The sequence below is a fragment of the Malania oleifera genome, chromosome 11, assembly GCF_029873635.1.
Source record: "Malania oleifera isolate guangnan ecotype guangnan chromosome 11, ASM2987363v1, whole genome shotgun sequence".
In the NCBI taxonomy this organism is placed as follows: Eukaryota; Viridiplantae; Streptophyta; class Magnoliopsida; order Santalales; family Ximeniaceae; genus Malania; species Malania oleifera.
In genome coordinates, this window is record NC_080427.1 from 26,204,783 (window position 1) to 26,276,871 (window position 72,089).

Sequence of the window (72,089 nt, forward strand, 5' to 3'; positions counted from 1 at the left end):
AGGTATCAGATTTATTTGTAAGCTGGAAATTTACATTTTGAAAAAATTGTCAACAATTATAGAAACGAACTTCAAGAAAGGAAAAAAGCAAGGATATGACAAAAAGATGACTCCAGTGCTTTTTTGCAGCTTCATGCTGGTTATGGAGATCATTCATCAGCAGCAGCAAAAAGGCTATGCAGAGGTTGTGTATTCTCAATTAACAATGAATCAAATATTACTAATAGATAGCTTTCTGTCTAACAGCACAGCCTTCTTCTTTTACAAATGCAGCATCGCAGGCTAGAGACATAGGTATTAGTATGAGAAATAGTTCTTTAGTTTCAAAGTTGAAACTTGACCCAAAGAAGTATGGTGATTTTGTTCCATTGCCTAGTCCACTTCTACGCAAATATATTGCTTATGCAAGAACTTTTGTCTTCCCCAGGTGACTTCATGTAACTAAAGTATTTTTCAAATTTTTTGCATTAGCAGCTTTACTTCTATAGTCAACGCATGCATTATTTATGTTGGACCAGGATGTCAAAACCAGCAGCAGAAATCCTACAGAAGTTTTACTTAAGACTCAGAGACCGCAATACATCAGCTGATGGTACACCGATAACAGCAAGACAACTGGAAAGTTTAGTGAGGCTGGCTGAAGCTCGAGCTAGGCTGGAGTTAAGAGAGGAAATTACAGTCCAAGATGCATTGGTAAGTGAATGATAGGTAGCTAGAAATTCTCGTAATTTAGCCCGTAGTCCAAATAAAATTTCTATTGCAAATCACACCTATAATTCGAAATATTGTGCCTTCAGTTATGTTTAACTGATAAAACTGTGAGAATGAAACTGTGAGACACCCCTTTACCATTTCAACACATTTCTTTTTTATGTGATGCATGTGAAAGTACGAATGAGAATATAAAAATTCTAACAGAAATTGACCAGAAACTGAGGTGTAAATGATCTTACAAATTGTACTGAATATATACAATGTTCTACAAAGAAAAATAATGATCACACCTAACAAGGCTGAGGCCAGGATTTTTACTAAAGGGGTGTAATATGATACAAATTACAAAGGGCGTGGGTTCAAACATAAACTAATATGGAGGGCATCTTTTTTTTTTTTTAATGTTTCAATAATACTTAATTATTTACTCAAAAAGAAAATAAATCAAAAAGAAAATAAAGGGGCAATGCCACCCTTCTGTTCCATTTAGCTTTGCTAGTGACATTGAAAGAATGTATTGTCATCTTAATGTCTTGTATTACATATAGAGCCATATACAATATTTTACTTAAATTTTTCCATCGTTCCTCTCTTTCCTGGCTTGGTAATTAGGAACCAAAATATGCAGTCTCAAGGTTTGTGATCTACAACTGATATTTACCTACAACTGATATTTACTTTGAGCTGGCTACCCTACTGTTGACATTGCTTCATTTCTTTTATATCCAACCTGGCAAATTTTTTGGTCATTAACTTTCTAGAGAATTCCTCTATTTCACGGCATCTGTTTTGCAGGATGTGGTTGAAATTATGAAAGAATCCCTTTATGATAAATATGTCGATGAGCATGGTTTTGTGGATTTTGGTCGGAGTGGGGGAATGAGTCAGCAGAAAGAGGCAAAACGATTTCTAAGTGCCCTAAATAAGCAATCAGAGTTGCAGCAGAAAGATTGCTTTTCAATTTCTGTACACAGCCCTACTTTTATTATTTATTTATTTATTGCAATGAGTGCCCTTTAAGCCCAAGTTGTTCATGTTTTTATTATTGTTTTCCAGGAGATATACAGTTTGGCTGATAGAATAGGCTTAAGAGTTCCAGATATTGACACGTTTGTGGACAACTTGAATGCTGTTGGTTATCTACTCAAAAAGGGGCCAAAGACATTCCAGGTACAGTGTCATTGTAACCTGAAAAAATTTGGATATAAAACCACAGCATGTCACATAAAGTAAACACCAGGGACTTAAATTTTCACAATATTTACTACACTTAAAAACGGAATTCCAGGGCCACAAGGCTCCTCTCTTCACAAGGGTAGGGGGACGGTGTCAGTGTATGCAGCCTTACCCCTATTAAACTTAAAATGAGAAACAAATTCAAATTATGCACAAGAAATAATACAATAGTAACTATTTGCCATGTTTGCAGCACATCTAAGAACCACCCATTAAGTGAGTGGCAGCACAACTTTGGCATGTCTCACAGTTAAAATTTTTTATGCTACTCTATGATGTAATTCTCTGAGCCATTTTCATATTGTACTCTAATTTTCTTTTCATGGTTGCATGTATTTCTGTAAAATGTGTCCACTGGGTGATCATGTATCTGTGAAACCATGCTGCCTCTAAGTTGAGCATCTACCAAAGATGTTTAGTTAAAGTTGTTCGGCAGTTCCTACCACCATACACAGTGGCTTGGCAATACCCTATATTTTTAAAAACAAAATGCTGATAAACAACCACAACTAGAAAGTGCTAAGCAAACGGTATGAGCGTTAAAAAAATGAGGTATATTTTTGTTTTGAAACAATAAATCTAGATTTTAATTGAATATTTTTCTCATTTAATTTATTAGTACACGTGAAACATTATTACATTATATTTTTCTTTTCATTCATTTTTAATCTACTTTGCCCAAGAAAATCCCCTGTTAGCTTAGAAACTTGTTTTCTAGGTAAGGAATTTAGAAATACCATAACATTCTCTTATATACACACTATATTCCGGAACTTCAACCTGGATGAGCCCTGCGGACATCCTAGGCAGCACCAAACTGTGGGAGGACGTGACTGCCCCATAGTTCCCTCATAAATCAAGGATTAGCTTCATGCAGAATGGAAAGAAAGACCTATTACCAGGAAGCCTTGCAGGACACCATGTCCACTTGAGCCAACTCCTAGGAGCATCCTCTCTTATATTCTCTCATATTGAGCTCTGAGAAAAATAGAGCTATATGTTTCTTTTTTGGGGATTTGAGTAGTCCATTGATTTCCTGAAATCTCCATTTTAGGAAACATTTAAATGATAGGGAGATGGTAGAGCTGTCTTCTTTGTTATCTTTATTGAATGGGAGTAATATTTCATTGGGGAGGGATATTCGGTCCTGGTCTTTGGATCAGTTAAGAGTGTTTTCTGGTAAATCTTTTTTTCAAATTCTTAACTCAGTCCAATTCTTCTTACCCACTCTATCGTTTCATCTGAAGGCTAAGGCTCCTCCAAGAATTAATGCTTTCATGTGGTTGGTTGTGCTCAATAAAATTAATACCAATAATTTGCTGCAAATTAGGAGACCTTTGAAGGTTCTCTCTCCTGATGTATGTTGCTCTTTTAATAAAATTCAGAGACAGCTTTTCATCTTCTTTTGCACTGTGAATATTCTTGGAGAATTTCGAATATGCTTTTTGGTATTCCTGGAACGATCTGGGTTGCCCTTCTGTTGGTGAATTGTTAGCTATTTCTTTCAAAGGCTTTGGTAGGAGAAAGGACAAGGCAGTCATATGGAAAAGTGTGGAATATTCACAGTTTTATGGGAGTTATGAAATTAAACGGGGTGCTGTTTGGGGAAAAATTCAAGATTTGGCCTCACTGTGGTGCGCTAGTTTGGGTGATTTTTTAGAGGAATTAGTTTCCATTAGTCACATTGAGATTGAGGACCATTTTGGAATGCTGATTTATTATTTTTTTGGTATTTTTTTAGCTGGTATTACTGGATAATTCCAGGCCTTTTTTGGGGATATGTTTCATTCTCTCTTGTGTAAATTGTCTTCCTATGAATAAAATTTTATTTTGCTATAAAAAAAATCATCTTGTATAGTTTAGATTAAAATGAATTTGAGATTATGATGTAGGACAGATATTAGAATTTATAACCAACTAAAATGATTAGACTTTCCCAAACTAAAATATAAAAACCTAGATACAATATGAAAATCTAAAATCCTACATTGGTGGTTCGGTGTAGTAGCTTTAGCTCCATGTGTGGGAACAAAGTCAAACATGCAAGCAAATCAAGAGGAGGCACGATCTGTATTGCATCGTCAATCACCATTGGAGAATATAGTAGATTGTCCAACTGCAAGTAGCATAGAAGGCTGCAATGTCCTCTGATAAAATAACAAGTCCACCAAACAAGAAATCAATTTGATATCCAAATCTATTGGCAGCTCAAGCAAATATCGATTCGGTCCATACTCTAAGATGATGGGCATTGTTTCACTAAATTTGGTTGAGGAATATGTAGAGGGAGAAGATGAAAGGGATGGAGGCGTAAGTTTACTAGATTGAGGAGAAATAATCTCAAGAAGATTTTCAACAAACTCTACGGCTGCCAATTGTTCCTCGGTCTTTGGGTTAGAAATGGAAAATTGAGGTTGAAGAGCAATGTCATTGACAGGCATATCTGTCCTAGTAGTTGGCAACTCATCTTGCTATTCATTGCAAGTTTCAACAACCAAGTGTGAGGACAAATCAAGGTCCATCTCTGGCCTACAGGCCCCAGCAGTGCTTAGGGTCGCTAACGACAAGTCCATGACCTCATTTTGAGAAGATTCATGACTCACATCAACAAAAGAATAAAAAATTGTGCACTAGTTATATGCATGTCATTTATGCAGTCATGATATTTTACTATGCAACAATTTGGATGGGCACCAAATGATGCAAGGGCAGCATCAAGGTTCTGCTATGAGAGAGATTAGAAGAAATAGAAGAGAGGAAGGGAGGAGAGAAGAGATACCAAGGGGGAGCTCGCGTTCAATCAACAAGTCAAATTCATCAACAATTGCCTACATCATCACTTTCACACACTATTTATAAGAAAGCCTCTAAACATGCGAAATTACACACATACCTCTAAAACTATGTTGCATTACAAACATAACCCTAGAATACACAATTGCTACGAACAAGCCTCCAACATAAATAATCCTAATGCATGCATTACACACACATATTAAACTACTAACTTAACCCCACAATATTTAACCCTACTCTTCTTAATTACTCTCCAGCAAGGATCTTCCCAATGTCTTGCTTCTTTTCCTACATGAACTCTCCCCTAGTTAGAAAAAATTCAGCCTCGAATTTTAAAATGTTGGAGAATCAAAAGGGAGAAGCAAACTTGGACTCTTAGAAAGCCATTGCTTGAATGAGACATGAAACCACGTTCCATTGGCAGCACCATAGACTTGAGTTGAGAATTAGCATCAATGAACATATTGGTGACGACAAACTCAACGATAGAAATGTGTGAAAGACTTTGGATGTCTTCAAACATATTTCCTTGATTGTATTGTTTTCAAGTTGAGTAAATGTGACTGATTCTTTGTCTTAGTTAATTGGTAGAGCAGACCTCAAAACGATTTTCTTCCCATTATAGTGGAAGACATGTATTCTCAAGCCCTTGAGTCTACCCAATCATCCAACCAACGAAAACCAAGGAGTACATGGCCAATCTTCATAGGTAGGATATCAAACATTAGCCAAATATTCACCCATTTGGATGGGAACCAAACATCTTTCAATATACAATAGAGTTATCAACACAAGACATCTCATAAGGCTCTGGGTGAGGTTCCGGATGAAGCTGCATTCAAGTGACTTCATTTACGGAAACCACATTCATTGGACATCTTCCATCAATAATGATTTTGCAAACTTTTTCTTTGCATTTGAGAAAGGTGTTGAAGAGTTTGAAATTGTGCCCAAGGTATGATAAATGGCGTTCCTTTGTCTTATAATTTGTCACCATGTTGCTGAATTTATGCGCATATATATATATATATATATATATATATATATATATCAGCTTTATATCACCAACAACCTTTTAGCACAATTGCCCACAAGGCTTACTCCCAATTTCTCAAAAACTATCTTCAATTCACCATGATATTGGTTGTCCTGCTGAAATGAAATGAATTCACAAAGAAAACTCACAAATTACAGCATAAAAACCTGGTTTTTGATGCTGGCAGTGACAAGTTCTAGGGTTTCATGCCAAATTATCGTGCTTGCTTACAATATATCGTGTCTGCGATCAAAATATCAAGCAGCAGATCAAATTATCATGGAGAAACTCAAAATATTGTGGCTGCAGGCAATTTCCTAAGAAGAAGAAGAAGAAGAGCGTAAGAGAGAGAGAGAGAGAGAGAGAGAGAATGACCAGACTTTCCCAAACTAAAATATAAAAACTTAGATACAATATGAACATCTAACATCCTCCATTGGTGGTTCTCCATCAGATAACTTATTGAATTACAATTCCCTAAATCCATTTATCAAACTAATGTTTCTAAATAAACTAGTAGGGCATGAAATTACTGCCAAATCTCCTTCTTCATATATGGACCACTGTATGAATGACTCTTTAAATTGTACTGGAATTTTTTCCTAATTTTCATTCCACTTTGGCCAGGGCTTACCTTCTGTCGCATCATAAGTAACATACGGCATTTTAGAATGATAGGTTTCATATTGTGTTTCATTTGGCTTCATAATTAAATTGTTGCGTGTTTAAGTTTCTTGATGAAAATATAAACACAAAATGTGGTCAAGACTTAAGTGCTCAATTACAACTTACAAAATGATCGTGATATTTCATAAAATTGTAACTTGGTTACCTAATTGACAAAAACTCCATTCAGATATTCTTAACTTGGTCAAGCTGGACTTAATTCCTCTTGAACAAGAACCCTATGTTTGACTGAGTGTTCCGGCACAAGTGATTTGATGGCAGTCATGCCTAAAAGACATAGCATAGACTAATCTATTGAGATAGTCAATGCCTAATTGACAAACCTATGACCAGGAGTGTTTAAGAATTAAATATTGAGAGGTACAAGTCTCATGTTCAATCTCTTGAAGAACTGATCTCCGCAACTTAGATTTGAGAGACTTTTTTTCTTGTTTATAGCACAGAAAAATACAAATAATCTGGCCTAATGATTGACCTTTAGGACATAAATCTAGTAGTCAATGCTTTTGATTTACCAACACTGGACAAAATCTGAAAAGAAAGGAAACAAGTACATATTTTAGCTCATGCAGAACAATTCAGTGGAATCTCTTTTATGCAGGTGGTGTCATCATCCTATTCAAAGAGCCAATCAAGGTCAAGGGGTTAAGTTATTGCAGCATTAGAAGGCAGGTCAAATTTTATATCATATTTGACCTTATCTTTACCTCCTTTACAGTACAACTGTATCAAAATTGGCTTCTCTGTTTGCCAAATTATGTGATATTTAAAGCTTCATGATTACAGAAATTTCAGCTGTTAATGAATGTAAAATCTAGGTTATTCACATGCTTCCAGAATTGATGAAGGCAAGTTCCATAAATTCTGTTATTGACGTGTTCAAAGAAAAGATTATGTTGTGTGCACAATTTTAATCTCATTCAACTTATAAATTTGCATGTACAAGTGTTTAAGTAATTAGTTTCATGATAAGGAAGCAAACCCATATGTTAAAATGATTTTTGTAATTTTATTGGACTTGATAATTGACATAGATGCACGATAATGTTTACAAACAGCGGATCTAAATACAGTGAACTTTATCTTTTTAGTTATAGTGCAAAACATACCAGTTGGTTAAACTGAGTTTGAGGCATACTCATCACCATCCTCTGGTTCGAGACGCCACTCACTCCCATAATAAGAATTAGGCAATCCTAACCAAAATTTGAAAGCCTCAGCTGCTCTCTTCCTCTCCTTTCTTCTGTCCTGCCTTGCCCTTGAGGCATGCTTACTAGTAAACATTCTTGAATGCATCTCCACATAGATTTTAGTGAACTTGGTCTTATTGGGTGATATTCCGTTCTCTTCCATACATGCCACAATCTCCAAGGCCTTCCTAAAGAAAGCTGCCCTTACACAAATATCCGCCAGAGTATCTAACAGCCCTTCATCAGGCTTCAATGGTGGGGCAGAAGATCTGGAATTCTCTCCTTCCTTTTTGGCTTCACACCTCTCCTTTATTTCATTCCAAAGTAGAAGTGCTTCCCCTGGTTTTCTTGCCAATGCAATCCCGTTTGCAAGACTTCCATAGGTAGAAACATTGGGGTGAAGCCCACTCTCTCTCATTTTCTGAACTATCTTCTTAGCTTCTCCATAAAGCCCCAGCCTACAATACCCTTCAATCAACATATTCCAAGCAGGTAAATCAACCTTTACTCGTGGATCATTCATCATTTCATCAAACACCTTGTTAGCTAGCTTTGGTTGACCAGATAGGCCAAAAGCTTTCATCAAAGTGGTGTAACTGATCTTGGTAGGGGCAATCCCTCTCGCTCGCATCTCATTAAAGCAGGCCAGAGCACTGGCACTGTCATCAATCAGTATGCATCCATCAATTAAGGTGTTATATGACACCACATCAGGCAATATCCTAGCATCATCGGCCATCTCACGGATGAGCTCCTTTGCCTTCTCTATCTTCAGCTGCTGGCAGTAACCCTTCAGCAGTATATTATAAGTGATCCTATTTGCAGGCACACCAGTTCGTTCCATTTCGGCTAGCACCTCCCGGGCCCTGTCCATCCGGCCTGCTTTGACAAGTGCAGAAACAACAGTTGTGTATGTAACATGGTCGGGATGGCTGGCACTATCATCCTGTTGCCGCATTGCTTCCAGCATTTGGACCGTGTGGCTTACACGGCCAGCCTTCATGTATCCCTTCATCAAAGTTGTGTACATTCTAGTATTAGGAGCATATTGTTTCGGTAAGAGTGGTGGTTCATGGTCACTCCGCTTAGCTGAAATGGGAAGCAATTTGTCAAATACATCTCCCTCATTATGATTCGGGTTTTGCCAATTTGATTCCCTGAGGATCTTGCAGAGATCTCGCCGTCCTTCCCGCATTGCCTGAACCATTTTCTCAGCTGTTTCCAAGTCACCAAAACCCACATAGGCTGCAACAAGTGAATGTAAAGTTGTCATGCACAAGGGAATTCCCTCATCTAGTATCCTTTCCAAGACAAGCACAAGCAAATCCTTTCTATCAGCTCTAGTGCAGAGCTTGATCATAACATTGTAAGTTAGCGCATCAGGCACCGCATCAAACTCAGACATTTCCGCAAACAGTCGCAGGAACTCCCCTGTATTTCCCATATTGGCGCATGCATTGAGTACGGCATTGTAGGCGGCGGTGTCCGGTCGTGCATCACCTACGGCCGCAGGGTCCGCAAACTGGCGGACCCTTCTGACGATGGAATTGAACAGGCGGAGGGCAAGGGCGGGGCCGTCGTCACCTGAGGCTGCAAGGCGGCTGACGACGGCGCTCCAGGCCTTAACGTGGGGCAGGTAGCCAGAGCGGAGCATGGACTTGATGAGGGAAGTGGCGTATAGGGTGAGGCCAGCCTTGGTGGCGGCGACGGCGAGGAGGCCGAGGGAGTTGGCATCTAGGCGGTGGAGCTGCTGCTCGTGGCGGAGGCGGTGGACGATGGACTGAGCGCGGGTGAGAGACTGGTGGGTGTTTTGGTAGGATAATTGGGAGACTAGGCGGCTGAGGCAGGTGGAGCTGGGGAGGCGGCTCCCCTCAGAGTAGATTAGCCAGGCCTCCTCTGTTCTTCTTTGCCGGAGGAGTGTTAGGAGTTTGTAGTCATCAGCGTTGGATGGCAGCGTGGAGGCGGTGGCAGCGGCGGTGCTGGTGGTGAGAGAGAGGTTGGGGTCGATGCGATTGGCAGCGGTTTGGACGCGAAATGAGTGTGGGGGTTTGGTGGGGGCAGTAGGTGAGGCTGGAGGAGGAACGGGGTGGAGTGTGAGGGCGTGGGGGAATGGGAATACGGAGTTTGTAGCAGTTATTGAAGATGGTGGCAATGGCGGTTTTGTGTTCATGGCTGCTGATTCCAACCCATTTAGGAGATAGAAGAATGGGAGAAGAGAGGGAACTAGCTTTGTACCGTGTGTGAGAGAGATAAGGGAGGTAGTAAGTTTGGGTGGATAGAGAGTGAAGGAATTCTGCCATTGCCTGTGGGTTGCCCCTCCCCTCGGACAATGGCCTGCTATCTCGGAAAATATTAGTTGCCTATAGGACGCCACGTCATTCGCACCTGTATCCAAACATAAGATATCTTGTTATTTATTTATTATTTTTGAAAAAAAAATTATAGAGTATCGTACTATTTGTGAGGATTGGGCTTTCAAATTAAATATTTTTAGGTGGCTTTTAGTAAAATTAAATGTTAAGGGTAAAACATTGAATTCAAATATGATTATATAAATTATTGTTAATTAAACTTAAATCAGCCATTAAATTTGAAATTTTAACTATTTAGTTATCTTTATAAATATATATATATTAATTTTAACATTTTCAATATTTAAGAGTATAAATATTTAATAAAATCATAAAAAAATTACATAAATTAAAGTTTTTAATTTAAAAAAATAATATTTTATTTCTCTATATATAATTAATAATTATAAAAAAAATTACTATTTTAATTTTAATCACTTGGGTATTAAGTTTTCTTTTTATATTTTTTTATAGGGGATAAAATTGAAAAAGAGACATTTGAAATTTTTATTTACTAAATCTCTATTAGAGGAATTTTAAGAAAATTTAAAATTGTCTTCAAATGTTATGTAATTGGTACTCTTTTTTTTTTTTATACAATCTTTATTTTAGATCAAATAAATAATATTTTTAAATGAGATTGGAATAAGTAAATAGAAATACTTATATCTTGTGTGTTTGAAAAGTTAATAGGGAATATTCACTAATCTTATGTTTGGAGAGACATTGGTTTTGGAGATATATATTAGTTTAAGATAAAATGCAATGCATATTTATATTGAAATTTGTCTAAATTCACATAATTTCAAATTGAAGGTCCGAAATTTTAAATGCAGTAAGTTCATTTAATTGGTAAAGAGTGTAAATTAGAACGGAGTTGAACAAAATTTAATATATATTTTTTTTCTCCCAAGTAACGGTGTTTGAAATATCATTTTTGGACCCCTTGTTTGACGTCATTTCCATTTCCACTCTCTATATGCCCTCGTCAATTCTACCATTCAAGTCCCATATCATCATCGCATCTATTATGAAACATAATCTTTGCACGGCAAAAGCATGATAACATCCATATGACACGTGACTTATAACATTATGAGTGTGGGATGAGTCCTCTGAATTTCTTCCTTGTGGCCTTTGTAATGATCCTTTTGCTCAAAACATGAAAGGGTTTTGTGAGATTGACCTGACCTTAATAGTGTAACTACAATAGATCACTTTTATAGGAAGGATCTGTCCTTACATGTAAATTCAGCTAACCATCATTCAAGGAGTTAACTATTTGTACCTTCCTCCATGCTATATTGAGATATTCCAATAATTTTTGATCTAGGGTAATTATTGGAAATCCATTCGGGTCTCCTCCTTATCTCTATTATAGGGAAAAGTCTCCAAACATGTCTTAGTTTTTCTTTGCACACATTCTCATCATCTTTTCTCCAAAACTATTCTTTGATTCTTTCCATCTTGGTTAGACGGGTCTTAATTTATTACCAAGTTCCCATCTGTGTAAAAAATGTTTTAATTTATCAAATCTGATGAGATATTCTAGTTAGTAAGTTTAAACTAGCCAAAAGGCCAATCATCGACTACTTTTTTAGTATGAGATGACAATTATCAATTTGTTATTTTATCATTTGGAGTTTCTAATGCTTTTAGATATTTCAAAGGTGATGATCATATGGATTCTTTAAAGACTAACAATATATGTGTTTTTTTAAAGCAAAGAAGGTAAGTTGCATTTGGAATATTCCAAAAAATAATATCTAATTATATGAAAACTGTGATAGAGTAAAAAAAAAAACATTGAAGTATGAACATATGTATTGAATGGACATATTTTGATACAAAAATATCGGAATAAATCAATATTTTCTTTAAATTTGATATAAGATTTTATTTTTTGAGAGATGATTTATTAATTCTTGGAGCAAATACTTCAAATTTGTTTTGCGAATAATTTAAAGGTCTTTTTACTAGCCATGGGAGAAGGAAAAGATATTCAAGTTTTGAAACAAATAAAATTTTAATGAATTAATGTGGATATGATTTTGGGAAGCTTAACCAAATGAATCAAACTATATGATCTTTCAAAAAAAAAAAAAACTCTTAGCCATATGGAATTGGTATTAAGAGTTTATTTTAGTCCCTGTTACATTCTTAATAAAATAGAGATGACACATTGTGAAATTTTTTTGAGAAAAATAAAATCGAGGATAATCCTAAAAGGATTTGGTGGTTCTATTATATTTCTCAATATTTACTTAAAATTATTCATACTAACTCTTAATATCTTAAGAAATATCATGATAATGGTGAATTAAACCAACTAGGTTTTTGTTCTTGTATTGAATTGATTTGAAAAGGGGAAAAAAGTTTGGGAGATGAAAGTAACAAGTAATTGAAGGGAGAATAGCACTACAATATCTCTCAATGTATTTCTTGCTATATTTTTCTAACTTCTCACCTTTGGTCCTACACTGAGTACTGAATTAATATCAGAGCCATGGCAGCTTAAAGACCCCTTCATGGCATCCATCGCTCCTTGGGTGATGGATCTCTTTGCTCATAACAAAGATTCTTGTTCTAACTCAGTATGCTCTGGGTTGCCACAACTCATGGGGATCCTCCAAATTAGAACATTGGTAAATAAAGTCAGACTCGACGCTTCTTTCTAAGCATTCATTCCCATTGAAATTATCAGAGAATAAGACCAAAGGTGCCCTTGACCTATTAAGAGGTCGTGGGGAAGTTGTATTTCAATTGAGCAGAGCTCGCTTCTTCGATGATAGATATGGAATAGGAATACTTAGATTGATTCAGTGCTCTATAATTTCATAAGATGGGCAAGAGATCCACTCATTCATAGGTAGTGAGAATAGGTTTTGAACGTGTCAATTAAGTAATCATGTCTTCAAAAGTCATGGTCACTCCGTCTAGATCTTCATCTGTGTTCAACCTAGATTGTCTTGATTACATGCATGAGTTAGATTATATCCTAGAAGATGGTTTAGTTCCTCAAACTAAAAAACCATGGATCACAAATCCATACTATATCTATGACAAGAGCAAGTATCCATTAAACCTCTTAAGAAGATCATTGAGAAGATAGTTGTGCTAAGAAGTAATAAGGAGATTGTCGAAGCTTCAACCTTTGATTCTCACCAACTCTTGGCAATCGAAGCAAAACAATACATCCTGGAGTTTCCTTTGGATCTTCCACGAAGGTATCTCAACTAGGGATACACTTATATTCACATAAGTGTGGTCAAGTTATATCTTACCTTCCATGAGAGGAAAGGTCTCCCAATCTACTCCAAAATGGCACTCCTTGACTCGAAGTTTTGCGAGTACGAGCATGCTTGCATTGCCACTATGTAAACAACATTGAATGGGAGAACGATTAGATTCACAATCTTCCTCAATTTTTGCATGCACTTATCAAATTCAAATATGAGAATTGCTCTCAAGGTCTAAGTCTAGACTATCGGAGCACCCCAAATCTCTAATTCTATTGTAGCCACTTTTCATCACTAGATGGTTTACAGACTCCAAACTCATTCCTTTGATTTGGCAACCTCCTAAGAAAACTAGGATGCTCTTTTTTTTTTTTTAATTATGATACCACCTTTGTCCCAAGCTACATTCATATCCCAAGATAGTTACCTACGGAAAAACTACTCAAGCTCCTTCTAGAGTCTTGGATCATCAAGTACAAATAGTTGCATTATATCTTTAGTGATGTTTATATATCCTTCCCAAAGGGCCAAGAAACCCAGCCAGACTTAACTTTAAATGCTATGGTTCTTACATATGATTTTTTAAGTTTATTTAAAAGTAATTCATGGGATTTTGCACTTTTCCTTCCTAGTTGTAACGAAAAAAAGTGCAGTTGGTTGAATTTATAATATGCTTGAAATAAACTTGCACACACTTCCTTTCCAAAAAAAAAAATCAATATATTAATATGTCTTTCCTACCATGATGATTCAACCTCATCAAAAGTCATCAACACCTCCAACAGAACAAAAAGTGATGATCAAACCATCCACTAGTTCCATCGACTTGGCTGATCCAACATCATTGGGATTTCAAGTTCTAATCATGTGCTTCAAGGGAGATGACCTACCAGTCTACAAACCCATGACTAGAAGTGGCCATAAATGGTTCGATGTTGACTGCATATGTGGTGAATGCTTGAAGGAACCTATTTATGATTTTGAAGAAGAAAACAGAGGAAGGTGGAACAAGAAGAAGAATGCCTAGCTAAAGCTCAAAAAGAGATACAAAGATGTAGACCAAATAATTGGCTTACTGGGAGAATCATCAGGCAAGTTTGATTATCATGCCAAATATAGAGAGAAAGATGTACATGATGATATTTTCAGGTGAACATGTTAAGACCTATAAACTATGATATATGGTGATTTCCTAGCATCAAAATATGAAGATATGAGGTAAAGAACAAAACATTCTTAAAAAAGTTAGAGATCCAATTATTGTCAACCTAGAAGGATCTACTAAACAAGTCTCTCCAATTGAAGCAACTCTCAACAAGCAATCAAAAAAGGCCCTTGTGCAGAATAGAATGTTGCAACAAATCATTAATGACTAGAGAGAGCTCACCAAGAAAATTGAATACAAATTCGATATTACAATCGTTCTTATTGATAAATGTTAGAAAGTGCTTCCTTACTATTGCAGTTGTTAGAAATAACGAATTTGGCTATTCACTTCAATATGCCAAATTGCACTGGTCAAGTTCCCATTGAAATAGGATCCACGCAAGGAAAAAAATACTTCACAGACAATATCTCCCCATGGCCCCTCGCCTCTATTTGTAGCAGCTCAACTCAATCTCTTTTGCCTTCGGTTCGACTAACTCCAAGGGTAAGCAATGTTTAATGTGACTTGCCATCATATACAAAGGATCCATGAGGAACTGATGCAAATGATTGCAACATATGTTGGCATTCTCACCTACGTTCAAAAAGAAATATGTAGAAATGCAGCATCTTAAAGCTCAGCTAAATTCTCTTAAGTAGAGCCAATAATAAGAACACAGATAGGAGAATAGACCCCTTATTTTCACCATCCACTCTAGTATTTAGCTCCCCCCAATCAACATACGAACCTATATCAATGTAGGCTTCCCTTAGTGGTAGCGACTCTTTTCTTCATTTAAGAAAGAGACAACATACTAGCAGCCAACTTAAGCCCAAAGGGTTGAAACAACATCAACCTCCACAACATTAAAAAAAAGACAAACAAAAAGTTGGTGAGTCAAGCAATCCATATTGAAATTCGCATGGAAGAGTTTTGGAGAAAGAAAACTCAATTCCCAAACTACTAGTAGAAATGGCGGATCCATCACAAAGGCATCTTGAAGAACTACCAAAAGAAGAATATCCGCTTCCAACATTTCCTATCATAACAGAAGATGAATTATCCTAATGTTCATCTAAAAAGGAGATACAGCTCCCCTAGAGCCACCATGATGACCCAGCCATCCACTTATAAATCTGAATACAACAATCCCACTAATGTTGAGGGAATATATGACATCGTCAACCTCTTAAAGAATACTTCATCTCTTGTCTTGATGTAAAATTGAAAATAGGTCAAATGGTAATGGACCAACCATCTTATTATAAGGAACTCCACCAAATCAATGGAGGATCGAATAAAATCCTTAAGCTCCATGTCCAGTGCACATTAGAATTAATGAAAGAAGGAATCATGCTAAAGGAAGTCATTGGAAGGGTTGTCCCCAAGTTCATTGGTAGACTTAGAATCTGGTGAATAAATCTTGGAGACTATCAACAATTGCAGATATCACAAGTTCCAAATCTTGATGTTTTCATATCGACAATCATTGAGGAATTCTGTAGAGCATAGGAAGACCATGTTACCCAATCCATGGAAAGTATCTGATCAAATATTGTTTGCTTAAAATAAAAGATCTAAAGAAACATTATAATCTCATCTTTGAAAGATATTACACTCTTTGCAATTCAGATGATATGAACCTTAAGCAAGCTCGTTATCTCAATAACCTGTCTGATCCATTAAGAGAAGAAGTTCTCTGAGAACTCCAAATGAGTGTAAAAAGACTCAAAAGTACTTCTCTTGATAAACTCTACAAAAGTGCTCTCATGAATTTAGATGCGCTCTGCAGAAAATGACATGTACGGAAGAGTCCAGAAAGCGAGCATGAAGATAATCAAAGAATGTAAAAGAAAAGATCTCCTCATCAAATATAAAGGAGATAAGTAGTGCTCTTGTTTGATGAGAGAAAGTGAAGATGGTATCTTCCCAAAAAGTCTAGAAGATCCAAGCATTAAGAGAAAAAAAAATATTTGAGAAAGAAGAAGAATAGGAAGGACCCAAAGGATCACCAATGTTACATTTGAAACCAACAGTGGTATCATGCAAAAAATGTCCTCAGAGACAAAAGAGAGTCAAACTAATCTAGATGCTACATAAAGTCTCAAAGTGGGATTTAGATGATGAATGAGCAAATAGACACTTCAAATTCTTCAGATGAAGAAGATGAAGATTTTGGGAGCTACCAAGTTGATCCAAATCTAGAATGTGCCCACATTTAACCTATCAATAATGAATGCTATCCAGTAGCATCAACAAAAGAGAAGATTCACAATTCTGTTCCACAAAAGAATCATTGTCAGCACAATCAAGAAAGGAGACTATGTATCACCCTCTACTTTAGTTTGGGTACTAGCTAATAGCTAGGTACTCTAAAGCCAATCAAGGTCATCACATTTTTTGACACTGGTACAACGTGCAATTTCTTAAAACCAAGCATTCTTCTAAAAGATAAATGGAAGCAATGCAATGAAGGTTTCAAAGTAGCAAATGGAGAACGTTTTGAGGTCAAATTAAAGAGTGTCCCAATTTACAGTAAGCTTCATCCAGGATGCTTAACTAAAGCCACATTCTGACAAATACTTACTTATTAGGTTTGATATTATCCAGCACTTAAATAAATTCTAGTGGACCAAATAAAGTTTAGATTGTATCTCTTGCAGTGGACCAAAACTCATAATCTCTTCCATATCACCTAGACCTTTGAAGAACTAAGAGCTCAATTGATCCATACAAGTTGTGCGGACAACCACAATGCATTCCTTAAGAAGTGCTTAAAGCTGGTATGGAAGAACCCAAAGTTCTTTGTTAGCCTTCCATTTAAGAAAAACAAGGATATCAACCCAGCGAAGGCAAACCACAAAGGAATGAATCCAGAACATTATTTATTGGCTTAAAATGAACTATTCTAACTGCAAGAAGGACTAATTTAGCCCACTAAGTCACAACGAGCTTGTGAGGCCTTCTATGTCAATAAGAAAATCGAGTAGAGAAGAGGTAAGCTAAGACTTGTCATTAATTACCATTCTCTTAACCCCTTCCTTACAGATGATAATTTTTTTTTACCAAATTTGATTAGTATATTTTCACAATTATCAAATACCCAAATCTTCTCAAAGTTTTAATTAAAAGAGGTTTTATGGCAATTGAGTATCCACTTGAAAGATTGGCCCAAGATGGTTTTGTGCATTCCCAACTTCCACTATCAATGGATTGTCATGCTATTTAGGCTTAAGGTGACCCCATTTATTTTCCAAAGGGCAACTATCAAGATATTCTAGTCTTTCCTTCACCATGCCTTGATCTACATTAATGATATTCTCCTTTCTCAAAAGATATGACATCTCATGCGAAACTCCTAAATCAGTTAAGGAGATAATTACACAATATGTAATCATGCTATCAGAAAAAAAAATGATAATTGGGACAGAAGTTTTTGGTTTCCTTGGGATGAAAATTAGCCAAGGAAAATATGAATTGCAACCACACATTGCAACATAACTCAACACCTTTTCTGACAGACAAATGACAACAAAGTAATTGCAACAATATCTTGGTATAGTCAATTTCATGACAAACTTTGTCCTAGAATTGGTAGTGTGCACAACACCACAAAGGTAGTAAGGTCGCTTAAAGGAATGTCTATGTGATTGCCACCACTCCAGATTCCTGACAAAGGCAAAAGAATCTTGCAGACTAATGCAAGTGATAATTATTGGGGTGCAACCATAATTGAAGAAAAGGATGATGTGACTAAATATATCTATGGTTACAAAAGTGGAGCATTCAAAGAATTTGAATTACATTATCACTCTATATTCAAAGATATTTTGGCAATGAAAAGGGGAATTGAAAATTTTGAATATCATATGATTAAACATACTTGTACAGTCGAGAAGGACATGTCATCTTTCCCAAAGATGATACAATTCAAGCAAAAGATCTTGTGATATTATTTAAGAAAAAGATCCTCCCACATGGACAACTTCTTAGATGGGTAAACTAGTTCTCACAGTGTACATTCGAAGTGAAACATATCAAGGGAAAGCACAACATCCTTAGTGACTTTCTTTCAAAGCCAACCAATCTCCAAGTCTTCTTTATGGCATCCTCATCCTCTCCAAGTTCACTTAGTTTCATAAAACTAGTCTAGAACCTTCTTAGTGAAATTCAAGACAACATCCTTTACCACACCATTGAAAAAGGGAACAATAAAATGATACAAGGTCTCTAGTCCATCCTCCTTTCCAATTATGGATTGGTTGATGCATCACTAAAACATCTAGACTGGCATAAACTCTCTTCCTACACTAATGGCCTTTGGGTCCCCACACTGTCCTACCTAACTTTCTTGAAAGAGGCTCTCATTCTCCTCTGCTATCTAGCTAGAACATATCATATTGGTATGATTCTACACAAGCCATGGACTTATGCCTTCATCACAAATCAAAGGAAAAGGCCTCAACAGTATAGTTATCTCAAGGACTGGTTCCTATTTTTCAAAACTGAAGACCAATGGGTCGATTGACTTGATTTCATGACCAGGTTCCCATATTTGTTGGTCACATTTCATCTCAGAGGTGAAGTCCAAACTCAAGATGAAGATAGATATGTCAATATTTTCCCTCTATGTGAAAAGATATGCAACTTCAAGGAAAACCTATTTGTAGATCCACACCTGACAGTGCCCTACTAGATTGAAACAAGAAAAAGCATGCGTTATCTCAATAATGTTGATCCAAAAAACTACTACAAGACCTATTCAACTCGATGCATTACAAGGACGATGGAAGGGCCAAAAATAGTCATTGCTTAGTCTTGTTCCTTCATTTCTACAAGACTTACTTAACAAACAGGCAAACTCTTTATTATGTGGACCAGATGAGCAACAATGGAATCATTATTGACCTGAAAGTAATGAAATGTTATCTTGCTAAAGAAGAAAAGTATAGGGCAAGATATGATCTTTGATGTGTCATGTCAACACCAACTTTTTTGTTATTAGTTTTTATTGTATTGCTTCAAGTTGTAGTCGTTGCAAGTTTTATATCATTGTCATTGTAAGCTTTATGTCATTTTTATTTTGTAAAAGCATCCTTTGTAAGGAGTAAGAATAAAGAAATGCCACAATATATTCCCTTACTATCTAAAGAGAGTTCTAATTAAAAGAGAGGCAGAGCAAGCAACTAAGGGGTTCTTGTAAGAGTTCTTTTGTTGTCCTTTTGTTTTTGTATCTTGTTTGTTTAATGAAAAATTTCTTAGTATATTTCTTGCTCTATTCTTCTACTTGTTCACCTTCGATCCTACACTAAGTGCCTAATGACTTTCCTTCTCCTTTGGAATCTCACTTGTAAAAGCAAGGAGGCGCAAGTCAACTAAACTTGGCTAACTTTAACATTTTTTAATCAAGAGTAATAGCTAAACAAGCTATTCTTCTATAAACTAATAAAAGTTTAGCACACTTCATTCTCACATTCAAAGGCAACAAACTAAACAAAGCTATCTAAATGCCTGAGGCAATAAAAATTCCTAATGTCTTCCATTTTGAAATAAATGAGAATCTTTACCCTATATTTGAAGAGGATTTGTATTTAGAGTGTTGATTTAGGTGTAATCCCGAGAGGGGGGGGGGGTGAATTGGGTATTTTAAAAATTCTTTCAAACTTATTTACCAATTAATCTTTCTTCCTATATTTAACAAATTACTTATCAAGTTTGTGTGAGATTATTCAACATATATACATGCAATGTAAATAATGAAGTGCGTTGCGGAAATTAAAAGATAAGGGAAGAGAGAAGACAAACGCAATCTTACGAGGTTTAGTAAACTCGGCCTACGTCCTCACCTTGAGCAACCCACTCAAAGATTCCACTATAATCCCTGCTCCTTAAATTGGGATGGAACTTCCCTTACAATCTGCTGCTTATAAGAGGTATAACTTCCTCCTACTCCGCTGCTTACAAGAGATACAACTCTCTCCTCAAACTCAGTTTATAACCCGAACCGTGATTATAATGAAATCTGTAAAACACTCAAAGTTGCTTCCAACAAAGTTCATGAGTACAATTCAAATTCCTAATACATAATCATATGATAAAACTTGAAACTCAGAATGTATGAAATGATACAATCGTTTATAAATGAATAATGCTTCAATACGCAATTTTCCTTCTAACCAAAACTCCCAAGTAATGATATATTTAAACGCTTTGGGGAATATTAGGGTTCTAGTTCATTTTGTAAAAATGTACAAATATATCTAATGTGAACTTATTCAAAAACTTTATCTTGAATATTGAATCAATCAAAATCAACAACTTTCTTTCAAATATTCAATCACACAATGAACTTTGTAATAAGCCAATATATATATGATGATTTTCCAAAGATCACAAACTGAATATATTATTTTTTCAAAAAATATCCCCTAATAAAATGAATATTTATAAATACCAAGGATATTTAATCAAGTGTTTTAATATAAAAAATATAGATCCTTTAACAGAACACACACTTAAATCAAATCTATTTAACCAATGATAAACCCTTTATCAAGTAGTGAGATTATCTAAATAATATATATATATATAAAGTATACTCACTCTCTATCACTCAGCCTATTTCAACAATATATTTTGAAATGAGAAGTTCTTTGAAAAATATATGTCAATGGCACAAGAAAAACTTTCTCAAGTAATGAACTAGTTAAAAACAATCTCTATATGGATATTAACACTCAAGGTCAATCTTTCTAATGATATTTAATAACAGATGATGGTATGAGAAACTCTTGAAAACACTTAATGGATTAACCAAACCTCAATACCAAGTTGAAATCAAGATATGTAAATGAATCTCCTTTGATTTTCTGAGTTGATTTGCCCAAGCTTGATGAGTATGTGCAAAAGTATAGGAAATCGTATATCAAGACGTTCAAGTTTCTCAATTCTCTTTTTAACAAGATGTTCTCTTCTTTTCTCATTTTTCTTGACTAATGCTCTAGGATTTAGATGTTCAATTATATAGGTGCTTAATCCTTAGAATCAATCTTGACCGTTGGATTAAAAAATATCTCGCGAGTTCTCTTAATAAAAATTAAAATTTTAAATTTTCTCGCAAGTTCAGGTGACTGAGGTCGATGCTGAGGCGACTGAAGTTCCTGAGTGCGTCGAAAAAAATCAACCTGAATACAGGGTTAGGCGACTGAAGTCACAGGTTTATGCAACCAAAGAGGTACAATTTCATCATACTCTGCTGCTTACAAGAGATACAACTCTCTCCTCAAACCCGGTTCACAACCCGAACTATGATTACAATGAAATCTGTAAAACATTCAAAATTGCTTCCAACAAAACTCGTGAGTACAATTCAAATTCCTAATACATAATCATATGATAAAACTTGAAACTTGGAATGTATGAAACGATACAATTGTTTATGAATGAATAATGCTTCAATACACAATTACTCTTCTAACCAAAACTCCCAAGTAATGATATATTTAAACGCTTTGGAGAATATTAGGGTCTAGTTCATTTTGTAAAAATGTACAAATATATCTAATGTGAACTTATTCAAAAACTTTGTCTTGAATATTGAATCATCAAAATTAACAACTTTCTTTCAAATATTCAATCACACAATGATCTTTGTAATAAGTCAATACATATATATATGATGATTTTCAAAGATCACAAACTGAATATATTGTTTTTCCAAAAAATATCCCTTAATAAAATGAATATTTATAAATACCAAGGATATTTAATCAAGTGTTTTAATATAAAAAATATAGATCTTTTAATAAAACACACACTTGAATCAAATCTATTTAACCAATGATAAAACATTTTATCAAGTAGTGAGATTATCTAAACAATATATATATAAAGTATACTCACTCTCTATCACTCAGTCTATTTCAACAATAGATTTTGAAATGAGAAGTTCTTTGAAAAATATATATCAATGGCAGAAGAAAAACTTTCTCAAGTAATGAACTAGTTAAAAACAATCTCTATATGGATATTAACACTCAGGGTCAATCTTTTTAATGATATTCAATAAAAAATGATGGTATGCGAAGCTCTTGAAAACACTAAATGGATTAACCAAACCTCAATACCAAGTTGAAATCAAGATGTGTAAATAAATCTCCTTTAATTTTCTGAGTTGATTTGGCCAAACTTGATGAGTATGTGCAAGACTACAGCCAATCGTATATCAAGACGTTCAAGTTTCTCAATTGTCTTTTCAACAAAATGTTTTCTTCTTTTCTCATTTTTCTTGACTAACGCTCTAGAGTTTAGATGTTCAATATATAGGTGCTTAACCCTTAGAATCAATCTTGACCGTTGGATTAAAAAATATCTCGCGAGTTCTCTTAATAAAAATTAAAATTTTAAATTTTCCCGTAAGTTCAAGCGATTGAGGTCGATGCCTAGGCAATTGAAGTTCCTTAGTGCTTCGAAAAAAATCAACTTGAATACAGGGTTAGGCGACTGAAGTCGCAGGTTCAGGCGACTGAAGTGCCTCAGTTAGATTTTGTATTTCACTATAAATTATTCAGACGACTGAACTTAATTTTTAAGCTTCTGAAGAAATTTTTCAGGAGACTAAGGTTAAGTTCAGGCTACCGAGGCGGTCATTTCTTGAATTTTTTCTTTTTAATTTAAAATTATGCTCTGCTCTCTTTCTTGACTCTTTTATAAAAATATTTTTCAGGATTTTAAAAATATTTTTAAACCCATGAATGTCCCCTAATGGTGTTCATGAAATGCATGAATCCTAACTTCATTTTAGGGTATATGTTGAACCTCAAATTAGATCATATGAAAATGTAAATATATGAATTCTAAATATTTATTCTCATGACGTTTTTGAACTTGGTACTTGTATCTTCATTCTTGTACTCTTTGAATTCCATGAATCTGCCAAATTATATATACTTTATTCTTTATGACTTTCATAACTTGTTATCCTTCCGTGCATGCTTAATACAGTTTTCTTTATGACTTTCAAATACCAAATGATTTGTCATTATCAAAACAGGATTGAACTCGTGGAATCAACATAGAAGTTATATTAAATTTGAATAAAATGTAATAAAATTGTATTAAAATATTTCCCAAACCCATCCAAACCCAAAATAACCCAAAATCCAAGTATTCCCAAATACTACCTTATAGACTCCCAATGAAATTTGAAAAAACTATATCCTAGGATAATATTCAAATTTAGAAAAATTAGGAAAAGCCACGTAGGCCATAAAAATAGATTTTCAAAGAGAATCAATTGATTTGCTAATCCTTGACATATCATGTCATGTGCACCTGACCATCTTGAAAGCCTACTTGCTGAATTAGAGGTAAACATAGTAGCAATCTGTAAATAGTCTATGATCTAACATCAAATAAGGGAACAAGAGCAAATGAGGGAACACCATAATCAAAATGCTTAACATTCTGTCATTATCTTATTCAAGAAAAGTAAAATGGTGAAAACTATACACGCATTTGGAAAATAAAGTTGATATAATTATGATGAAGGGAGGTTTGTGCGCACCACTTTGTACATCAGATGTTGGGAGGAAAGTTCACCTATTCTATACAGCTTCCCCCCCTCCATGAACCAACCAAACTGACTACTAGAACTTAAAACTGTTATTTACACATCCTTCCACCAATTAAATTTGGTAAAAAATCCGAGCTTCCTTTTGTTCCAGCAACGCACCCCGGGCTGCAGCTATGCATTCTTTTATCTACAATGCCACTGCCTGAACTAAAAATTACATATTCACAGTTTTATGTACCTACTGGGGCAGTGAACATGGAGGCTAAGAAAGGTGGAACGCCCCTTGTCCTTCTGTTATGGCATATATGAGCTTCTCTCTCATCTTTTCCTGCAAAAGGAGGGGGGAACAGAAAACAGGCTCATGTAATGTTTTTTCTTTGAACTGTACTACTCGAGGCGTGGCAGCACCTACAGCCACGCAGAGCATCAGATCGAACATTTCTGACTGAAAAATACAGAAACATCAAGCATCTCTACTCTCTAGCAATAACCCTTTGGATCATGAAAGTCTAGAGAGGGATATTTGCTACAAAGGAAAGAAATTTTACTTTTGATGAGTACGCAGGCAGCTTCAGGTAATTTGCACAAGTCATTACACTGGGCAGGTCTGTCTCCTCCCGTTTGCTGCAGTGCTGTTAGAACATCCCAAAAATTAAGAGATGACCAAGCAATGATCTACCAAAAATGAATAAAGCAAAAAGATAATCTTGAGAAAAGATGGGGTATGCCAGGTACTGACCTTGCGAACTATTGTTAGTTTTGGATTGAGAGATGCCAAGCCTCCTGGAGGAAGCCGAGGTGCCCCAGTCACAAACTGCAGGAATGCTCGCCGCTGTTCACTGTCAAATTCTTGTATGATTTCAAGAAGCTGGAATTTAAAAGGATTAAGTCATTTTTTCAATATATAAAGAACGCAAGTTAGAAGAGAAACCAAAAAACACTTACACTAACAATAGGGGGACTGCTTGCTGTGTATCCATGATCAAACTTAATATGCTCCAACAATTCATTGGAAAACTTAAAAAAGATATAAGAAAGGATAATCAGTCTCAGCTTGTACAGTATTAAATAATAAGATCAAGCGAAGTTATACATACAACCCAGGAATCATGTTCTCCGCAGAGTAAATGCTCTAGTTCTTCTTCCGTGAAAATCTGAAGATGCTTAATTGGGAAAACCTGAGGAATCAACGATTTGTTTTTAAAAAAAAAAAATATCACATGCAACTACAATAGCAACTGAAGCTTTTTTATTTTTATTTTATTTTCTCCATAACAGCAACAACTAAGAATCATAGTATTTTTATGAAAATTAAATCCAGATAACTTTTAACATTAGAAAATAATATCATTATTTCAAGTTCCCCAAAAAAGGAAAAAAAAAAAAGAAGAAGAAGAAGAAGCTGAAGGAGCCAAAATTAAGCTTGCAACAGGGAGACTTGCACTGCCCCTAAAACTTAAAACTTGCATGTTGTTGGCATGGTATACTGTGACAACCTATGTTATTTGAAAGGAAAACCAACAAGTTTGAACAAGAATTCTACAAATCTTAAACCCAAAAGTATTGTGTGAGCATTTTGATAGAGCTTAGGTGCAACAGTAAGGTTGTCGCCATGTGACCTTGGAGGTTACGGGTTCGATGCGTGAAAATAGTCTATTGCAAAAATGCAAGGTAAGACTGCGTACTATAGACCCATTGTGGTCCGCTCCTTCCTTGGAACCCGCATATGCAGGAGCTTTGCGCACCAGGCTGCTCTTTTTCTTTTTCTTTTTTCGTAAAAGCAGGAGGCAAGTAAATTGCCTGCTCTAGAGATGCAATCTTCAAATCGGAATTAAGTGGAGGAATAGTTCATGTCACTGAAAGAATTTTTTTTTCTAAACCAGCATTTCAGAATTTCAGATGTTTTTTTAATTATTTATTTTGTTAAATCCTTTCACATTTTCCTGTTCACAAAAAATTTACCTTCTATTTGATTGCTGAAAGATTGTCCAGCCAAACCTTATGTTATCAAAATAGAACTTATAAGACACTTATATTTGAATTGGCCCAGACTTAATAGCTCCATTGCTTTTCACAGACATTTGATTTGAAAATACAAACCTCCAAAATAATGTAACAACAGGAAATGAATCCATAGCCACAGCAGAGACTAGCACTGACCCTAAAACTTAGCTTGCAAGTTGTTGGCTTGGTATACTACGACAACCTATGTTATTTGAAAGGAAAACCATCAAATGACCAAGAGTTCTACAAATCTTAAACCCAAAAAGTATTGTGTGCACACGTTGACAGAACAGAGCAGGGGGCAAGTGATCCTGTTCTAGACATATAATCTTCAAATTCAGAATTAAGTGGAGGAATAGTTCAGCACATGTTTCTGAAAGAAATAAATAAAAAAAGAAAACAGCATTTTTCCTTTTTATATTATTTATATCGTTAAATCCTTTCTTCATTTAGCATCTCTCTCATACGCTTTGTTTTATGCCTCTGCTGCATGGACTCTTAATGATCTGCTTGGAAGATACTTGAGACCAGTGTTTCATGTTTTCCAGTTCAAACAAAAAATTTACCTTCTATTGATTGGTGAAAGATAGTCCAGCCAAACCTCATGTACCCAAATAGAACTTAAAGACTCTGATATGAACTCGCCCAGACTTAATGGTTCCATTGCTTTTGACAGACATTCGATTTGAAGGTACAAATCCTTCATCCAAAACAAAGTAAAAACAGAAAAGGAATCCATAGCCACAACTAATGGCATAGATGTCATGGAAGTTCCTAAAATGATGCAGTTTCAATTTTCTAAAATCACTTGCGATAATGGCTGCAACATTTGGTAAAAGCCCCATAGACAAAAGAGTTGTATGAAAGACTTAAGTTTCAATGTGACATAGTTTTGCAACATGTCTTAAAAGGCTCAATTGAGGCTTGGCTCAAGAGGGGAGGACCTGCCCAAAATTCCTGGAGGCCGTCAAAAATAAAATGTCCACAAAATAACACTGCACTGTAAGTTGAAGCTTACACTTTCATACCAAAAGGCATGCCTTTTGTGCCTTATAAGTTGAGACTTACACAATTTTGGTGTCAGAATCTCAAGCCAGATTTGCACAGAAAATTCTAATTTTTAACCACATGTTCATGTAAAAGGGTGGTTGACCTCTAAAAAAAGCATTCAGATGTTCAGATGTTCCCTTTTTATTCTTTATATTGTTAAATCCTTTCTTCATTTCAGCATCTCTCTCATACATTTGTTTCATGTACCCAAATAGAACTTAAAGACTGATTTGAACTCACCCAGACTTAATGGTTCGATTGCTCTTGACAGACATTTGATTTGAAGATACAAATCCTTCATCCAAAACAAGGTAAAACCAGAAAATGAATCCATAGCCACAACTAATGGCATAGGATAAGTCATGAAAGCTCCTAAAATGATGCAGTTTCAATTTTCTAAAATTACTTGTGATGATGACTGCAACATTGGTAAACCCCCCTAGACAAAAGAGTTGTATGAAAGACTTAAGTTTCAATGCGACATAGTCTTGCTCCATGCCTAGGCTCAATTGAGGCTTGGTTCAAGAGGATACATATCCAAAATGCCTGGAGGCAGTCTAAAATAAAATGTCCCCAAAACGCCACAGCACTGTACATTAAGGCTTACACTTTCATACAAAAAAGGCATGCCTTTTGTGCCTCATCATTTGAGACTTGCACAATTTTGGTGTAAGAATCTCAAGCAAGATTTGTATATAAAACTCTATTTAACCACATGTTCATGTAAAAGGACTGTACTAATATGGTTGATCGCTAAAACTCCTGATCTCTCCCAAATAATTGAGAATTGCTTCTTAGATCACGAAAATAATTTGAACTTTGCAACACTATAACTATCTTTATCATGATTTACTTAATGAATTCTAGCATTCTTAGAATCGCAAAGTATTTACAAATTATATTTGATTATTTAAATTTTATTCATAATTTTTATAATTTTCTCTATTTTTGAAAATACATGTAATTTTTTATCTAAAAAACGGAATTCCCCAAGAAGGCTTACTCCACAATCCATTAAGCCTTACATCTTGCCTTAAGGGTCAAAATCTATTGCCTTGTACCTTTGCCTTTCAAAACATTGGCATTGCACATATGAACTGCTTTATAGGTCATAGGATAACTACTTTCTCCTAACAAGAAACTAATTTCAAAGACATTAATTTTTCCTACAAAAACTAGTTCTTGTTAAAGAAAGGGCAGTTCAGTGAATGAGGTTTTTACAGATGCAGAGTTTGAGGACGGTGGTCTATGCATGCAGTCTGACCCCAACATGCAGAAAGGCTGTTTTCACAACTTAAACCCATTATTTTCATTTCACAATAGAGCAATCTCATTGATGCACTAAGGGCTGCCCTAATTAATTTATTCGTTTTTGTAATAAAATGTTACCAATATTTTCTTCCCCCACCCCTTCCCCTATTAAGGTTTCTATTATTAGTTTTCAGTGAATTGTCATTGTCAGCTTTAGCTTTTACTGTATGGTCATTGTAAGCTTTTGAATTGTCACTATCATTGTAAGTTTTATCAAAAGCCACTATAAAAAGGTAGCTTTAAATTGATCCCAAATGTTTTGAAGGGGTGAGATTAAAGAATATGTCACTAACATATTCCCTTACTCCACTCTATATAAAGGATCCTCTATTTCAAAGAGAAGCAGAGCAAGTGCGAACAAAGAGTCTCTTGTAATAGTTCTCTTGCCTTCCCCTGAAGCCTTGTATTCAACATGTTTGTTTAATGAAATATCTCTCAGTGTGTTTCTTGCTCTATTCTTCCTTGTTCTACTCTTTCTTATTATCGATCCTACACTGAGTGCCCAATTGGCATCAGAACCAAGACAGCTTAAAGACTCCTTCAGAGCCTCCATCACTCATGAGTGATGTATCTCTTCACCCACAGCAGAGGTTCTTGTTCTGACTTAGCATGCTCTATGGTTGCCACATCCCATGTGGATCCAACAGACCAGGAACGATTGTTCTAACCCAGTATGCTCTGTGGTTGCCACACTATGTGGATCCTCCACACCAGAACAGTGATGAACAAAACCAGACTGAACGTTTCACTCCAAGCATCCCTTTCCACTGAAGTTATCAGAGAGTAATGCCTAAGGTGCCCTTGACCTGTTGAAAGACCACGAAAGGCTGTGTTTTGGTCGAGTAGAGCTGGCTTCTCCGGTGATAGATAGGGAATAGGAATACTTAGATTGATTGTGTTTTCCTATTTCACAAGTTGGGCAAGAGATCCGTTCATTCATAGGTAGTGAGAAGATGTTCTGAATATATCAAATGCCTTATTGATGCACCAAGGTTGCATTTGTTTTCACTACATCACATAATTTGCTACATATGTGCGGATGCGTGCACGCATGTTGCTTGTGTTTGTATAATTGTACCTATATACTTATATATTCTCCATGCACCAATTGTTGAAATCTAGAAGATGTTTAATATACCACATCAAAGGCCATTTGCATGTGGATACTAACCTGGTTAAATCCAGATTTGAAAGCCTCCAGTTGTCTAGAAATTCCGGAATTTATAGTTGCATCCACAATAAGAGAAACATATTCCCCCAAGTTACTGATGTTCACCTAGAAAAAATAAGACAAATGAAAGAAACAAATTAAATTTCCTATTCTATCAGCAAATATATGAGGAGAAGCAAAAGTAACCATAATGAGGGATGACTAACCATTCTATGATCTGGGCCAGAATCAAGAATATAATCAGGATATCCAGGAAGAGAAAAATCAAGGAAAAGATCCTCAAGTGTTGTATCCCGAAAGTGCGAGTCAAGTTTGTGCGTTGTGCCATCTTTAAGAGATGAATCCAAGAATCTCTTTCTATCAACAAGAGCCTGAAACTCTAGAAGAGTCTTACCAAGCTCAGGATCAAATGACAGGATATCATACACACACAGTTCCTACAGAAGAGTTTGAATTAAAGAAATAATCATTAGTAGGGAAAATTAATTAGATTAAAAAACTCAATGAGAGAAGTAATCAGAACCTTAATTCCAAAAATAAAGAATACCTGCCCAAGAATAAGCTTATAAAATGCTTTGGAGAAGGGCAGGTCCATGACCCTCCCATCTTGAACAGCCTTTGCAACAACCTGTCCCAGGAGGACAAAATTTTTAATCACTTCAGAGAACTGTACCCCATTGGATGTATCCACTGTAGATGACCATGGACGAGGAAAAAGTCCCAAAGGTGATGCCACAATTCCAAGATCTTCAGCATCCAAGCTTTTCTTATAGACAGATGAACTATGATCTTCTCTCCACATGCCCAGACCAATCTTCTGAAACTCATTACTCACCAGGGTATAGAATTCCAATGTTGGACCAAGCCCTGTGCCAACTTCATCGTTATACTCCACTTCAAGAACAGCTTTTTCACAAGCATGCAGGTTCATCATTTGGGCTGCAGAGCCAAGAATGCGATTCCGGCAAACTAAAAATTTTTTCCGAGGCAAACTGCTAGCATTTGGTCGTCTATCACCAGGGCCATGAGAATGACCTTGAGATGATGGATGAGGTTGGGCTTTAAGTGAACCAAATGCTGCCAGTCGGAAGAACTTACATCTAGCTTCAAAACCAAATAAAAATGGACATGAAATCATCAACTGACTACACCACAAAGGCATGCCACCAATGGACATGGACAGAGGGTCTCGCATCTGCTGTTCAAGCTTTTCGGTCAATTTAGTGTTTACAAACTCAATTTGTGGAACTGCATTAAGTGCTACCTTCAAACCATCCAAGTTATCGAGTCTCCCTTCAGCAAAAGCACATGTTTTTTCACGAGACATCAGACGAAGCGCAAACTTGTTCATGGCTTCCATACTTTTAAGCAGAAGCAAGATATGGTAAGTTGGGCTTGTCTTCTCCAAGTTGGATTCGAGTTCAGAAACAAACAGACCAGGATAAAATGGAGCATTCTGCCAAATTTTCTCAATTTTATCTGATACAGATAAATTTTTTGAACTAAGATGATTTTGGTGTGTTTGGCCCTGTTTAGGTTCCTTAGCTCTTCTATATGTTATTGTGTATACTTGATTCCATAATTTTGCACCAGCAATAAATTCATGTTCAGCATTCACTTGTTTCTGGATAATGGCTTGGTACAGTGTTGATGCTCGATCGACCTGTTGGCCTTCAAGGTAAAATAACAATTTTGGCAAAGCATCTTCACTGTTGCTGAATGTAGAGTCCTCAGTCTCTATGCTAGAATCAGCCGCCAAAGACACATGGGTTTCTTGAGTTTCTTCTTCTGCAGAGGCCTGGCAGACAACAAAAAATTGAGATCAAACCTTAACCCCAGGGGAAGAAACAACCCTAATAATAGTAAGCAATCATGCCATAGAATAAGACAAGAAAGGTATGAAAATAACAGGGAACAAATCCTGTAAGCATCATATCCAAATTACACCCACTAGATTCTTGCCTTGATTGTCCAAAACCAGATAACAGAATTCAGTTGGGTGAAAATTTCACTAAATCCACAGAACATGATGAAACCAGCCTCATCCTGGTAAGCGTTAAGCTAAAAATAAGAAGAGATAATAGAAACTAGTGTAACAAATATTAGCTTACAGCATGAATTTCACCCAAAGATGTAGTTTCAGCAGGAGCGGTCTGCTTTATATTGATTTCTTCATGTGCAGAATGGGTTAGATTTTCCTCAGCTTCCTGTGGAGAACACAGACGAAAAATAAGTAATGAATAATGATCAAAAGATTCTCAAGTGCCCAAAAAAAATTTAGAAACAATAGATAGAAAAATAGTAGCTTCCTTTTTATGTGAAAAAGAAATTATGAGTTCAGTTAAAGTCAAATAAAAGCAGATGAAGTTTCAGCATCAAGCTAAAAAAAAAAAATATGAAAAGAAAAGAGATTATAGAAATAAGTATAACATGTTAGCTTACAGCATGAGTTTCACCCAAAGATGTAGTTTCAGCAGGAGTGTTCTGCTTTATATTGATTACTTCTTCATGTGCAGAATGGGTTAAATTTTCCTCATCCTCCTGTGGAAAACACAAAAGAAAACTAAGTAATGAATAATGATCAAAAGATTCTCAAGCACCCAAAAAAATTTAGAAACAATAGATAGAAAAATCTAAAGCTTCCTAATAATGAAAAAGAATAACAACTTCAGCTAAAGTCGAATAAAAGCAGATGAAAGGCATGACAACCTGCTGCACTTCAGGCAAAACAGAGGATCCGTTGGGCTCCATATGATCAGGACTTTTTTCTGGAACATAACTCATATGTGATGAAAATTGAGGAGTTTGTCTATTTGTTTGGCCCATAGCTAGAGCAGCCGATTTTATGCGTTCGTTTCTTTTTGTAGTAACTTTAGGCCACAAAAATCTTTCAATGGCATCCAATGATGATAAAGGGTCCACTGTCAGAATGTCCTCACAATAATAATCACATAGGTGTGTCTCCCCCTCCCCACTCAAGAAACGAACTTTAAAACACGGACGTGTTATGCAACATGCATTTGGAACAGTAGCATAAGAGTTTTTTTGCTTGTATGAATGACTCAAAATAACAGAAAAATTCTCCACAGAAGACAATGCACTTTGTAATCTCCGTATTAACGATGATAGAGGCAAGTCCTCAGATAGGGAGTTAGGCATAGATAAAAATAGTCTTACAAACACCTGAAATCTTTTTTCAATCACCTGAGCATGACTTGAGACAGCTTGACGATCTACTTTTTCTTTCAGATACATGCCATTTGACAGGTAATTGACTAATGCTTTCACAATTCCACTTTCTATAAATTCAAAGGTGGAAATAGGTTCTTTTCCATTAATCTTTACCATGATTTGGTGCAATATACCACAAAACTCTTCATGCTGAGCGGAAGCATCATTATTAATTGACATGTTGACCAGATCAGTTAATGCAGAAGAAAAGGCTCTGAGCTTCTGAAGAATATCAGTTAGTCCTTTGTCAAAATCATCTAATTGAGAGGCAAAGTAAGTGGTTCTTATTTGCTTCGCAAGATTACAAACAGAATCTTTTTCAAGTTTGCAAGTTCCTGGGCCTGAAGCCAAAGGAAATTGGCCAGTATCAAAAGCATAACATAAGCATCTCTGGATTTCCTTCACAGAAGACTTGTGACCTGAGTCAAATGGTAGTTGGATGCCACTAATAACAGGAAAAATTAACAGTGAACATTTTTCTGGCATTAAAAGGGCATCAACAGCAAACAATACACCTTCCTTCACAAAAGAGTTCGAATATGTATCAGAAAGCTTTTGCAGGATTGTCTCAGCAATTTGTAGGGCTAAATTTACCACATGGTGATCCTTTCGAGTGAATACTCCAGCCAAAAAACTGAAGATACAGAAAAAATTATTAGATTTAGTTATAATATATACGAAGATCTGTTAGAATGAATTGGAGAACTATTTCACCTTGAAATGTTGGTGCTCTTGAGTAATTCAAGAAGCATGTCAGGTTTGCTGAAATAAATCAACTTGTTAATAATAGATAGGCAGCCATAGCAAACATATAAATTTGCACCAGAATTAACAATCTGCACAAGGGATGACAAAAAAATCACAAAGCTATTAAGGAAAAATAAACAGCACCTCTAATCCAAAAAATCTGAAGACTAACCTCAATCAACATAGGCAAAATATCTGTCCCAAACTTAAAAAGAAGATCGGGCCGATTTACCATAAAAGATTTCTTGTCTGACAAAAACTGAACATCCTGATCTATTGCCAAAGGAGGAAGAAGCTCATTCAGCAACTTCAGAACTTCCTGCACCTGAGAAAGAAATTTGAGCATTAACAATTTCATTCCCTCTAGTTCCATATATAACCATAATTTATTTTAACTCATGGACAAATGTAAAATCCATTGAAAATGAAAATAATAAGGGAATAAAACTAACTGTATTACAAAAAATAAGGAATCCATGATCTACTCATTGTTGCAATCATTAAGAAACAAACATATTTTGAAGAAAACAGCTGGCACTTTTTTCCTTCTTGGGCAATTCTGTTTTGAAATGGCGTTCCCAAATCCAATAACTCAAAAATTATACTTACTCTTTACCATTTACCTTATGAGAAGCTAACACAACTGTGCTGTGTAGCAAATGGTTAGATTAAAGCATCATCAAGCTACCAAGGAGTGGCCAAAACCACATTACCTAAGACATGCTTTTTTGAGTCAAATAAGTTTAGAGAAGAGATCAGGGCTGAATAATTCATTATGTAATGCAGCATCCAAGAGCAAGCAAAATTCTAATTTTTGCAATTTTAATTGTATTTTTGTCTTTCCATATGGAGGCATTCTTGTTAGGATAATGTCTTCTATTTCAAAGGGTTTTACTATTAGGAGTTTATTGAGGTTTCTTAAATTATTTCCTTGTTCTCCAGGCCTTGTGTCATTGCAAGCCTATTACAGTCTACCTTTATGTGTTAGATTGAGAATAGAGTTGATTTTGATATTGAATTTATATGTATGTTGTCCCCTCTAATCAAGCATCAGGCTTAGTCTTTGTTGGTTTAGTCCACAATTAGCAGTGATGGTTAATTTCATTGCTCCCAATTGAGTTCCTTTACATTAATCCTCCATCAATTTGATATTAGTGCAAGTAGCCACCATCCGATTGAAGCCCATTCTAGTTCATATGAACGAAGAACAAGCCCTTGCAATTCCTCACCCAGCACTTCCTTTGTACACACATTCTGTTCATATTAATTTTTTATTTTTCATTTCCAAACCCTCATATAGCACCACTGCAACTCCTCATCCATCACTTCCTAAACACATCCCATTCATATTATTATTATTTTTTCTTTGCTGCCACCTCTAATTCATTATTCTTATTGAATCCACTTGCAAATCACCGCAACAGATGAGAATAGAGTACTCCACCCCCCTCCCCCCCCAAAAAGAAAAAAGCATATATAATTTCCATTTTTCAATAGTCACTGTCCATACAAAATCTGAAACCTCCCAGAGTTTTTCTCTCACAAGCACCACTAGAACGGTCGGTAATAGGCTGAAAGCACCGCTTGCAAAAGATCATAGTCCATGCATGTTGACACACAGCTCCTTGGGGGGGGGGGGGGTGTTAGCCAATAAGATAGAAGTTTATGAGAGATTTCATTTGGTCAGGGGAAGGAGAGAAGAGGGATCTTCTGGTTAGTTTGGAGGTTGTGTGTGTCTGAGGAGGAAAGAGCCTTGGGGCTTGGGGCTTGGAGCTTGGGGATTTGGTTTCTAAAAACATAGCTCTTTTGGGCAAATGGTTATGGAGGTTTCCCTGGGAGGATAACTCCATATGGCACATTTATTAAAATTAAATTTGGTGTAAATGATTGGGAGAAAAATATGGGCCTTAGATCTTTTTAGGATAGTGGAGATTCATCTCGCAAATCTACCCTCCTTTTATTCCTTTGACCCTGAGGTTCTTGTATACACTTTCAGGAGGATTCTTTTTTTATTTTTTTTATTTTTTTTTTATTTTTTTGGGGGTGGGGTGGAGGGGGAGGTGTGTTGGAGGTTTGGATTGCTAAACACTTCTCCTCACCACTTTCATCTTCCGTGAGTTCATAATACCAGTATTTCTTCTATTTTGATTAATGATGGTTCTAGAATTTTTTGGGATTTTTATTTCACAAGAGGTTTAAATGATAGGGAGTTAGAGGACGTCTATTAGAGGGCTATCAGATTTCTAATAGAAGGCGTAGGGAGTGGGTTTCAGACTCTTCAAGTGATTATTCTTATAAGTCCTTTTTGCCATCTTATCAAGTCTAATGTGTCGAGAGGAGCCTTGGCACAACAGTAAAGTTGTCGCAGTGTGACCTCAGTTCAAGGCTTGGAAACAGCATTTTGCAAAAATGGCAGATAAGGCTGCGTACTATAAACCCATTGTGGTCTGGCCCTCCTCAGACCTCGCATACTTGGGAGCTTCATGCCCCGAGCTGCCCTTTTTTATTTCAATCAAATCTAATGAGTCTTCTTTCCTTCATCATTGTATTTTGGGAGTCAAAGGTCCGTTCCTAGATTGTTTTGTTGGTGGCCCTTAATAGAGTTAATACCAACAATCTGTTGCAAAGGAGGGCCTTTAAGGCATTGTTCTGAGATGTGTTTCATTTGTTTTAAAATTTCAAAGACCAAACCTCATCCATTTCTGCATTTCCATTTTCCCAGGGCATATGGAATAGATTGCTAGATTTATTTGGAGAGGATTGGGCATATAGGTGTGCCTGAAGACTGCGGATGCATTTTTGGGTATTTCTTTTTCGTAGAGGGATACTCACTGCAGTTATGTGGGGGCCCTTTTTAATGGAACAAAGCTATCTTCAAATTTGCTTTGGGATAGAATTTGGCATTTGGCATCTCTTTGGGCTTTTAATACAGGCTGTTTTAAGGGTATATATCTTGAGGATGTCCAGCAGGACAGGAAGGCTTTATTGTTTTGATCGTACCTTTTATTTTCTAATTTTGAAGATTTCTTATCTTTTTCTCTGTTTATTTTTATTGTCTATTTTATAAATTTCTTTTTCTATTAAAAATGAGAGAGAAAAAGACTGATGGGCAACAAGGGGGTGGCAACCTAAGCATCAGCTTATTTACAAGACAAAAATAAAAAATAAAAATCAAGCATAGTCTGTTTCACTATAACACTATCCCCACTAAACCGAAAAAGGAATACCTATTGTGTAATTTTAACAATGGACAAGTCAATACATGGAAATTCCAGCTATTTTCTCTCCATCTACACAACCCAAAATATGGTAAGAAGGATTAGCCTATGAGTATATTATGCAAAAATAATGTTAAATCTCTTGATCACAAATTCATTGTTATTTCCAACTTCAATTTAAAACAAACAAGCAAAATACACCAGTAGGAGTAGCCTACCAATATTTTCAAGAATCACTTCACCAACCCTCCCAAAAAAAAAAAATGCATGAATCAAATAATCCATCTTGAGGCAAGAGCTCCTAGAACAATGCAATTGCCCATATATGGTCCAACACGCTCATATAGAAAAAGATTTATGAAGAGAGAAAAAGATATAAAGAGTACAATATACTCATTGTGCTCTTACCAATGTTTTAAAAGGCGAAGGCGTAAGGCGAGGTGTTCTAACCCTTAAGAGGTGAGGCATGAGCCTTAAGGTGTTGGGGCGCAAGCCTTTTGAGAATTTTATATTTTGATAAAAATATGTAAATAAATTACATATATTTTACAAATAAATAAAAATTAACAAAATCACAAATAAAAAGTTTAAAAATAAAATATAATTTGTAAACTCCTTGTTGGGCATTAAAAAATTACTAACTTTAATTCATTACATAAATCATGACAACAAATAGCTATAACATTACAATGTTCAAATTATTTTCAAGATCTAAGATACAACTCTCAGTTATTTTGGAAAGGAAGAGGTTCAAAAGTTTTTGAAATCAATTCATATTATGAAATTCCTTTTATATATACACAGAGTTAAAATTTTCTAACCAAATCTAACTTGAGATTCGCATGCCCAAAATGTGTAAGCCTCAACTAGAAAGGCGCAAAAGGCGTGCCTTTTGTACTAAAGTGTAGGCCTTAGTGTGTAATGCGCTAGTTTTTTTGGGTAGCTTTTTTGGGATTTGCCATTTTGGATTGAGCCTCAAGGCAAGCCTTGATTGAGCCTTGTAAAACATTGGGTCTTACAATATGCAACTCTGCATTTCTTCATGTGGTTCTCTTTTCAAGATTGACATAATAATAATAATTAAAGAATGTCACCATAACTTGTTTAAACATAAGCATTTTGGAGATATTCATTCAATTCAGTGGTTCTCTTTAACATTCTAACTTTCTATTACATCTCTTAATCTAAGTGCACAAAATCTGTGGTCTAACTTGCGCAACAAAATATCTTAGTAGTTCTAGAGCAAATCATGCTAATCTCTAATTTAGGTGGAAAAAATAAAAATAAATAAACAAACAAATAAATAAAGACTCTAAGTCAACAATGATTTGATGTTGACAAAAGACCATCCCTGAAAATTTTCTCAACAACCATATGATTGTTTCAACTTGCCCAAGGAATCCTGTTTTTGGCTTTGGATAGGTATCTAACATGAAGACAGTGTTTCTTACCAGAGACTTCGATGCAAAGATCTGTCAAATAACTCCTGGGTTTTATTTTGGTGCTAGGTTCTGCCCCCAAAGAGAGAATTAGTTTTGAATAAAATGCATAATAAAAAACGTATGCACAACCCCTCAGAATGGATTCCCCTACCTTCAAATCCTCCCACAATTTAAAATGGCAAACCAACTTAACAAAGATTCTCATGATACATGTACACAAATTATTTTGTCGCATGAATACACAATGTCTCAAAATGGATTATTCTCATCATCAAATCCCCCCAGATCTTATAATAGCAATCCTGAGTTACGGAAGACTGCCACTGCCCCTTAGGCCACCCATTCAGCACACCTGTCTCAGGCGAAGGTTTAGGAAGCTAGGAATCTGTTTTAAATTTGAAAATTAAGCTGTCTGGTTAACACAAAAAACTTTCATTCTTCTCAATGATGCATAAAAAAGAGAGGTGTGCCATGCTCCTGCGATGGGATATGCTCTCTTTATCTCATGCAGAATCTCCCATTTTCTCACACGAAGAACTATGCCATGGATTCGATAAAAGATGATGAGAAAGATGTGCAAATGTTTGATCCAGATCAAAGGAAAGACCTTCAATCAAGGTTGGACAAAGCGGGGAAGAGTCCTTTTCTCAAATATAATCACTCAAGCAACAGGTGGGTGAGATTTCCTAAAGTTGCTACTATTTGGTTTTCCGATGGCTTGTTGATGCGAACCTCAATCGACACGTATTGAGACCCAGCAAACAATGTTGGAATGCTTGCCCAAGAAAGCTAAAATTCAGATTTTGGATAGAATTGAATGGTAGACCTCGACCCATTGTTTACGACAAACAAGAACCTTAGTATATACGACCTCAACCCGTTGTTTAGTGCGAAACAAGAACCTCGGTATAAGGAAGACGCCACAAACGGTGGTGGAAAGCCGCTTGATAAGTCGTTGGTGAATGCCACGGGAAATCCCGATAAGTTCAAATAGTTCTTCAAAGAACCAAGAAGCAACAAAGCCTCACATTTTTATTCCATGATCAATGATTATTTGTTCTTACAATGAGAAGGCTATTTATAGGCATAGCCTAAGAGACAAAGCCTTAAACACTTCAAACCACTCTCAACAACTCACAACAACTTACGAAGACTTCTTGCAAGATTACAAATTAGACTCAACAACTCTCAACAACTTACTAAGACTTCTTGTAAGATTACAAATTAAATATAACACAAAAGTCAAACAATCAAATCCCATATTTGAATAGCACACCATATTTAAATTCCATAAAAAACTTGAATTAAGTTTATTAAGCCTTCATCTTACTTTGGGCTAAGTTTGGAGTGCCCTGTTCTTGAATAAGCCCAAATATCTTGAATCAGCCCATCAAGTACTTCTTTGATCTTCTTGGATCTCGCTCGAGTGATAGGCCCAACAAGCGCATGCAATGGATCCTTTGATTGTTCTTGTTGATTCTCATCATTTGTTAATCTCTGGCAAGTTGGGAAGGTGTTTCCGAAGCATTTGAATGGATAGTGTGTGATATTGGATGTCGATTCATTTAAAAATGGTGGGGAAGTTTCTCGAGTTAGGGCTGAGGGGTGGAATGGGAAGAGATTTTTGGTGTTCTTCCCAGGTGGTTCATCCTTTTGATTTTTGTTTGGTTGGTTTAGATTTTATTTTATTTTTCATTTTTGTTTTGATAGGTCTGCTTAGATTTGTTTCTTATTTAGTTTTGTTTGGATTTGTAATCCTATTTTGGTTGGTTGTTGGTGTTGTTTTTGGAAGGATGTTTTTTATCTGTAATCTCTCAATGCTTGTCTTGTAACCACAGTATTCCTCCGCCAAAAGTGAGAGTATATCAATAAATAATTGGAAAAGCCGCCCTCCTTCAAAAAAATTTTTTTTAAAAAAAAAAAAGTCAGTTAGGGATATCCGTCCTGATTCTGGTGGCAAAAGTGAAGTAAGCCAGTTCAATATTGTCGAGTCAGATGGCAGCAGCAGAGAAGAAGGGCGAGGGCAAATGATGTAATCAAAATGATTAGTCACAGAGCTAGGATTGATTGCAGGGAAAGGTCAGATCTCCACTCGATGTGGTGGTCAGATCTGTTTTTTCTTAGTCCAGGGCAAGTTACTTGAAAAAGGAGGTTCCTTTTTATCTAAGTTAGGCTGGGGGCAGTCGCTTGAACAAAGCCCATAAGAAAGGAGGGCTTTTTTTTTCATTTCCAGTTAGGCCAATCTATTTAACAGGTCCATAATCTCAACTTTGCTGACAGATTCCAGGAAGCAGGTCCAATAGCCCCTGGAGCTGATCAGCTTTTTAATAAGGGTCAAGGGGATTCTATTTGTGGTATTTGAAGTAGCAGAGAGGCACAAAAGTCTTCTTTATAGCAATATCCAAGGCCTAAAGGATAAGTGTAAGAAGAGTTCGCCTGGAGGTGACGGAGTAATGGGGCAGATATTCTCAGGCGTAGCAGCAGCTGCAATCAGTTGGAGGCCAGTATGAGGACTGTTTGGATAATGGTTCGCAACCAGTGGCGGTGGGTGTTTCTGGGGAAAGCAAGGATGGCAAATAATGTAAAAAGGCTGTTGATATGAAGGCATATAAGTGTTGATCAGTGAGAAAGGAGGGGAAAGGTAAGAAAAGTCTGCTTGTTAACCATACAAGAGGGTAATTTTTTAAAGTAGATGATGCTAGAATGTTGAGGAATCTCAGAATTGCTCTTAGTCTGACTTAGATAAAGGAGGAAATCATTTCAAGAGGGGGAAAAAAAAGTAGGGGGATATCTCAAAAGATGACTAAGCCCTTGTTTGGAGCATCTTAAAAAATAACTACTTATTATGAGAAGTGCTTACAATTAAGTACTTGTGCCAATAGTAGTGTTTAGTTACGCTTAAATAACTTACTTCAAAAAGTACTTTTCCAAAGTACTTTATTTTTTTAGGAACATATGTACTTAGATGATTTGGTCATTTGAAACGCAGACCTAGTAGAACACCTGTAAGGAGTGAGTTAGTTCTTGTTTTTGGCATGAAAAGGGGTAAGGGTAGGCCTAAAATAACTTGGAATAAGGTAGTGAGAAAGGATTTAACAGCCCTTAATCTAATAGAGGAAAACACTCTTGATCAAGTGAATTGACAAAAAAGGATTCATGTAGCCAACCCCACCTAGTGAGACTTGAGACTTGTTGTTGTCGTATGTATTTTTTGAGAAAGTATTTTTTTTTAAAAGAGTATTTATTTGAAGAAGTACTTATAATAAGTAATCTCAGACTACTTTTAGATAAGTACTTTCAGATAAGTACTTTTTACAAAAAAGTACATTATTATTAGTAGTTATATAACTTATATTGTTGGATGAGATTTGCCACAAAATGGACTATATGTTTTACTCTACTAAATGCACTTGGGGATACTTCTTATCTTTATGGATGAATGAAGTTTGATTGGAAGGGGCTATAAGAAAAGCGACTAAATGTTATGGGAACTAGCAAGACTACAGAATTCAATTAATTAATAAAGAGCGAGCTTAATAGGCTTTCTTAATTAAGGTTTCCTAATTTTTGTAGGAAAACATCTTGTCAAACATCTCTCTTCTCCTCTCTACACTTATTCGGAATTTCAGCCTATTGCTATGATGATTGTAGGACATGAAGGAAAGAGACTGCAGAAAATCAGTCCAATTCAATTCTAGACTGGATAGAGTGGGAAAGGGTGAGCTTTTAGTCATGCCTGAGCATAATCCTAATCAAAATTTATGGGTTAGGTAGTCTTTGTTGTCACTGAAATGATTTCTAGAGGGAATATCGGTTTGTGGAAGATTGGGAAGAGGTTTGTTGAAGCATGAGGATTAGAAGCATTAGGTATTATATTGGCTGTGTATTTGTCTAGGGAACACCAACACATCTGAGCTTCCTAAAGTGTCGGCGTGCGACATGTGTCGGATACCAACACTTGCCCAACAATCCTCAACAATTTTTGAAAATTAATTATTTTCTTTTATTTTTGGACATAGTTGAGACACTTCTCTAAGACACTTTTTGCACCGAAAGTGTATGTTTTGCTGCACTCTTTAATTCTATCAACAAAACCTCAAAAAATAAGTCAAGGAGAAGTCAAGAGAATAAGAATCAAGTGGTTCTTTAACATTATAGTTGGACTCATGCACCAGCCATGCAGAGAACCATTGAACCTCCCAGGCCCTAGAACCCTCTCCCCCCAACACAAAAGAAAGTCATTGCCAGTTTAGAACTCTTTATTAATCTTTTTCCTTTTTTAAATTCCTAATAAGCCATTCCCATTGCCCACCATCATCCATGACCTAGGGTTGTTTATTTATTTTTAATTGTTAGACCAATGTTGAACGATAAGAATGTAGTTGATGACTGTCTAAATGTCATTTGTAAAATGTGTAAGTGATAATTTTGCATGAATGGTACTTATATTTCATTCTAAATCAAAATTAGCACAACATCTATCATCAAAAAGGAAAAACATGCTTGTATATATATATTTATATTCATTATTCATTCATTAGCGTATCCTTTTCGTGTCGTATCCACATTTTTTCCAAAATTGTCATATTGCTGTGTCTATTGTGTCATATCCATTTCTTATGTCGGTATCGATGTTTCCTAGGTATTGTTCAACAAAGAAGCGAAGTTCTTGGAGTTCAGGTTGGGATGGAAGGATAAAAGATTTTTAGTATGGAATGTGAGGGTTTCTACAAGAATTCGTGTGGTGACTAGAGAATCTCAAGCAATGGAAAATGATACCGGTAAAGGCAAGGTTGGTGGGGGGTATAAAGGAACGTTTGATTTTGGAGCAAGGTCATGATGGAAGGAAGGAATCAGTTTTGTGATTGTTGTGGGGGTGACACAGATCATGATGCTGGACATTCATTATCTTCTTTTGATCCTCCTCTTTTTTTCCTAGCTGTTTTTTTTCGGAGGGGGCCTGGGGGGGTGGTTGGGCTGAAAATGGCTGTGTGACTAAGATGGATAGGACGAGGCTGGGCCTCGCGAAAAGAGAGCTTGGTGAGTGAAAATGTGAAATGAAATGGTGTGGGCTGGTTTTTACCTCGCTTTTTTTTCCGGGGGAGGGGAATGGGTTGGGCTGAAAATGGCTGTGTGACTAAGATCGATAGGACGAAGCTGGGCCTTGCGAAAAAGTGAGCTTGGTGAGTGAAAATGTGAAATGAAATGGAGTGGGCTTAAAATGGCTTGGGCTGGACATTAGTAAATATTACGCCGCATTTGGGTCACATTTTGGGTATTCAAAAAAGGCTCTAATAGACAATGGGCTTTCTTTAGCTAGCCCAGAGCACAAAGCCCCAAAGTAATATACAGCCAAATACATTTCAAAGTATTCAGGGCCTATAATATGAAGAAGTTGCTGGATTAAAACTTAAAAATGAGCGGAAGACAGTCTCTCTATACTCCAGCTTCCCAGACAAAGGGAATTTCAAATCTTCCTAAAAGGGTTGTCTCAAAATCAGAGAATGGAGGTGGCTACATCTTTGCGAGCTAATGGATCTCTGGGTATTATAAAGCAAGGGCAGAAGTCGCTTAGGTAATTCATTGAATTCAGATAATGTTTCTGCTTCTATAATGGTAATAAACGTGGTTATGATGAGAGATTGACTCATGAATATATATCCTTCACCAAATATCAATGGAGATAGGGACATGAAGGTTAAGACAGTTTGTGGGGATGATGCTCAGATTAATCTTCTTGTCGTGGGGAACAAAGAAAAGATGAAGGAATTAATGATAAGGTTAGGGAATTAAGGTTTATCTTCATTGGGCAGTGGTGCAGGATAACATTAATGGTCAAAGGTGGGATTTGAAAGAAAATAATTTTGATAGCAAGTACAAAAAGAAATGGGGACATATTCTGGAGGATGAAGTATGCTCATGGTGAGTTTGCATGTGATGAAGGTCTGTTACTGGATGAAATTCTACAATAGCAGATGTATTTGTCTGAGTCATCTGATTTACTTGGGGACCTATAGTATGTGCCTCCATCTCTGGTGGAGGGTTTGGATGGAATTCCTCTTTTTGAGGAAGTTTGACTGGTAAAAGAGCAGAATAAAAAGATTCTGCTTATTGCTGTGGAGAAAGTGGATGGAGGATGTAGCAGCCCAATAACATTAGGATAAGATATGACTATGACTGTTTGGTCTTTGAGGAAATGAAGTTCATATGGTGGCCCCAGAAAGGTGAAGAAAGGCCAGTGAGAATAAACTAATTTGCAAGGGGTTCTCTTAGTTAGGTATGGTAGTTTTTTCCCCTTTCACTTCATTTTATTTTCTTCTTTATTGATTTTTACTAGGATTTTTAACCTCCCTCAGTTTGTAACTGTTTCCTTCCTTAATATATTTCTTTTTCTATCAAATTTTTTTTCTTTTTTCCTTTTTTTTTCTTTTTTTTTTTTTTCTCTTGTTTACTTTTGCTTTTTCTGCTATGAGGCTCTCTTGTCTTCTCCTAGGTTGTAATTCTCTCTTTTCTCTATAGTAAGATATCTCTTTTGTGATGCAAAAAAAGTTGAAAAGTACATGAATTATGCAATTTCTAATTATTTAGGGCTATTATGAAAATATGTGTTTTGCTTAACCATAGGGTGTTTAAGAATTGTGTAGCTGTTAGTAGTGACATTCAGTTGTGTAATTTGAATTCAATCAAAACCTTCCCTCCATTCTCTCCCCCACCCCCTCTACACATTCAGTTTCTTCTTCTTCCTTTTCCTCCTCCTTCCTCTTCTTTCTTCTGCTCCCTCTTTTTTCCCTTTCTCTTTCTTCTCTCTACTTCTATTCCCCCTGCTGTTCTACATCAAGTTTTGTATCAGAGCGTCAGATCCATCATGCTTCTAACACAGCAAAGCAAATCCACCATTTCCATTTCCAACTATTACAATCCTTCCACAAGACCAAAACACTCTAACTTGAGTGAGCTCCCAAAATCATTCACAGCACTAAAACAAATCTCAGGAAAGGACTCCAAATTAGCCGGCAACATGCTCAAAGTAATTGCAGACTGGCCAGGCATTGCAGCAGTGTTTGTTAAAAAAAAATAAAAATAAAAAAAGAAAAAAACAAATCCACTGCTGCCTCTCTTTTTAATACAACTTTATTGGAAGATCTTTGTCACCACCACGCACGAATGATTTTTTATTAGTACACAAGATGGAGGACAAGACGTACACACCTACAATAATCACAAAAAAAAAGAAAAATACAAACAAATAAATAAATCAAAGCTTCACACTGAGTATGAGTCAAAGGAACTCCTCCAAGGGTACCTGCCACCAAAGCAAGACTATCCCACCCCAAAGCAAATGAAGGGGAAGAAAAGTTTCCTTAAATATCCTTGAATTCCGCTCCCACCACATAAAAAAAAGCAAAGTCCCATGAAACGATGTCCTTCCTACCCAACCTCAAAATTTTGTCGACATTCGATAGCTGACCTCATGCGGCAGTGAAAGATCTTCCAGCCACACCATCAACTTCACTAAAGTCCCTGTTCTACGATCTGTGGACCACTGGAAAATCATTGTCAGAGACTTATCATTGTGGCACATGCGCCCCACAGTTCATGTGCTGGCAACAGGAGTGAGACAGCCTTTTTTCTCATTATTCTGTGGTTTTTTTTTCTTCAAGGTGGAAGAAAATAATAAATATACCTGAGGAATTTACTCTCTTGCAATATTTTGACTAAGGCTTTGAGAAATCAGACTACAGTTGTATGGAACACATTTTGAAGGAGCGTTTGGGTCTCCCAGCATCCATACCAAGATTTCATAGTGATATTTTAACGTGGTCTTGAGAGATATTCTCCAATCTCTCACTAGATATTCAGAGAGTTCTTGTGAGAAATAGAAGATTCGACCAAGGGAGTTCATGGCCTTAGTAGAGTAGGTGCCACCTTCATGTGTTAAGCCGCAAGATCATAGGATTTGAATGCATGAAGGATGAGTATTTTGCATGTTCTAGTTTTGGGAGTAGGTTGATTCTTCCATTGACACCAAGTTTGGGATCAAAGTAAGAACAAAAGTGAAGGAAGAAAAGGAAAATCTGACTGCTCCAAGGATGCAGAGAATCACCACTTTGGAGATATATGCAGAAAGTTTACCACTCAATGGAGTCCCATAAAGAGATACAAAACTAAAGGGAAGCCGAAGGCCACAATTAGATTCAAAATAGCAGCTTGATTCTCTTTAGAACATAGATGAAAAGTATATGACTTAGGCTCAGAGCATCTCTCCAAGCACAGGGAAATGTAGCTTGTTAATTGTGATTTGGCTGATCATCTTGTATGTGCTATGAGAGAAAACAGTGCAAATAAAAACTTAGTGCTACTACTTTTGAGTTTGCTTATAACAAGAAGTAGTTCCACGTCTAAGAATCCTTTTTTGAGTGTCTTTTTCGATTACAAACCCTGCGCACAAATTGAAATTGTACCTTTACCACCAACTCCCTGTCTACCTAAAGATTCCAAACAAGCGCCTTTTGTTCATCCAATCCATAAGTTATATTTTGAGATTGTGTAAGCTTGCCATGAGTAACATGGATTATAAACTTGCACCTGATGTGCATAGTAAAATTGGCCTAATGATAAGGGTGATACACTCAAGCTCGAAGGTCACAGGTTCATGGAAATAGTCTATCCAATTGTGGAGGCAAGGCAGCATATATCATGCCCATCCCAAATACACAATATAGAGTGGGACTGTGAGAACTTTGTGCACTGTGCATTGCATTTGATGTCGTGTAGTAATTGAGAATTTAATAAGTGTGATAGCGTCATGGCTCATATTTTAGACCTTAATGCTATCCTAAAATCCATTCAAGAAACTTCCTGCCTGCTCCATTCTACACAGTTAAGAAACTTGGATCTGATACATGATTAGTTTAATCATATGAAAACTAGTCCTGTTTACAATGTGGAGGATTTGACTCCATAGTAAGGCCCATTTGAGCCTCCAGCCTTATCTTAGAGCGCAAAAGGGAGGTGCTCGTGTCAAGCACCACCCATTTCTCAATGTCTAAGCTATTTTGAATGAGTTTGTCGGTTGTCCTTCGGGTGGGTTTCGCCCACAGCTACATGAAGGGCAGTGCGCTTCAGGTCATGGAACAGGTACGGGAATGTGGTACACTACTTAAGAGGTACATGGTTATGTGGGAGCAGGGGTAAGCTTAGTAGATATGCCATTTCAGATCATGGTACACATGAAGCACTTATTCGGGTCAATTAGTGCTATGTCCGATTGCGGCATGTTCTGATTACTTGGGATGGAATATAGAATATAGAAAAGAACATAATTGCTTCATGGTTCATAGTTCATACTACATAAGCAAAGGCACAAGAATAACTATAACGCCTCACTATATATTTTTGTAAAAAACAATTTATTGTTCCAACAGTTTAAAAAGTAATTGAAGAGGAAGTACATCCAAAATTTAAAAGGCTGTTTTCTTCCCCTTTAATATCATTTTTTTTTCTTTCTTAATGTCAACTCAGTAAAATATAAAAATGATTTATTAATAATTTTCATACCTATGTAAAAAAGCATTTAACTAACAAGAACGAACTTTGTCTACAAATTTCATTCTTTTTTGTTTTTTTTCACAAGATTTCAATGAGAGAAATATTATTACAAAAAGGGTGTCCCACGCCACAAGGCCCCCTCTTTGAGAGGATGGGGGGAGGGTCATTACAGAATACGCAACCTTACCCCTACTTTTATGTAGAGAGGTTGTTTCCTTGGACTCGAACTTGAGACCTACAAGTCACAAAGGAGTGACCTTACTGTTGATCCAAGGCCTGCCCTTAGACATATTAATACTTTACTATTATTCTTACTTAGTTAAATTACATAAAAGTTATAAATGAAAGCAACAGTTAATTAGTAAATTAATTTATTCATTCTAAGAGGTTTTGCAAGCTCATAAAAAATTGTATGGAGTCCCCGTGGTTTTCCATTATGATGAACGAAACCTTTAAAGAGTTTTTTCAATCGACTAGAGGCTAGAGGCAAGGGGATCCACTTTCTCCTTATTTATTCATCATAATAGAAGAGGTTTTGACAAGGTTGCTTAGGAAAAACTATGAGACAGGTCGTATTGGATAATTTAATCATCCGATTGGGGCCCCTTAGGTTTCGCATTTGCTTTATGCGGATGATATTCTTATTTTTGCAAATGGTGGGAAAAGGTCTATTAGAAATTTGGTTTACACTCTGGAGATGTATGAAAAGTGGTCGGGTCAAAAAATCAACAAGCTAAAGTCTGTGTTATTCCTTTCGAAATACATTACTCCTACTCATAAACGTGGTTTATTGAGAATCACGAGTTTCATGAAAGGTAAATTATCAGTTATGTATTTGGGTATGCTTTTGGTTTCTGGAAAATTGTCTTCCAGGATCTTGAAGCCTCTTGTAGAGAAGATTAGGAATAAAATTACAGGGTAAAAATTTAAGTTGCTCTCGCAAGGTAGAAGATTGATTTTATTAAGACATGCGTTGTCTAGCATGTCGATACATTTGATTTTGGTTATTAATGTTTCGCAGGTCACATTTTCTCGCATCAACTCTCTTCTTGCTAATTTTTTATAGGGAGAGGCGAAAGGTAAAAGGAAGATTTATTGGTGCTTTTAGGAGAAAATTTGTAAACCTACCTCGGAAGGGGGTATGGGCTTTAGAGATCTTAAAGAAGTCCAAAAATCTCTTCTCATGAAATTTGCCTTCAGACTACTCACTTCTAACAATCTATGGTCAGGTTTTTTCAGAGCTAAATATTGTAGAAATGATCATTTATTAATAAGGGGAGACCAAATGACTCTCGGTTCTGGAAATCAATGATGGCCACCAATCCTGAAGATATGGATAATGTTAAAATTTTGGTAAGAGGTGGAAACCCTTCTTTTTGGTTCGATAGGTGGCTTACATCAGGTTCGTTAGCTGTGTGCATTGAGGATATTTCGAACAAAAAGATGTGTATTAAGGATTGCTGGCTGAATAACAACTAATAGAATTGGTTGGGGCCAACAGAACAATGGAAATCTTGCATAATGTGTCAGCTAGTAAAAGTGGTCAAGATATATTCATCTAGAAGCCTGCCTCTGACGACAATTTCTCTACAAAAACGGCATGAGAGGCCTTGAGGAGCAGAAGTGATAATTTTGAGTAGAATAACTAGTTTTGGCATTCTTTATTACCTAGAAGAATCTCAAAGTATTTATGGAAAGTCTGGTTCAGATGCTTGACAGTAGATGATAGAATTCAGGCCAAAAGAATATCGATGGCTTCGGCTTGTGATTGCTACGTGCAGAAAAGTCAGGAAAACACCAATCACATTCTTTTTTTAGGCGAGGTAACTTCAGAGGTTTGGCGTCGGGCTAGTGTGGTGTTAGGGATTCCTTTCCATCGGTTCCTTCCCTGGAAAAACAGAATTGCAAACTAGTTTCACTATGCTCGAAAATCATCTATTAAAGGTATTTTAATCGGTCTGATTCCGTATTTGATTACGTGGTGTCTCTGAAATCAAAGATGCAAAACGAGAATGGAAGAAATTTATCAAAGTGCGGGTCAAACATTGAGAAGTGTTCGATACTGGGTTAGTTCTTTAGCTGAGAGCTCTAATTCTTTTCGAAAATTGAAGATATCAGACATTACGATTTTGAAAGAGTTTCAAATTCAGCATCAGGGAGTTTGCGCCATGCCTGGAAAAATTATTTTGTGGGTTAAATCCCTAACAGGGTGGATAAAATTTAATTGTGATGGGAGCTATAGGTGCAATCCGAGTACTTCAGGAGGTGGAGTAATTATTCGGGACTGCCATGGCACGGTGAAAGCGACTTTTTCAAGCTATTTTAGCAATGGTACAAACAATAGTGCGGAATTAAAAGCAATTCTGGAAGGAATTCGTTTATAAAAACGACTTCATTATTTTAATGTGATTATTGAAAGTGACTCGTGAATTGTTATTGATTGGCTTCGGAAAGGTAGATGTACCTTGTGGTATCATTAGGATTTTTGGGGAGGACCTCGTGGCGGAGCTAGAAGGAGTGAACTTCACGGTGATCATCAATATAAGGAAGGTAATAGTGCAGCTGATTTTCTCGCTAAAGAAGGAGAAATGGGAAACAATGTCATCTACGAAGAACAACATCTTTTACCACGTTCTCTAAAAGGTATCCTTTGGATAGATAGGTTGGGTCTTACTTCCTTTTGTTATTAGTTCAACCTATCGATTTTTGTTTAGTAGGTTTAGATTTTTTAATTTTTTGATTTGATTTGATTTGATTATTTTTATTTTTGATAGGCCTATTTAGATTTGTTTCTTATTTAGCTTTATTTGGATTTATAGTCCTGTTTTGACTGGTTGTTGGTGTTGTTTTTGGAAGGCCTTTAATTTCTTTATCTGTAATCTCTCAATGCTTGTTTTGTAACTACGGTATTCTTCCGCCAAAATTGAGGGCATATCAATAAAGTTTGCGTTTTTTTTTTAAAAAGCGTGTATGGGTGTGTTTGTTTTTTAACAAAGTCGTTGGAATTCATAATTACCAGCTGTACTCAAATAAAATTCTTAGTCACTCAACATCTCTCTCTCTCTCACACACACACCGCATGCTTGAATCCATCCATCAGCAGGAAGCCATCTTCCCTCTCATCACAAGCTTCACAGCAGGAAGCCTTCTTTCTCTCTCTTGCCACAGACTTCACAGAAGCAGGCATCCCTCTTTTTTCTCTTGCCCCAGGCTTTGCATCCACAGGAAGCCTCTTCTCTCTCTCTGTGGCATGCTTTTGCAGCAGCAACTGAATATTTTGATATGATTTTGAATTTATTGAATATTTTTCAATGATATTTTATTTGAAAATGGTTAACAAATCTAGGTCGCCATTTTTTCAGATTTGGATCCCAAACCCCATTGATCTAGGATGCTATTGACCCATGAATTGGTTTGGGGTAGGGGGCGGGGGTAACAATAGTCTGCCAATATTCAGTTGATTGGAGAGGTCAACCTGCTTCGAATGCTACATGGCTTACTAAGGATGATATTCATCATATTGCTCCTCATAACTTAGAGTGGTGTTTGCAACTAACTCTCTGGAGTAGCGTTCCTGATAGTCAGAGGAGCATGATGGAGGACTGCCAGTGCCACCTAGGCTGCCTATTCAGCACAACTATATTAGGTCATAGGCTCAGGAAGCTAGGAATTTAGTGTCAAATTTGAAAACTATGTATTGTAATTTCTAGTAATTAAAGTTTGTTTTGGAAATAAGTGTTTTACTTAATTGTAGGGCATTTAAAGTTTTATGCAGTTGTGCGTATTGACCCTCAGTTATGCAAGCTGAAAACAATAAGAAACTTCATTCCAGAAACTTCATTCCTGTGTTCTTTGTGTGTACTCTCCCTTTTCCCTGCCATCCTAAATCACAACCTAACAGAGATTATTCATAACCACCATACAAGCATATCAGATGCTTCTTCAGTCTTTGCATCTCCTTCGCACTTTAAATTATTTCTTTTTTCATCCTTAATAAATTAAAATCAATAGATTTCACACCCTATATTAGCAATAAAATGCCATGCAGCTAATTTGGATAGTAGGGGTATAAACCTGACTGTAGTGTCCATCAATTATATGAGATGGCGGCACTCCATGTGTGACATAATAGGATGATAAGATATCCTTCAATATGCGGCTTATATTAAGGTCAAAGAGAGTCTTGACAGCTACAATTGAACTAGAAGCAAGTTTAACAAGCAGCCCTATTAGACCCTGTTGACCAATAAGAGATAATCAGAACATCCTTGGAATGTAATTGACATGGAAAAACCAAATGTGAGCAACAACAAGACTAAAGTAGTGTTCAAGAGCATGGATTTCGAACCTTGGATTTGAATGAAACCAAATACAATTTTGTACTGCATCTTGTCAAAATCTAAAAAAATCTAAATCCAAGACCCAAAATTCATGCTCCCAAATACAATGTAAGGAAATTTTGCATACAGTGTAAATTGGTTGACATAGAGTGATTCGACTACTCAAGTCTATGAGATGTGCAGCTTGATGAATCAGACCATGCTTACAAAGCTCGTCCAGCATCTCAGAAGACCGATTAACTTGCTCCACGACTTTTATCAAGCAACTAGCCACACTCTCAACAAGCTAAAGAAGATAAAATGGGTAAAAAGGTCAACACACAACACACACACACACAACAAAAATCCATGTGATGCAAACCTGACGATCTTCATATTGAAGAAGATTGCACAATATTGGAACTGCCTCCATGAAGGGTGCAGGGCATTCAGATGGGAGTTTCTTACATATGTTTGATACAACTGAGAGTGCAACTCTCTAATGCCAAGTAAGAAAAGGGGGAAATAAAATCAGTCTTTAATCCTATTCGTGGATGCAATTGTAAAATGGAATCAAATCCCACAAAAAATAAATAAATAAAATTGCAGCAATGCATGTAAAATCACGAATCCATATTGAATACTCCCCTTACCTGCACACTTGTCGAGAAGAAGTCAATATAATTTAGAACAGCCATAATTGCACCAGATTGTAGGCACACAAGTGGCTGATCCCTTGATATTTTCTCCAATGCTTGCAAACACTAATTATAGACAATCAGTATAACCTTAAGTCCCATATAATAATCTTTTACTCCTGAGCAATCATGTAATTTCAACATTATAGAATAAATAATAATGGAATAATATACCTGTTCAGCAACATCCAAGTACTCAATAGCTATTAGTCTTTGACATAAGGCAGGAACAGCATCATGTCGAACTAGAAAAACTGAAGATCGAGGATGTACATCACATAAATAAGTAATAGCCCTGATAGACAATAACATAATATCTGGACAGCTCTCATGTTTTGCCAGTTTTACAAGAGCTGGGGACAGTGAATCTGCTGTCATGCTTGAAAGAGAACTCTCCGTACAGAAAGATAACATTTCACATAGCTCAGTCAGCGCAGCTAATTGGCCCCAAGGCTCAACCTCGTTGCTCAAGCTTGATAAGACTTTTTTGAATCTCCCATGATCACCAAAAGATCTCCTCCGTTGATACTCACGAAGATTGTGTCTCTGTTCTCCATCACCCATTTCATCAGAATCACAAGAGCCATATGCAGAATCCCTATCACCTTCACCATCAGATCGGCCTGATGCCGAAGCGGATGAGGAAGTGTCCATGTCGTCATCATGAGCTTCAGGGATTGAATTCAAAGCACTCACATGCATTTGGACTGACGAATTTGATGAACTAGGTCTGAACTCCAATGAACTGCATGCTCGCTTATCTGCTGGCAATTCATCAACCATTTCGGCTCGTTTTTGGCCACGATTTCCCATTATCAATACAAATGTTCAACACAATTTTTCTCCTGTATATGGTCAAACTTTCCAAAATTAAGAGGAGAATAAATTACCATAAAACTAACTACACAACTTTAAATAATCTGTTCGTCAAAACTCCACAACTATATATAAAAGAGTATTAATTCCGATTTGCCATCACCCTACCAAATAATCCTGATGATCAAATCACCAAGTCCTGTGTTTTTGTGTGTGCGTGTGCTGAGAGAGAGAGAGAGAGAGAGAGAGAGAGAGAGAGAGAGAGAGAGAGTTGAATTAAGACAATTCAAGCGTCAATGATAAGCGCAAAAGAGAGATGCTTCAAACAAACAGAAGTGTAAGTATCAAGATATGATACATATAATCTTAGCAAAAACAAAGGGAAGAAAAATCAAAATCTATTACTTACAACAAACTCAATAACCAAAAAAAAGACAGACACACAACAAAAACACTTAAAAACATATTAACATTAACAACAACGATGATAATGGATGAACAACCAAAGCGCACACAAGATGATGATGGAAAAAAGAGAGCAGCTGCCTCATGATCAAAAACCGAAAAGCAATAGTGGCATTGCAGAATTTTCCAGCGCTCTGTACCTGTTCGCTGCTGTTGTGAATCGGCCTCTCCAGAGGCTATAACGCCGAATTCCACGGGAAATCTAGGGTTCTCCCTTTGGATTGTTTGACGATGTTTCCTGGTTGATTGTATTTAAAGTTGCGAGAGATATATAATGCAATATTGATGATGATGCCGATGATGATGAACCAGGAACAGATACTAGGAATGAATGATGATGATGAAGATGAATATACATGAACATAAATTTATAATTTTTTTTGAAGAATTTAAATCGAAATTAAATAAACAAAATTACAATTTCAAAGCGTCCGTGGCAGGCTCTGAGTCGGATTACGCCTTATGCTAGTTATTGTTACACAGTTTGGCGGTGCGGAATAATGCAGTGGGAGTGAGGTACATCACGGTTGATGGAAGCTTTCTGTCAGCCGTTGGATTGGCCGCAGATATTAGCGGTGAGTGGACGAGGGGTCCAAATGATCGTCATTCGTGGCTACCGTCTGATCTGTAGACTTTCTCTTTCTTGTGACGGACCTACGCTGTGGAAAAATGATGCGTCGCTTTGATCAGCTGAAACAAACACCGCCTCATATGCAATGCCCAGAGATAGATTTTAAGCTTGCATGGATTCATCATTCATGCATGCCTTTTTCTTTTTGTTTTGTTTTTTTTTTTAAGTTATTACTGCTTTGCAACATACAATGGCCCCACAAGAGAGATTGGAATTTAGATTCAAACCCGATCTTTTTGGTCAAGCAATAAATTATATACGTCAAAACACGATTTAAAAACAATATTGCCATTGACAGAAAATAAATATTTGATCAAAAATATTTTATTAGATACTTAGCAGTACGATGAATGCTTTTATTTTAAAAGGTTCTCACTGCAAAATTCTTTTATTTCAAATATATTTTTGAACCTCTTGATTTATTTCTACTAAATAGTTTCTATTTGTAGTTATAACTAAATTAGTTTTTTCTGGTCAAATAGTTGAATTTTGTTTTTTGTAATTTTACTTACGATCAATGATCATGCAAAATAAAGTTCCAATATGATAGTAAGGAAAATTAGTCACCGTAAAGAGGGAGACAATTGTCTTCATTAATGCCCGTGGCTGTTGTCAGTTATGAATTTAACACGAGGTTCACTGACTCAATTGCCATCAGTGCTAATAGACGTAATAGCCTTTTTTTTTTTTTTTTTTGTTATTACTGCTTCGTGACATACAATGTCCCCTCAAGAGAAGTCGAAATTTAGATTCAAACTCAATCTTTTAAGTCAAGTAATATATTATATACGCCAAAACATGATTTAGTAACAATATTACCTTCAGCAGATAAAGAAATATTTGATCAAAGATATTTTATTAGATACTTTACAATATGATGAATGTTAAATCACATTTACTTCTATTTTAGAAGGTTCTCACTGAAAACTCTTTTATTTCAAATATATTTTTATACCACTTAATTTATTTCTACTAAATAGTTTTCATTTGTAGTTATAACTAAATTAGTTTTTTTCTGGTTAAATAAGTGAATTTTGTTTTTGTAATTTTACTTGTGACCAATGATCATGCAAGATAAAGTTCTAATATGATAGTAAGGAAAATTAGTCACCATTAAGAGGCAGACAGTTGCCTCCATTAATGCACGTGGTTGTTGCCAATTATGAATTTGACACGAGGTTCGGTGACTTAATTACCATCAGCACTGACAAACAAAAAAGCCATTTTTTGTTTTTGTTTTTTTAGTTATTACGGCTTTGCGACATACATGTCCCCTCAATAGAAGTTAGAATTTAGATTTGAACCCAATCTTTTCGGTTAAGTAATAAATTATATACGCCAAAACATGATTTAGTAACAATATTACCTTTAGCAGATAAAGAAATATTTGATCAAAGATATTTTATTAGATACTTTACAATACGATCAATGTTAAATCACATTTACTTCTATTTTAGAAGGATCTCACTGAAAACTCTTTTATTTCAAATATATTTTTATACCTCCTAATTTATTTCTACTAAATATTTTCTATTTGTAGTTATAAGTAAATTATTTTTTTACTGGTTAAATAACTGAATTTTGTGTTTGTAATTTTACTTACAATCATAAAAAATCATGCAAAATAAAGTTTCAATATGATAGTAGGGAAAATTAGTCAGCATTAAGAGGGAGACACTTGTCTCCAATAATGCCCGTGGTTGTTGCCAGTTATAAATTTGACACAGGGCACAGTGACTCAATTAATAGACGTAATAGCCTTTTTTATATTTTTCTTTTTGCTTTTTTAGTTATTATTGCTTCGCAACATACAATGTTCCCTCAAGAAAAGTCGGAATTTAGATTGGAACCGATCTTTTCAGTCAAGTAATAAATTATTTACGCCAAAACACAATTCAATAACAATACTACCTTTAGCTGATAAAGAAATCTTTGATCAAAGATATTTTATTAGATACTTTACAACATGACGAATGTTAAATTACATTTACTTCTATTTTAGAAGGTTCTCACTAAAAACTCTTTTATTTCAAATATATTTTCATACCACTTAATTTATTTCTACTAAATAGTTTTCATTTGTAGATATAACTAAATTAGTTTTTTTTGGTTAAATAACTGAAATTTGTTTTTGTAATTTTACTTACAATGAATGATCATGCAAAATAGAGTTATAATATGATAGTAAGGCAAATTAGTCACCATTAAGAGGGAGACAATTGTCTCCAGTAATGTCCGTGACTATTGCCAGTTATGAATTTGACACGAGGTTCAATGACTCAATTGCCATCAGCACTAATCGACGTAATAGCCCTTTTTTTTCTTTTCTTTTTTTTTAGTTATTATTGCTTCGCGACATACAATGTCCCCTCAAGAGAAGTCGGAATTAAATTCGAACCCAATATTTTCGATCAAGTAATAAATTATATATGCTAATACACGATTTAGTAACAATAAACCTTTAGCACACAAAGAAATATTTGATCAAAGATATTTTATTAGATACTTTACAATACAATGAATGTTAAATCACATTTACTTCTATTTTAGAAAGATCTCACTAAAAACTCTTTTATTTCAAATATATTTTCATACCACTTAATTTATTTCTACTAAATTGTTTTCATTTGTAGATATAACTAAATTAGTTTTCTCTGGTTAAATAACTGAATTTTGTTTTTGTAATTTTACTTACAATCAATGATCATGCAAAATAGGGTTATAATATGATAGTAAGGAAAATTAGTCACCATTAAGAGGGAGAGAGTTGTCTCCAATAATGTCCGTGACTGTTGCCAGTTATGAATTCGACACGAAGCTCAGTGACTCAATTGCCATTAGCACTAACCAATGTAATAGCTTTTTTTTTTTTTTCTTCTTTTTTTTAGTTATTACTGCTTCGCGACATACAATGTCCCCTCAAGAGAAGTTGGAATTAAATTCAAACCCAATATTTTCGATCAAGTAATAAATTATATATGCTAAAACACGATTTAGTAACAATATTACCTTTAGCACACAAAAAAAATATTTGATCAAAGATATTTTATTAGACACTTTACAATACGATGAATGTTAAATCACATTTACTTCTATTTTAGAAGGTTCTCACTAAAAACTCTTTTATTTCAAATATATTTTCATACCACTTAATTTATTTCTACTAAATAGTTTTCATTTGTAGATATAACTAAATTAGTTTTCTCTGGTTAAATAACTGAATTTTGTTTTTGTAATTTTACTTACAATCAATGATCATGCAAAATAGAGTTATAATATGATAGTAAGGAAAATTAGTCACCATTAAGAGGGAGACAGTTGTCTCCAGTAATGTCCGTGACTATTGTCAGTTATGAATTTGACACGAGGTTCAGTGACTCAATTGCCATCAGCACTAACCAACGTAATAGCCCTTTTTTTTTCTTTTCTTTTTTTTAGTTATTACTACTTCGCGACATACAATGTCCCCTCAAGAGAAGTCGAAATTAAATTCGAACCCAATATTTTCGATCAAGTAATAAATTATATATGCTAATACATGATTTAGTAACAATATTACCTTTAGCACACAAAGAAATATTTGATCAAAGATATTTTATTAGATACTTTACAATACGATGAATGTTAAATTACATTTACTTCTATTTTAGAAGATTCTCCCTAAAAACTCTTTTATTTCAAATATATTTTTATACCTCTTGATTTATTTCTACTAAATAGTTTCTATTTGTAGTTATAAGTAAATTAGTTTTTTCTTGTCAAATAGTTGAATTTTGTTTTTTGTAATTATACTTACAATCAATGATCATGCAAAATAATGTTTCAATATGATAGTAAGGAAAATTAGTCACCATTAAGAGGGAGACAGTTATCTCCATTAATGCCCGTGGTTGTTGCCAGTTATGAATTTGACACGGGACTTAGTGACTCAATTACCATAAGCACTAACAGACGTAATAGCCTTTTTTTTTTTTTTTTGTTATTACTCCTTCGCGACATACATTGTCCCCTTAGGAGAAGTCAGAATTTAGATTGGAACCCAATCTTTTAAGTCAAGTAATATATTATATACGCCAAAACACAATTTCGTAACAATATTACCTTCAGCAGATAAAGAAATATTTGATTAAAGATATTTTATTAGATACTTTACAATATGATGAATATTAAACCACATTTACTTCTATTTTAGAAGGTTCTCACTAAAAACTCTTTTATTTCAAATATATTTTCATACCATTTAATTTATTTCTAGTAAATAGTTTTCATTTGTATTTATAACTAAATTAGTTTTTTTCTGGTTAAATAACTGAATTTTGTTTTTGTAATTTTACTTACAATCAATGATCATGCAAAATAAAGTTCTAATATGATAGTAAGAAAAATTAGTCACCATTAAGAGGAAGACAGTTATCTCCATTAATGCCCGTGATTGTTGCCAGTTATGAATTTGACACGAGGCTTGGTGACAGGGTCGGCTCTTCACAATATGGGGCCCTAGGCCAATGATTTAATTAGGGGCCCTTAATATTTTGTTTAATTTTTATTTATATTTAAAATTAATTTTTTTAACTTTTTGAGATACAAAATCACTAATTAAAGTTTTATATTCAAGATTTTCAAGTATTTTTTTTTATAAGTTTAAGTTTTGAAAAACTTCTTTTTACAGAAGCTACCGTCATAGGTATCGTTAATAGAATTCTAAAAGTAATAAATGCATTTGAAAAATAATTTATCTTTTTTATAAATACATTGAGACATGAAAAATAAAGAATTAATATGCATTTACTTTACATTTTAAAATATAATTTCATTTACTTGATAGTAGGAAAGTCAATGTATAGGAAGATAACATCATAAATAATGTTAACATTATTACATTAAAAAAAAAAATTTGGGGGCCCCAAAAAGGCAAACACCTCAATTGCCTTAAGGTTAGGTCGGCACTATTTAGTGACTCAATTGCCATCAGCACTAACCGACGCAATAGCCCATTTTTTTCTTCTTTTTTTTAGTTATTACTACTTTGCGACATACAATGTCCCCTTAAGAGAAGTCAAAATTAAATTTGAATCCAATATTTTAGATCAAGTAATAAATTATATACGCTAATAAACGATTTAGTAACAATATTTCCTTTAGCACATAAAGAAATATTTGATCAAAGATATTTTATTAGATACTTTACAATACGATGAATGTTAAATTACATTTACTTCTATTTTAGAAGGTTCTCCTTGAAAACTCTTTTATTTCAAATATATTTTTATATCTCTTGATTTATTTCTACTATATAGTTTCTATTTGTAGTTATAAGTAAATAAGCTTTTTTTGGTCAAATAGTTGAATTTTGTTTTTTGTAATTATACTTACGATCAATGATTATGCAAAATAAAGTTCCAATATGATAGTAAGGAAAATTAGTCACCACTAAGAGGGAGACGGTTGTCTCCATTAATGTCTGTGGCTGTTGCTAGTTATGAATTTAACACGAGGCTTAGTGACTCAATTGCCATTAGCACTGATAGACGTAATAACTTTTTTTTTTTTTGTTATTACTGCTTTGCGACATACGATGTCCCCTCAGGAGAAGTCTGAATTTAGATTCGAACCCAATCTTTTAAGTTAAGTAATATATTATATATACCAAAACATGATTTAGTAACAATATTACCTTCAACAGATAAAGAAATATTTGATCAAAAATATTTTATTAGATACTTTACAATACGATCAATGTTAAATCACATTTACTTCTATTTTAGAAGGTTCTCAGTGAAAGCTCTTTTATTTCAAATATATTTTCATGCCACTTAATTTATTTCTACAAAATAGTTTTCATTTGTAGTTATAACTAAATTAGTTTTTTCTGGTTAAATAAGTGAATTTTGTTTTTGTAATTTTTCTTATTATCTATGATCATGCAAAATAAAGTTCTAATATGATAGTAAGGAAAATTAGTCACCATTAAGAGGGAGACAGTGTCTCCATTAATGCCTGTGGTTGTTGCAAGTTATGAATTTGACACGGGACTCGATGACTTAATTACCATGAGCACTAATAGATGAAAAAGCCTTTTTTTTTTTTGTCTTTGTTTTTGTTTTTTGTTTTAGTTATTATGGCCTTGCGACATACAATGTCCCTTCAAGAGAAGTTGGAATTTAGATTCAAACCCAATTTTTTTTTTCGGTCAAGTAATAAATTATATACGCAAAAACATGATTTAGTAACAATATTACCTTTAGCAGATAAAGAAATATTTGATCGAAGATATTTTATTAGATATTTTACAATACGATGAATGTTAAACTACATTTACTTCAATTGTAGAAGGTTCTCACTTTGAAAACTCTTTTATTTCAAATATATTTTTATACCTCTTGATTTATTTCTACTAAATAGTTTATATTTGAAATTATAACTAAATTAGTTTTTTTCTGGTTAAATAGTTGAATGTTTTTTTTTGTAATTTTACTTATGATCAATGATCATGCAAAATAAAGTTCCAATATAATAGTAAGGAAAATTAGTCACTATTAAGAGGGAGACGGTTGTCTCCAATAATGCCCGTGAATGTTGCGAGTTATGAATTTGACATGAGGCTCAGTGACTCAATTGCTATCAGCACTAACCGATGTAATAGCCTCTCTTTTTTTTTTTTAGTTTTTACTGCTTCGCAAGATACAATGTCCCTTCAAGAGGAGTTAGAATTTTGATTCGAATCCAATCTTTTTAGTCAAGTAATATATTATATACGCCAAGGATATTTAATAACAATATTATTACCTTTAGCAGATAAAGAAATATTTGCTCAAAGATATTTTATTAGATACTTTACAATACAATACGATGAATGTGAAATTATATTTACTTCTATTTTAGAAGGTTCTCACCAAAAATTCTTTTATTTCTAATATATTTTTGTACCTCTTGATTTATTTCTACTAAATAGTTTCCATTTGTAGTTATAACTAAATTAGTTTTTTTCTAGTTAAATAGTTGAGTTTTGTTTTTTGTAATTTTACTTTACAATCAATGATCATACAAAATAAAGTTTCAATATGATAGTAAGGAAAATTAGTCGCCATTAAGAGGGTGATAGTTGTCTCCAATAATACTTGTGGTTGTTGCGAGTTATGAATTTGACACGGGGCTTAGTGACTCAATTGCCATCAGCACTAACAGAGGTAATAGCCTTTTTGTTTTTAGTTATTACTGCTTCGCGACATACAATGTCCCCTCAAGAGAAGTCAAAATTTAGATTCGAACCCAATCTTTGTAGTCAAGTAATATACTATATATGCCAAAACACGATTTAGTAACAATATTACCTTTAGTAGATAAAGATATATTTGATCAAAGATATTTTATTAGATACTTTATAATACGATGAATATTAAATGACATTTACTTCTATTTTAGAAGGTTCTCATTGAAAACTCTTTTATTTCAAATATATTTTCATACCACTTAATTTATTTCTACTAAATAGTTTTCCAATTGTAGTTGTAACTAAATTTGTTTTTTTTTTTTTCTGGTTAAATAAGTGAATTTTGTTTTTTTAATTTTACTTATGATCAATGATCATGCAAAATAAAGTTCTAATATGGCAGTAAGGACAATTAGTCACCATTAAGAAGGAGACAATTGTCTTCATTAATGCACGTGGTTGTTACCAGTTATGAATTTGATACGGGGCTCAGACTTAATTACCATAAGCACTAACAGACGAAAAGCCCCGCCCCCTTTTTTTTTTATTACTGCTTCGCGACATACAAGGGTCCCTCAAGAGAAGTCGGAATTTAGATTCGAACCCAATCTTTTCGATCAAGTTATAAATTATATACGCCAAAACATGATTTAGTAAGAATATTACCTTTAGCAGATAAAGAAATATTTGATCAAAGATATTTTATTAGATATTTTAGAATACGATGAATGTAAAATTAAATTTACTTCTATTTTCGAAGGTTCTCACTGAAAACTCTTTTATTTTAAATATATTTTTTGTACCTCTTGATTTATTTCTACTAAACAGTTTCTGTCGCGACGTCCCCGACGGAATGAGGCGAATGAAAAATGTAATATTTAATTTTTTTGAAAAATGGGATAATGAAGTCGCCACTAACCTTTTAGTGTGGTTAGAACACTTGATTATTATCCAATTAAGGGTAGAATCGGTCTGCACTACCAGAGTTGGGCTCGAGAGTTCATTTACGCGAGGGGAAGGTATTAGTACCCCCTAGACACCTATTCTTACGAACGTTACCTAATTAACTATAAAATTATCTTAAAGTAAATTTGAAAAGCTTTTTATTTTACTGCTTTTGTAAATTTACAAAGTGCATACATGAATGAATCATGCAAATATTTACATTATATATATATATTCTCTCAGAACCGAGGTACACCAAGCTTATAAAGCTCGTACGCTTTTGTTGCAATCATCGGGATCGGAAAATCGAGAAGATATGTTACAAAATACACTCCAAAAATTTTGAAATTTGTAGGATTTTTCTAAGTATGAAAATATTATCTTGGGAGGTTTTAGAATTCATTTAGGGTAGAAAAGAATGTCAAAAACGATTTTCAATTCTCAAAATATTTTTCTTGATTTTTGTGATTTTTTTAATTAGTCTGAATTTTAAAATAGATAACATAATAGAAAAATAAATAAGAAAATACTGGATAATCGGTTCAAACCGATCCAGTGGGTCAAACAGTTCATAGAGGAGTAAACTGGATTTAGGTTCAGGGTTGAACCTAACTTTGGGTTTGAATTCCCATATTCACAACTTCATACCCATTCTATCACATTTTAGAATGTAACTCAAGAAGTGAGAATCTATTAATTTTACCTCTCGTCTTCGTCTCCTCCAGCCTTTTTCTCCTGTCGGTGAGTATACAAGGGTCAGTCCATAACGTCTTTCCGAGGGTGGTCCTTGAACTTTGAAATGAGGCACTACGGAGTGCTTTCTTCAAATGGGATAACCTGACCCCGGTAGGAGACGGGATTGGTCGACCACTTGATCTCTCGGGACAATAGAATGTAACCTCATCACTCACTCACAAAGAGAGGGACAAGCTTCACAATCTCAACAATAGAAGACTTCAATATATTCCAATTTTTTTTTCTTTTGTGCTTACAATGAAAAGATTATTTATAGACTTAATTTAGGGCAAATATGAGAAATAAGACATAGGAGAATAATTATGAGGGGAACAAAGCATGAGGTGAACAATTATGAGGGGAATATAGCATGAGGTGAATGATAATAAAGGGGACAATGCATGGGGTGACCAATTATGAGGGGAATATAACATGAAGTGAATGATAATAAAGGGAACAATGCATGAGGTGAACAATTATGAGGGGAACAAAGCATGGGGTGAATGATAATGAAGGGGACAATGCATGAGGTGAAAAATTATGAGGAGAATATAACATGGGGTGACTGATAATAAGAGGAACAATGCATGAGGTGAACAATTATGAGATGAAAAAAGCATGAGGTGAGCAATTATGAAGGAAATATAGCATGAGGTGAATGATAATGAGGGGAATAATGCATGGGGTGAACAATTATGAGAGGAACAAAGCACAGGGTGAATGATAATGAGGGGAACAAAGCATGAGGTGAATGATAATGAGGGGAACAAAGTATGCTTGCATTTTACAAAGTAAATAAATAATAATAATAATAATAATAATAAATAAAACAAATACACGTCAAGTACGGCTTAATCCGTATGGAGCTCATGAAGATGCGTGGGGCCCACAAGCCGCGTGGGCCCACAAACTGTGCGGGGTCCATTATGATGCGTGGGACTCACAAATCATGTGGGGCCTACAAAGATGTGTGGGGTTCACAAGCAATGTGGGGCCCATTAAGATGTGTGGGGCTCACAAGCAGCGTGGGGCCCACAAGCCATGTGAGCCTACAAGCCGCGTGAGGGTTGTAGGAATTCGAGTTGGTGTCAAAGAAGGTACTGTGCACCGAATGTAGGAATCTGAGCTAGTATACCAGGAGATGATGTGCATCGAATGTAAGAATCCAAACTAATGTCAATGAGGATAACGTGCACTGAATGTAGGAATCCGAATTAGCGTACCAGAAGATGACGTGTATCGAATGTGGGAATCCGAACTAGCGTCAAAGTGACTCAATTTTGAAATAAACCAGGACTCAATCGGATCCTCCTACTGCCAGTTTACAAAGTCGTATTTCTTATCACACAGCGTCTCCTCAAAAAAGCCAGGTTAAAATTGGGATGTCTACAATTTCTATTTGAAGTTAAAACTAGATTAGTTTTTTTCTCGTTAAATAATTGAATTTTGTTTTTTGTAATTTTACTTATGATCGATGATCATGCAAAATAAAGTTCCAATATGATAGTAATGAAAATTAGTCACCATTAAGAGGGAGAAAGTTGTCTCCAATAATGCCCGTGATTGTTGCCAGCTATGAATTTGACACGAGGCTCAGTGACTCAATTGCCATAAGCACTAACCGACATAATAATCTTTTTTTTTTAGTTATTATTGCTTCGCGACATACAATGTCCCCTCAAGAGAAGTCAAAATTTTGATTCGAACACAATCTTTTTAGTCAAGTAATATATTATATATGTCATTTAGTAACAATATTATTTTTAGCAGTTAAAGAAATATTTGATCAAAGATATTTTATTAAATACTTTACAATACAATGAATGTTAATTAACATTTACTTCTATTTTAGAAGGTTCTCACTAAAAACTCTTTTATTTCAAATATATTTTTATACCTCTTGATTTATTTCCACTAAATAGTATCTATTTGAAGTTAACTGGTTTTTTTCTAGTTAAATAATTGAATTTTATTTTTTGTAAATTTACTTACGATCAATGATCATGCAAAATAAAGTTTCAATATGATAGTAAAGAAAATTAGTCACCATTAAGAGGGAGACAGTTGTCTCCAATAATGCCCGTGATTGTTGCTAGATATGAATTTGACACGAGGCTCAATGACTCAATTGCAATCAGTACTAACAGACGTAATAGCTTTTTTTTTTTTAGTTATTACTGTTTCGCAACATACAATGTCCTATCAAGAGAAGTCAAAATTTAGATTCAAACCCAATCTTTTCAGTCAAGTAATATATTATATACGCTAAAACACGATTTAGTAACAATATTACCTTTAGCAGATAGAGAAATATTTGATCAAAGATATTTTATTAAATACTTTACAATACTATCAATGTTAAATCACATTTACTTCTATTTTAGAAGGTTCTCACTGAAAACTCTTTTATTTCAAATATATTTTCATTCCACTTAATTTATTTCTACTAAATAGTTTTCTTTTGTAGTTATAACTAAATTAGTTTTTTTTTTTTCTGGTTAAATAATTGAATTTTGTTTTTGTAATTTTACTTATGATCAATGATAATGCAAAATAAAGTTCTAATATGATAGTAAGGAAAATTATTCACCATTAAGAGGGAGACAATTGTCTCCATTAATGCTTGTGGTTGTTGCCAATTATGAATTTGACATTGGGCTCAATGACTTAATTACCATCAGCAATAATAGACGTGATATCCTTTTTTTTTTTTTTTGCTTTTATTTATTTTTAGTTATTATTGCTTCGCGACATACAATGTCCCCTCTAGGGAAGTCGGAATTTAAATTTGAACCCAATCTTTTTAGTCAAGTAATAAATTATATACGCCAAAACACAATTTAGTAACAATATTATCTTTAGCAGATAAAGAAATATTTGATCAAAGATATTTTATTATATACTTTATGATACAACGAATGTTAAATTACATTTACTTGTATTTTAGAAGGTTCTTAGTGAAAACTCTTTTATTTCAAATATATTTTTGTAGCTCTTGATTTATTTCTATTAAATAGTTTCTATTTGAAGTTATAACTAAATTAGTTTTTTCTGGTTAAATAACTGAAATTTGTTTTTTGTAATTTTACTTAGGATCAATGATGATGCAAAATAAAGTTCCAATATGATATTAAGGAAAATTAGTTAGCATTAAGAGGGAGACATTTGTCTCCAATAATGTCGGTGGTTGTTACCAGTCATGAATTTGACACGGGGCTCAATGAATCCTAAAGTTACGGACAATTGCTATAAAAGGACTACCAATCCTCATAAAAATATGTTCAATACTATAAATTTATTTCTTTCTCATTTTTCTTCTCTTCACCCCAATCAGAAAAAGGCATCACTACAAAAAATCAAGTCTTTGTTAGAAATAACTTTAATCCATAAAATCTAATAACCCAAGATCATCATGTTATTCAATTAAGAAAACTAAATGCGGAATAAATGCCTAGATCCATAGATGTGTCTAGAATAAATACCTGGATCTATAGATGTGTCTAATTTGATTGATTATTCAATAATTTTTAGCGAAGAGTTTTGATCTTCCACAGTCAAATCCTTAAATGTCTCACTTGTGTACTTCGCTTTAGATGGGGAGAAGAAAGAACGTGAAATTGTTTCTAATTTGACTTGGGAATTATAATCCTGTTAGGTTTTCCTTAAATACTAGGCTATTTCAGAAATCCATCGGTTCTAAATTAACTTTGTATTGAGTTTCTATACATTACAAAGCCTATACCCAATAGATGTTAAAATAGGCTAGTAACATAATTGCTTTTAAATATGTGAGCCCACAATAGGAAATTAAAATTTCCTAACAATCTCCCACTTGGGCGACACATAAATATCAGAAACAATTATATTATCCAAACCTTAAGTGTACACAATATGACTATTATCCTTATAACATCTCCTCATTTCACTCTTGTTCATCTCATATACTAAATTGAGATCGAAACGGCATTTGTTACATGCTAATATGCATGCTCCTTAACCTTAATGTGCATATCCCAACTTGTCCTACCTTATTCCTTATGAGATCAACCTTAGTTCCTTAGGCCTTAGCTCTTTCAAAAAGAAAATAATATTCAGAGTCACAAATACATAAAAAAGCATTCCTTTATTACTTTGTTTCTACAGAAAATAATTCGAAACAAGTGTTAAAACAATACTCACAAGATGGAAACTCTCATGCAATTGCTGTCGAGAGGAATTCTATATATGTAGTAGCTTACAGATGTTATAAAAATTACAAAACTTGTGTCCTAGAGTAATTACAGGAATTGGCAAAATTATAGGAAAAACTAGCGTATAACTAAAATTACAATCTTTACATAAATGGAAAGAAGTGAATGAATGCAATTCCTCAAATCATGGAATGGAGTCGAGCTTGCTGTCATCTATTGACTTAATCTTGCTATCATTTATTTTGGAAAGTGTTTCCTTAGTAAGTGTCTACAAGAAAGAACATCAAACTCCCGCTAAACCGTAACATCGTCAAACAAGATGACACTCATACGAGCAGCTTGCTCATGAAACACCTTGGGCGCGGTGAGTGGGTCTACAACCATAGAGTTTGTCCCAATATGTTCTATCGACACTTTACGACTCTAAACCCTTTCCTTAACCACTAGAAACTTGATGTTAATATGCATTGACTTGGTGGAACTTCAGTTGTTGTTTGAATACGACACCGCAGACTTATTGTCACAATAGATCTTGAGCGGTTTTTCAACCCCGTCCAAGATATGCAGCCTCGTGACAAAATTCTGCAACCAAATTCCTTGATTAGATGTCTTGTAGCATGCTATAAATTATGTTGCCATGGTCGAAGGAGCTATGAGAGTTTGCTTAACACTCTTCTAGAAAATAGCACCTCCACCCAGGAGATAGATATTGTTGCAGCCAAAAATTGAACGACCTTCACGATCCCTGATCACGACCACCTGAAAAGAGATAAATAAGCAAGGCTTGGAGGACCCGGGGTGTACTCCGAGGGATCGCTCCGATGCCTAAGTCAGGGATTGACTTGAGAGGTTTTTTATGCAACAGTAAAGTCGAGTTTAGAATGAGATACCTTAACCTCTTCTCTGAATCCCCATTTATAGTGATGGAGTTTGACCCAAGGGTGATGTGCCATTTATTAGCGAATTATGGCGCAAACGTGAATCGCTCCAGTTGTTATAACGTTGGCGTAGATTGCTCTAGTCATCATAGAGCCGGCGTCAATTGCTCTGCTTAAGCAGTTGACTTAGGTGGTAATTACTCTCATCAATGCTGGGCTCTAGTCTCCTTTGGATTTATGGTAAGTGATATATTTGAGGTATATCAGTTGTCCCCCCTTCAGTTTCGAATTTTTGAAGCTGGCTTCCAAAGTTCGAAAGTTGTATTTTTTATTTTTTTTTGTCGAGCAGCTCTTCTTGAGGCATTTTGGGCTGCTTGTGGTTTCATGACTCGCGCTATTCTTTTTTGTCATTTCTGGCCTAATGAGCTGTGCTCATATTTTGGGCTGTTTTTAGGCCTTACGAGTGTTGTTCGTCAGTTGGGCCGATTCTTCTTTGCCTAATGAGTTGTGCTCATTTTTTGGGCAGTCTTCTGGCCTCACGAGCATTGCTCGTCAGGTGGTCGTGATCAGGGATCGTGAAGGTCGTTCAATTTTTGGCTGCAACAGTTGGCGCCGTCTGTGGGAACTTCTTGAGAGGTTTTCTCTTTCAATCCTTGATCATGACTACATCAGATAATTGAAGGTCGATGCATTGGCTCAATTAAGATCGTCCGAAATACCACCGTCCGACACCTAGATGTACTCGATGTCGTCTGATCCATCACCAATTGGGACCCTACCTAGTGCAAACTCTTCATTCACGGAATTGGATGGGACACTACCATCAAAAACCTCCACAATCTCTTCTCCACCTATGGTGACCTCGAAGAAGCCATCGCGATCGGGAAAAGTAAAGGGTGCGGGTTTATTACGTTCAAGCACATCAATGACGCTTTACTCGCATTGAAAAAGCCAAGTAATAAAATTGACAGATGAATAACCGGGACCCAGCTTGCGATATTGGGAAATTCCGGATCTAATACGAATCCGACTACAATTGATGTTTCTATGCATAAGATTTATGTAGCCAACGTACCTATTCTTAAGGTATGATTTTTTCTCCATCATACAATAATAATTTAAAAAAAAAAAAAAACAAATAGATGTCATAATTTTAACCCTTGAAAAGCTCCATCTTAATGGCTAATAATAATTAATAGGATGTTCAAGTTATTTAATTATTTGAACAATGACCTATGCACCAAATGCATAGTGGGGTCATGATAACTGCACTGCAAGTCAAATAAACAAAGCCAAACTTTGAAATTCCAATGGGTTGGTCGAATGCACCATGGGTTTGGCAATAATGACTTTTGCACATTCATGTGCGTTGAACAGTGCTCTGAATAGTGAATTTGAAATTGCTATTGAGAATTTGAGTTGAAATTACAACGCACATTGAAATTGCACAATTGTAGCAACTACAATCGGCAAAACCTCAAACAGAAAAATCAAGCTCCTTAGTGACATTCTATCGAGCACCTGGAGCCCAATCAGCTGAACAATCCACACCATAATCAAAACAAACAGTAACAAAATCACCGTCGTCAATGGTAGACATCTCGCAGATCTCAATCTCAAACTTCAATCTACCATTGCACTCACAACCCCATCCAACATGGGACTCACGAATCAATTGGGATACAATTGAATAATCTGAGTTTATAGACCCCATATATGACACAGACAACACAAAAATAGTCTGCGAAATCTATAACATTGCATGCTTACTTGCAGTTCCCTTTGCCATAAATGATCAAACACTTGGCGCATACACATCCAAACCCTTTGAAACAAATCCATCTTGAACTGATTAAGAATCCTAACTGATATTGAAAATACCATAACTCACATCTTTAACCCCAATGAAATCAAAACTGCAAGAACCTGTCGAATTGAACAACCATCCCAGCATCATAAATTATCAAAATGTTACTGAAGATATAGCCCAAAAAATGAGCACAGCTCATTAGGTAAGGAAGAATCGGCCCAACTGATGAGCAACGCTCGTGAGGCCAGAAGACTGCCCAAAAAATAAGCACGACTTATTAGGCAAAGAAGAATCAGCCCAACTGATGAGCAACACTCGTGAGGCTAGAAGACTGCCCAAAAAATGAGCATGACTTATTAGGCAAAGAAGAATCAGCCCAACTGACGAGCAACGCTCGTAAGGCTAGAAGACTGCCCAAAAAATGAGCACGACTCATTAGGCAAAGAAGAATCAGCCCAACTGACGAGCAACGCTCGTGAGGCTAGAAGACTGCCCAAGAAATGAGCACATTTCATTAGGCAAAGAAGAATCGGCCCAACTGACGAGCAACGCTCGTGAGGCTAGAAGACTGCCCAAGAAATGAGCACATCTCATTAGGCAAAGAAGAATCGGCCCAACTGACGAGCAACGCTCGTGAGGTTAGAAGATTGCCCAAAAAATGAGCACATCTCATTAGGCAAAGAAGAATCGACCCAACTGACGAGCAACGCTCGTGAGGCTAGAAGACTGCCCAAAAAATGAGCACATCTCATTAGGCAAAGAAGAATCGACCTAATTGACGAGCAACGCTCGTGAGGCCAGAAGACTGCCCAAAAATGAGGACAACTTATTAGGCAAAGAAGAATCGGCCCAACTGACGACCAATGCTCGTGAGGCCTAAAAACAACCCAAAATATGAGCACAACTCATTAGGCCAGAAATGACAAAAAAGAAGAGCATGACTCATGAAACCACAAGCAGCCCAAAATGTCTCAAGATGAGCTGCTTGACAAAAAAAATATATATATACAACTTTCGAACTTTGGAAGCCAGCTTCAAAAATTCGAAACTGATGGGGGGACAATTGATATACCTCAAATATATCACTTACCATAAATCCAAAGGAGACTAGAGCCTAGCATTGATGAGGGCAATTACCACCTAAGTCAACTGCTCAGGCAGAGCAATTGACGCCAGCTCCATGATGATTAGAGCAATCTACGCCAACGTTATAACAACTGGAGCGATTCACGTTTGTGCCATAATTCGCTAATAAATGGCACATCACCCTTGGGTCAAACTCCATCACTATAAATGGGGATTCAGAGAAGAGGTTAAGGTATCTCATTCTAAACTCTACTTTACTGTTGCATAAAAAACCTCTCAAGTCAATCCCTGACTTAGGCATCGGAGCGATCCCTCGGAGTACACCCCGGGTCCTCCAAGCCTTGCTTATTTATCTCTTTTCAGGTGGTCGTGATCAGGGATCGTGAAGGTCGTTCAATTTTTGGCTGCAACAGATATAACCCAAAGTGGATCTCTTGCTCTCTTGGCATCCAGTGAAGTTAGAATTAGAATACCCAATGATCTCAAGTTGATCTGATTTTCTGTAGGTGAGCATTAGTCTTTTGTTCTCTGAAGATACCTCATAATCGTCTTGGCTGCCTTCCAATAATCCAATCCTAGGTCACTCAAATATCTGCCTAAAATTACAACTATG

General features: G+C 35.4%; 3 protein-coding genes across 6 annotated transcripts in view; 1 reads left to right on the forward strand and 2 right to left on the reverse strand.

Annotated features, from left to right (window-relative positions):
* The window catches only part of LOC131168508 (probable DNA helicase MCM8), a 15,855-nt gene extending 7,738 nt beyond the window's left edge, over positions 1 to 8,117 (forward strand). The window contains exons 12-17 of the mRNA XM_058127993.1: positions 130 to 184; positions 274 to 427; positions 519 to 693; positions 1,510 to 1,680; positions 1,771 to 1,884; positions 7,071 to 8,117. Of these exons, the coding sequence (XP_057983976.1) occupies positions 130 to 184; positions 274 to 427; positions 519 to 693; positions 1,510 to 1,680; positions 1,771 to 1,884; positions 7,071 to 7,118 (717 nt within the window). The 3' untranslated portion in view covers positions 7,119 to 8,117. The remainder of the gene's footprint in view (positions 1 to 129; positions 185 to 273; positions 428 to 518; positions 694 to 1,509; positions 1,681 to 1,770; positions 1,885 to 7,070) is intronic.
* LOC131168509 (pentatricopeptide repeat-containing protein At3g09650, chloroplastic) overlaps positions 1 to 9,975 on the reverse strand; it is an 11,257-nt gene extending 1,282 nt beyond the window's left edge. Inside the window, exons 1-2 of one of the 3 annotated variants that reach the window (XM_058127994.1) lie at positions 7,579 to 9,975; positions 5,857 to 6,099 (exon numbers count right to left, since the gene is read on the reverse strand). In XM_058127994.1, coding sequence (XP_057983977.1) covers positions 7,586 to 9,829 — 2,244 coding nt within the window. In that variant the 5' untranslated portion in view covers positions 9,830 to 9,975 and the 3' untranslated portion in view covers positions 5,857 to 6,099; positions 7,579 to 7,585. Of the gene's footprint in view, positions 1 to 5,856; positions 6,100 to 7,578 lie in introns of those variants that run through there. The other 2 variants (XM_058127995.1, XR_009140317.1) reach the window with 2 other exon arrangements.
* Positions 9,976 to 23,841: 13,866 nt separating this feature from the next.
* LOC131168528 (E3 ubiquitin-protein ligase UPL4) lies at positions 23,842 to 54,441 on the reverse strand. Of its 2 annotated transcripts, none has more exons than XM_058128030.1 (19): positions 54,132 to 54,441; positions 52,885 to 53,555; positions 52,666 to 52,776; positions 52,395 to 52,511; positions 52,161 to 52,319; positions 51,768 to 51,929; positions 33,657 to 33,809; positions 33,452 to 33,573; positions 32,216 to 33,371; positions 31,949 to 32,047; positions 31,618 to 31,713; positions 30,054 to 31,304; positions 29,713 to 29,943; positions 29,507 to 29,611; positions 25,068 to 25,148; positions 24,916 to 24,987; positions 24,710 to 24,838; positions 24,519 to 24,602; positions 23,842 to 24,298 (listed from the first exon to the last, which is right to left on the reverse strand). In XM_058128030.1, the coding sequence occupies exons 2-19, from the start codon at positions 53,521 to 53,523 to the stop codon at positions 24,233 to 24,235; spliced, it is 4,833 nt and encodes a 1,610-aa protein (XP_057984013.1). In that variant the 5' UTR covers positions 53,524 to 53,555; positions 54,132 to 54,441; the 3' UTR covers positions 23,842 to 24,232. The 2 variants fall into 2 exon arrangements, with proteins under 2 accessions (XP_057984013.1, XP_057984014.1); XM_058128031.1 differs by having other exon boundaries at positions 25,071 to 25,148; positions 54,132 to 54,423.
* Between the last annotated feature and the right edge of the window lie 17,648 nt (positions 54,442 to 72,089).

Excerpts from the sequence above, each read along its gene's own strand:
- LOC131168528 (XM_058128030.1), bottom strand. The coding sequence starts at position 53,523 with ATGGGAAATCGTGGCCAAAAACGAGCCGAAATGGTTGATGAATTGCCA. Across the intron at positions 33,372-33,451 it reads AAGAGCACCAACATTTCAAG|TTTTTTGGCTGGAGTATTCA; the intron begins GTGAAATAGTTC and ends CTGTATCTTCAG. Across the intron at positions 25,149-29,506 it reads TCAAATCTGGATTTAACCAG|GTTTTCCCAATTAAGCATCT; the intron begins GTTAGTATCCAC and ends TTGATTCCTCAG.